Raw genomic sequence first — 70216 nt, 5'->3', positions numbered from 1 at the left:
TAGTTCTTGAGGTGCTTCAGATCATCAGCAAACCCTGAAACCTCCAGTGCTGTTGACAATATCTCCATATTAAGCATCCACACCCTTTCCATCTCTTGCTGTCATCTCAGGAGCCTCTGCTCTGGCAGTGCACACCTGAGCAAGAACAGCTGCTCATTCGCCATTGCCTGTAGCTGTGTAACACACTTTGGGAGCAGCTTTGCCATCTTGTACACCTGCAGGCATAGGTCAGAGAGTCAGCTTTGATCCTCAAAGCGTCACTGAGTTTGATGCCTGACTCCCTCAGCAGGACACTTTATTCCCTGCCCTCCTGTGGCTGTTGTGATGGAGAGTTTTGAGCTCACAGCTTCCAGGCACAGGAGCTGGTAGGAAAACCTTCATTCTGCGTTTCTGCTGGCTTTGACTCTGGTTCACCCACAGCTGCTGGCTGTGTTTCTGTCAGTCCTCAGCTGCAGCCCCTGGCTCCTAGGGTCCTCAGGCAGGCAGGTCTGCAGAAGGAGCATGTTCATCAGGGAGCCAGCTGACAGTCCTGCTTTGCAGCTAAGCCTTGGCCAAAGCTGTGCAGTTAAGGAGGAGTTAAGCTTGACACCTTCAGCTACTGATTTTGCCCAGCTATTTCCTTTGCTTATAGGATTATTCTTCTTTCTTCATGGATTCTTGAGTGCTACAGGAACCCTTCAGCAGCCAGGCTCCAGCACCCAGGCAGAGCCCTGTTTCAGAAAGGAATTGTGTAATTTCTGCTCTTATGAGATCTTCTGTATGTTTTCAGAGTGCTCAGGCAGAAAGGTGCTATAGAAGCATGGTTCATCTTCCTGCTGCTGCCACTAGAGCAGCGTCTGTGTTAAGAAAGGATTTACTCTGTCTACAGTTAATTCAGCCACAATTTTGGTCTGATATTAACAGCTAGAAACATCAGTCTTTTTCTCCTCTGTGGATTTGCATGTAGTAATTAGGAGCATGTGCGGTGGAGGCTGGGGCAGAGGAGGGCCAGTGGGGAGGAGGAGCAGGTTCCAGCTCAGATCACCTCGTTGGATGCTCATGAGTCACAGCCTGTAAGTGGCTCCTGCCGAGTGCCACATGCCAGATGATGAGTCACGGAGCAAGAGAGCACAAAAATGGGAGAAACTAGTTTGGTGACTGTCTAGCTCCTGTGTTAGCTGGTATAGATCTGCTGCTTGAGCTATTTCTGAATGTCTTCCGTAACTCAAAATGCGCAAAGCAGGTGGGGCCTCTTTTCCTCTGACTGGGAGGCAATACTTGCCTCATGCCTGTTGTGTTCATCAGCAGGAATGCACATTACCTATTGCTTATGTTCGTCTCACACACCCTCTCATCCTCAGCTGGCAAGCCCCTCAGCCCTGGCCTGTGCAGCTCCTTGCTGTCATGCGCACAAGGGCTGTAATTGATCGTCATGTGCTGCAGTTTCCATTTTGAACACATCATAACCCTGTATAGTTCTGGGATGTAATGATACATTAATCATGAGCTTAGTCAGGCTGTCCTGGAAACCACTGGAAAAAGCCCTGGCCCAGGCAGCACCTCCCTGAGGAAAGAAAATAGAAGTGTTCTTTTCAGGAATCACTGTTTGCTCAGGGGCAGGAGGGGAACCAGCCTGAGCTGAGGCACAAATGTATGAAGTATTTAGTTTTACTGCAGCTCCATTTATGTACAGGGTGCTGGAATATTCACCCTGGGACCAGGCAGACCACGATCACTATGCTCCCTGTTCTCCGAGGCAGGGAAGAAGAGCTAGAGTTTTAGGATGAGTCAAACAAGCAGTTTTTTTCTCCTACACCTTTTATTTCCTTAAACTGGATGATTTACCGAGGCATTTAATGAAGGCTTGAGTTTGGCAGAGATGTATTAGCTGGCAAGAAATAAACAGATGTCCAAACAAATACCATTGGCTAGTCCCACCCTACAGCAACTTACACGCTTCCTCAGCTCCACCCTCTTCTTACTCACACGGGTGGTTCAGACCCGTTCCCAGGCCACTCATCCCGTGCCCCTCGCCCCATCCTCTTCATTCACGCTGCTCCCTGAATGCACTCCAGCTTGCTGGAACTTTCCCATTTAATGTTTTTTAAAAGCATTCAGTACTTTCTGGCAGCTTTTAGAGTGGCAAAGCTGGAGCAGGGACAAACTGCCTTACTGGGATCCTGGAAACTGGTGCTGGAACCAGTGAGCTCTGAGATTCCCTGTGCTGTCTGAAAAGTGGCTTTCAGTTTGGATTCATCTCTCAGCCCTTTTGCCTGGAGGTAGACTTACAGGGAGTAAACTGAATATATCTCTCACTGCGGGGCAAAGAAGAGAGGTCTGTATTGTGCCCCCATCTGCAACCTCACAGAAGCCTTTGCTTTTTGCAGCATTTGTGATCATGTTTGTTTTGTAGACCTGTGTGGTTTCTTCAGGCGTGTTAATGCAAATGCTCTGTATCAGTCAGGGATTCACATAGAACAACACTCAACGAACAAGCAGCTGCAGTACAAAGGGATTTTTGCTGGCTCATCTATGTAACTGAATGCCCAGATTTTAACCCTGTTTTTTCCATCTTTCACCTTTGAGTGACATGGTGGACCTTGGTCAGTCTGAGGAAGATGATAATGACAGTGAAACCATAGCCATTCAGAAAGAGACAGCAAGAACCTTCACAGTTAAAGGTTTCCATGAGGCATTCAGTTTGAGATTTGAGATTTGTAGAAACAGAAATCTATTCAGAAAAGCCAGCCTCTGAATAGCCAGCATCACCTCCATCTGACTGTTCTGATGATCGTACCACTGCCTCTTCATCCTTGGTGCTACATATGCACAAGCTTTTTGCATTTAAATCACATTTATTTCTTACATTTCTGCATGCTTCCCCCAGTATTGCATTACATTTTGTGAAGAAACTTGTGTCACAGTGTGACCCGGCCATCCCACATGTGCAGCTGAGAGGACTGATCAGAGCAGGGTATTAAGCAATCAGCGATGGAACTCCAAAAGCGTGGCTGGAGGCGTAACAGATAGTGGGGTATGCCTGGAGATATGTGACCAACACACCTAACACATCAACACTTAGAGGCAAGGCTGGTGTTTGCAGCAGCCCCCTCTAACTGAAGAAGAGCCTTGCAGACCAATATGGAGCCAGCTCTGATGGCTTCTGCATCTTCTCAGCAGCATTGCAAAGGCAGGAGGTTGTAATCCAGAAGCCATAGAGCTGCACTGCCCACCCTTAAAATCAGCACAACATCCTTAGTTTCTGAGGACAGGACAGAAGGGAGATTTGGAGGCATGAGGTGCAGAGCCTGAAGGGCTCAGCTCTGCAAGGTGCTGCATGTCCCTCTTATCTGTAGCTTTCTGCCTCCTTTCTACAGCATAGACATGGCTTGGCAGGCAGCTCTCAGATCAGTGCTGAACCATCTTTTGTTGCTCAGTGCTCCTCTCCTGCTTCTTACCTAGAGCTTTGCTGCAGTTAATGAGTCTTTGACATGTGTGTATATGTATATATATATATACACACATATGGAGATGCAGGCATTGATCACAGAATCACAGAATCACAGAATGTCAGGGATTGTGAGGGACCTTGAAAGATCATCTAGTGCAATCCCCATGGCAGAGCAGGAACACCCAGATGAGGTTATACAGGAATGTGTCCAGGCGGGTTTTGAATGTCTCAAGAGAAGGAGACTCCACAACCTCCCTGGGCAGCCTGATCCAGTGCCTGTTAGCCTCACTGTGAAGAAGTTTCTTCTCGTATTTAAGTGAAACCTCCTGTATTCCAGTCTGTACCCATTGCCCCTTGTCCTGCCACTGGTTGCCACTAAGAAGAGCCTGGCTCCATCCTTGTGACACTCACCCTTTATATATTTATAAACATTAATGGGGTCACCCCTCAATCTCCTCTTCTCCAAACTAAAGAGCCACAGCTCCCTCAGCCTTTCCTCGTAAGGGAAATGCTCCGCTCCCTTTATCATCTTTGTTGCTCTGCGCTGGACCCTCTCCAACAGTTCCCTGTCCTTCTGGAACTGAGGGCCCAGAACTGGACACAATATTCCAGGTGTGGTCTCACCAGGGCAGAGCAGAGGGGCAGGAGAACCTCTCTTGACCTACTAACCATCCTCCTTCTAATACAGCCTAGGATGCCATTGGCCATCCTGGCCACATTGCCTCTGGTGTTGGTTTTATCTGCCGTTTATCTGAAGAAGCTCTTTCTGTTGTCCTTGAGCCCTCTCGCAAGGTTTAATTCTAAGGAAGCCTTAGCTTTCCTAGTTGCCTCTCTACACCCTCTGACAACAGCCTTATATTCTTCCCAAGGGGCCAGCCCTTGCTTCCATGATCTGTAAACTCTCCTCTTCCACTTGAGCTTACCCAGCAGATCCCTGTTTAACCACGCAGGTCCCCTAGCTCCCTTCCTTGACTTCCTATGTGTTGGGATGCTCTGATCCTGAGCTTGGTAGAAGCAGTCCCTGAATGCTAAACAACTATCTTGGGCCCCTTTTCCTTCAAGTATCCTTGACCATGGGATTTCCCCTAGCAATTGTTTGAAAAGGCCAAAGTTCGCCCTGCTGAAGTCCAGGGTTGAAATTCTGCTTGGTATTCTCTTCCTGCCACATGAGGTCCTGAACTCCACCATCTCATGGTCACTGCAACCAAGGCAGCCCTCAACCTTTACTGCTTCAACCAGACTCTCCTTGTTAGTGAGGATGAGATCCAGCAGTGCACCTCTCCTAGTCGGCTCCTCCACCATCTGCATCAGAAAGTTATCAATACACCGGAGAAGCCTCCTGGACTGTGGCTGGCTGAGCAGTCCTTCCAGCAAACATCAGCGAAAATCCCCCCCAGTAACCAGGACCTGTGACTGTGAGGCCACTCTCAGCTGTCTGTAGAAGGCCCCGTCAACTTCCTCAGCCTGATCTGGTGTCCTGTAACAGACACCCACAACAGTATCACCCCTGCCAGCCTGCCCCTTGATTCTCACCCACAGACTCTCATCTCACCCCTCATCCATGCCTGGACAGTACTCAATACATTGTAGTTGCTCTCTCATGTGAAGAGCAACTCCACCACCTCGCCTGGCTGGCCTGTCTTTCCTGAGAAGGACATAGCCATCCATGACCACATTCCAGTCATGTGAGCTGTCCCACCATGTCTCTGTAACTGCCACCAGATCATAATCACCCAACCAAACACAGGTTTCTAACTCCTCCTGCTTGTTCCCCATGCTGAGTGCATTGGTGTGCAGGCATTTCAGAGAGCGAGCTGAGCACACCGATTTCACCCTGGCGGGATGGGAGGCCTCCCAGTCTTCATCAGTTCTAAAGTGCTGCCTGACTGGTGCAAGCCCATTACAGCCCCATCCCCCTTCAAGTCTAGTTTAAAGCTCTCCAAATGAGCCCTGCTAATTCCTGTCCCAGCATCCTTTTGCCCCTGCAAGATAAACCTTTCCTACATACCACTGTCTGGACTGGTGTCTTATAAAACCAGCCGTTGTCAAAGAATCCAAAGCCCTGCCTGTAGCACCAGCCTTGTAGCCAGTCCTGTATGGACTGAACTCTTCTATTACATCCCACGTCGTCACCTGAAAATGGAAGGAGGGAAGAGCCCCACTTGAGCCCCAGGGTCTTTCACCAACCATCCCAAGGCCTTGAAATCTTTGTTTATTCCCCTCAGACTGTGGGATGCAGCTTCCTTCCCATCTGTCTGGAAGATCAGCAGTGGGTAGTAGTCTGTTGGGTGCACTAGGTGATATCCCTGATCCAGGCTCCAGGTAGACTACAAACTTCCCTATGATGAGGGTCAACTCTACATATAGGGCCCTCTGTCCCTCTCAGAAGGGAATTGCCTGTTACAATTACCATTCTTTCTTATCAGAGGCAGTCTTGAGGTGTGGAGTCAACTGCCTCTTTCTTTGTGACCTTGTAGGTGGGCCTTGTGCCGCATCCTCACCTACCTCTTCTTCAAGATCCAGGACGTCAAACCTATTATGGAGGGGCACCTTGGGAAGCAAATTCCACACCACACCATAGGTGGCTGGCAAAAAGCTGTCCTTCTCTGCTATTAGGGAAGCACCCCAGTGTCAATTTAGGCAGGCAACCAGCTCTGCACAGCCTTTATTCTAACCATATCTGTTTAACAGAAACCATCTGCAAGTCGGGCTTGTCCAAAATTATTCAGCACTCCAATAACCTTATACACCATGGGTTTGGACAATAGTTAGGAGTTCAATTACTATGCAACTGACTGAAACTCAAAAGGATCAGATCCTAAAACTCTAGAGTGGTGGTTCAAAACGCACATCTTCCCACTCTGTGTCTAAGTGACGACTCTACACGGTACCTAGATCATTTACCAGTTTGGCAAGGTGTTTCAGTCCCCAGGGAATGTTCCCTAGGTGGCCAGTCTGAAGAGAAGAGTCTTCAGCTACAGACTGGCTACCTCAAGGAAGACCAACTCAGCTGGGGTCTCCGGTAGGCTCCATTTATACCCAAGTTGAATCTGAGCTGTGGTCATCTATGGTAATTGTCCAGAACCTTCTTTCAACCAAGGTGTCTTACTGGTCAGAGGCCTTGCCTATCAACCAAGTGGTGTGTACATGACCATAGTGGTCTATCAGCCTAGAAGTTTCTGTTGCTCTTGGGAGTGGGGTGGGCGGAGGGTGCATCTGCCACATCTGCTCTGTATTAGCTTGGCTGGAGTGAAGCATCCACTGGTAATGAAGTGTCTGGCCTTCTCCAGGTAACCCTTAGCACCTCAAGAAAGAGCTGACTGAATAAACAACCCATACCTCCTGTGTAGCAGCAGATGGTGTCAGTATGGAGAAGGTAAAGAATTTTGAAATTTGCAGTCAAAGTGACTCTTGTACTGATGTGTTTACAGTCATGGTGTTCCCTGTGTGTCTCCCTGCCTTGCAGTGCCACCACACGCTTTTCTGGGCAGGGATCGATCATTGCTGTATGCTGTGTCTGGTGTTATATGTATAGGACTGAGCAGGATTCAGCTCACTGTGGGCCTGTGCTATTGCAAATGATAAATAAAAAGAATGAACTGATTTGGCAAGAAGTGTTCAGGTACAGTCTGCTATCCCCTCATCTGGAAACTTCCACTTGCAAAGAGGTGTGAAGGTTTTACAAAGAGCTGATCAAAGCCAGCAAAATCCAAAATTACTTTGCTTTCTGGATTTTATTCTTCAGCAGCAGTCCCAGCCTAGCAGACCCTGAGTAGAAGAGGAAGGATTCTTCTACAGTCTTCCAGAATAAGGGTGGGAGAGACAAGGGCTGGTATGGCCAGGGAGGATGCTCTGGTTTTGGGAACTGAATAATCCCTGATCTGGCAGTGCTACTGCCAACCTCCCTGCATCCTTGAGGCAGGAGGAAGCCAGGAGAGGTGTCCCAAGGGAAACAGGGTTATCTAGGTCACAAAAGAAGTCATGCATACCCCTAGGGAAGCTGTCAGACCGGCTCTGGGCAGGAGCTGGCTGTACGCTGCCTGTGATATTGGACCTCAGAGCCTGGTGCTGGGAGCAGGCTGTGGATGAGGGCAGGGTGGGCATCCGTCTGCTGCAGCATCTGCGTCAGCCAGTGAATCACAGCCCGCCCGGGGAGCCTGTGCTGCCACTGAAACCAGATAGCTGGGCTGAGCTGCTTGTTGCAGCCAGGGCTCCAGAGTGACAGCTGGGAAATGGCTGCGTGTCAGATCTCTTGACATTTTGCTGTCAAATGTCAAAGTGTGCCTATGTGAGCCTTGTCCTCCCACAGCAGCATCTGCACCAATGTGAAGTGTGTGTCGCTCAGCAGGGCTTGTCAGCAGATCGGTGCTGGGAGCCAGCTCCAAGCAGCCATTTCCCAGAGACAGTGGAGATTCAGTGCTTCAGCAGTGAAGCATGCTGTTATCACGGTCTGTATCCTCAAAATTATGCTCTTCAAGTCTTTGCATTGTGGCAACATTCAAAATATAGCAAAACCTTATGGGGAGACATGATCTCCCCATACATTACAATCAGCTACCAAACCAGTAACAAGGGCAGACAGACAGTGGGGGAGCAGCTTTTTCGCCATAGTTCTGGAGAGGGATTACAGGATGAATAGGGGCTCCTGCTGCTACATGTACAAGCAATGGTGTGCAAGGTAAAAAATGGGGCATGAGCACTGCCTCAGCTCCTGAATACCACTTTCAGTGTGCGGGTGTACTGGACACAGAGCCAGGAGCTGCTGTTGCCCATGATGGTTCTTGAACACTGTGAGCTTGGGAATCCCTCATGTGAAAGGTCTCGGCCCAGGAACTGGGCTGAGGACAGACTCCTTCCTTTTGGTGGCTGTGGGAAAGGAGCCAGAGGCTTGTGAGACAGAAGACAGAGGAGTCACTGAAAGGGGAGTGAGGGGTGATATAGGCATTATGGAGGCTATATGTGGGGTATGGGTTAGGGGTCCCACAACAGTCCAGCTGGATGTGGTCCAAGTGGTCCAGATGACCTTTCTTCTTCAGAGCCTAATCCTGGGTGAAACATCCCAGCAGAGACAGACATGGAGGGTGAGTGTGTCCCTTGTGTAGGTATCATTATGATCTCTGGTGGAGTCTACCAGAAGGTTTGTCTGTTCTCTAACAGTGGTGCTAGCATTAAATTTTACATCATTAGGTGTTTACTGTAAACACTAGGTCCATTTCTATCTCAGTATTTTTTTCCTGCCAGCATCATCCTGTGTCTGTGAGAAGCACTACTATGAGTGGGAGGAAAGTACTTCTTTTGATCATTTTTTAAGCACCTTTTAATTGCTATTCTTATGCCATGAAGCTGAAAGTACTGAAAAAAAATTAAGTCCTTGATCTTTCTGTGGAGCTGTCTCATTGCTTACACTGTTGTTCTAACTTTACTTATCTCACATTTCTTAGTTGCCTTCCTGGGCTCCCATGTGCCCTTGCAGCTCTGCTCCAGATCCATTATCTTCCCATAGTCACAAATGCTGGGGTAAAGTACACAAACACAGATATTGTGAATGCTACTTTCTGGAGCCTGAATGTCAGCAATTGCAGTGGACCCAGGATCCAGGAGTCCGGAACAGAATCATGGTGTGTAGTGTCAATGTGTTTTAAGTACTGGGAATGCCTGGATGAGATATAGGATGTGGAATGCTGACCAAGTGTGTCTGAGCCAAGGTTTTCAGAACAAGTGACGGATATATGAGAGTACTAGGTCGTTTTTTAATCCCTCATGATCATCCTGGATCACTGTTGTCTTTTGTGATTTCTCCCTCTCCTTGCTGCCTTAGCTTCCCTCCCGTGCACTCCTCTATGCTGGCTTCTTTGACGTGTGAAGGGAAGGCAAGAGGGAAAACCCCTCCATACTGTCCTGGAGGTGATTGCATGTTGGACCTCTGGATTGGATGTGGAAGGAGGAATTAGTATGTTCTCTGCCCTCTCATATCAAATGCTGGTGAACACGTTCCTCTAGCTTTATTTACTGAACACTGAGGGAGTGGGGGTCTTAGTGTCCTGCCTGTACAGCTCCTGGAACTGTGGGCTGTGTCAGTCATACTGTTGTGAAGTGCAGCAGGTAATAAAATGAGAAGATAAATGCCACAGATAACGTGGCAGAGTGCTAGTGGAGAGTGAACCAGGCACCCTAGACCACAAAAAGAACCAGTTGGAGCTCAGGCTTAGCCATCAGCAAAAGGTCAGCAGAAGGCAATGTGCTGTATGGGACCTATTTAACCATCACCAGTAGCTTCCCATGGCCTCACTGAAGTCATCTGCTGCTTTTCACAGGAGAGGAATTTTTACACAGAAGTAGTTTCATACTTTGGCATGCTCCCCTGGCACCATTAGAAGAGCTCAGGACCCCTGGGGGTTCCTGGATTTTGGAAAAGGATGATTGTTGCTACTTTCCTGTTCCAGTCTGTTCTTGCTTTCCAGTCTCAGGTGAGACTTGTGTCTCTGTAATGTTGCAAGGTCTGGCAGTGCCATTCAGTGTTTGGTTCTTAAAGGGAAGTTCGAGGTACCTAGAGGCAGGCAAATGTGTTGAATCCAGTGCAAGATGGCCCGCTCTCACCAGAGTGCAGCACTGCATTTCAGACCCTGTGCTGCCTGCATGTTTTTCTGTGAGCATACAGTGCCATCCACAGTCAGGTCTTCATTTGGCCCAGAGCCTCTGTAACCCTTTAGCTACTTGAGTGAAATTAGTAGCTCACTTTGGGTAAGTTTGAGAGGGGTCACTAGGAAACATGTTTTGTTTCAGGAGCCTGGGAACAAGTTTGTCTTACATTGTGATGCTTTCCCTGAAGAAGGCCAGCTCTGGACCTTGTGCTCAGGTGCTTGTGCTGACAAGGACCAGTCTGTGTGGCCCTTGTCAGCACATAAAGCCTTCAGTCAAACTAAGGATGTTTCAAATAGCCACTGCCTTTCCTGAGAGGTGACTTGTTTTGTGTTTTTGTCTCTCTCTAGGTATCTGAATTCCCCCATGAGAAGTGTCCTCCCTGCCTCTCCTGTGCAGCCCTACCTGTCCATGGGTAGCACCAGCTTAACTGATGTCCTGAAGAGCATTCCTCACCATGGATAGTCCACCCAAACTGACTGGTGAGACGCTGATTGTCCATCACATTCCACTGGTGCATTGCCAGGTCCCTGACAGACAGTGCTGCTCCGTGAGCAAAAGGACCAACCCCTTCTGCCAGCCAGAGCTCAGCATTACACGGACCTCTGCTGTTCCAGACAGAGACCTTTCACAAACCGACTCCTTGGTGTACAGCAGCTTTCTCCAGACCTCCAAAACCTCAGCGGAGGCCTCGGACAGCAAAGAAGGCAAAGCGAGGGATTTGATTGTCCCTAGTGTCAGTAAGCGACACAACCCTTTTCTGTTGACTGAGGGCGAAGACCTCAGCGTTTTTGGGGATGACTTGGGTCAAAAATCTTTCCACCTTCACAACTCACTTGTGGCTGGCAAACCTCCCTTTCATCTGCACGAGCTGTCCTTGCCCCCTTTCCACCTTCACGACTCCAGCCACATTGTGAAATCCTGGAACATGGCCAGCCGGTCAGGTGTGGTAGATGGGCAAGAGGACAAAATCAGCAGTGATGATGTCCAGAAGAGGAACAATGCGAACCGGTGCCACCAGGCCTCAGAATGCATGGAGCTGGATGAATACAGCTGCCATCGTGGCAGCTCCTCCAGCTTCTCCTTTGATGGTGGTGACCAGGAGTGGAACCAGAACACGGGTGAATTGCTGAGGAATCAGGATGCCCCGCACAGCCGGACATGTAGCTGTTCCAGCTCGGAGCTCCAGCACTGTCACTGCTACAGTTCGTCAAGTCAGTCTGAAGTGATTGACCAACAAATGGGCTACATCAGTGACTCTTCCTGCAACAGCTCCGATGGCGTGCTGGTGAACTTCAGTGCTCTCTACAACAAAATGAATGGCCATTCTCGATCTAACCTGAATTCAGCCAACCTGTCTTGTGACTCTTCCTTCTGCAGCCACTCGGACACAGGAGCTTTTTACCTGGATTTGCATTCATCACCCACAGAATCCAAGATGTCTTGCGAGTCACATCACCCAGACAGTTCAGAGAAGGTGTGCGGGTGTCAACACTCCTCCTCACCTGTTCTTGATGCTAACTGCAACTCCTATCACCTCCACTGTGAGCCTTGCACTTCGGAGAGCTCAGATCTCACTGCCTGCTTCCAGAGCCAAGCACGGCTTGTTGTGGCTACTCAGAATTACTATAAGTTAGTCACATGTGACTTGTCTTCCCAGTCATCCCCCAGCCCAGCAGGATCTTCCATAACTAGCTGCTCGGAAGACCAAACCAAAGGTAGCCCAGCCCAGCCCACTGAGTACTATCTGTTTAGAAGGCCTGACCTGAAACAGGAAGAAAGCAACGTGGAGTGCAGTGAAGAGGAGGCAAATGGAGAAGCCACCCAGAACATGATTGAGGGTCAGGTCTATGTGAATGTGTCACCACCTAACCTCAACACGAGCCGGCAGCGCTCCAGGAGCTATGATCAGAACCTGGACAGGAGTCCCAGCAGCAGGCTGGGCTCCTTGGAGCGCATGGTGAGCTGTCCTGTCAAGCTGAGTGAAAGCCCAGCGATACCCATCCAGAGTTCCCCGCCAAAGAGAGTGACATCTTTTGCTGAACTGGCTAAAGGCCGGAAGAAGAATGGCATCTCCCCACCACTCCGGTCCAGTGGTGATTCCTCTTTGGATTTCTCCCCTATCCCTGAGGCACAGCGGGATGGTCCAAGCTTTCTTGAAGAAAGAGCTCGCCGCAGCCAGAGTCTTCCACCCATGCCCTTCATCCATGGCCTGAACCGGAGCTGCGAGGGCTTCTGTTTAAATGATGCTTTTGTGGACAGCCAGACTTTGTGTTCCACCAAAGACTCGATCTCCACTGAGAAGGTCCCCAGTGGGCATGGGGCAGGTGAGCAAGCTTCTCTCTCCCTGCTGATGGAGGCAGATGCCAGCTTCTCAGGTGGCTCTGCCAGTGGCCACGGACAAAGAGATGCTAGAGCCCATGCAGACGGTAAGGAGACAAACTAGGCAGAATGGAGAAGTAAAAAGCAAGGCTGCTGTTTGGGACTTGAGGGGAGCAGCAGAGTAACCGGCATGGTGATGGGAGACCAGTGCCTGTGCAGGTTGTTTCCTGGTCTACCATTCCCTAGGAGAAAGCTCGGCTGTGCTTATTTCAGACCTAGGTCGGTGCAAGTGCTGTGTCCTTTTATGTCTGAAGCCTCTTGAGGTTTTGTGCAAACCTCTCATATCATGTAAGGGAGGACATGGCATTAGCATTTAGGGTCAGTGCAGCTTGGACGGTTGTCTCCTTTCCAGGGCATTGTAGTCCCCCCGGTCCATGAGAATCACTTGTCTTTAGCTCCTAAGACAGAGATTTGAAGATGCTCAGCAGAGTCATGTTCCCAGCAGACAAAGTGAAGGGAACCATTTAGGAGATTTTAGCCTTCTTTGGAGCCTCGTGGGGCAGAGAAGGAGAGGGAAGAGGTGTAGCCAGTGGTCTGCTCTCACTGCAGGGTCAGGGACCTCCCACAGTCTCTGCCAGGACTTACAGCATGAGTCCTGCAGAGAGTGGAGGACCTGCGTGTCTCAGCTGGAATCTCCTGGCCATGTCCTCCACAGTGCATTGGGCTGCAGCAAAGGTTCCTCTGGAAGGTAATTGTGCCGGCTCCCTCTGCAGGAAAGCTTTTAATACATTAGTTGCTTTCCACCGTGATACTGTGTTTCCGTGTCCTGATGAGGAAGCTGTGTGACAGCCCCATCAGAAGTATGGCCATTTCTCCAGCATGGCAAGAGACCTCTATCTGCACCCTAGACAGCACTTGTACCTGCTTCACAGGTAGGAGCCTGTCTAAGGGCGTTGTTCAGCCTGGAGAAGAGGAGGCTCCAGGGACACCTTATTGCAACCTTTCAGTACTTAAAAGGGGCCTATAAGAATGATGGGGACAGACATTTAAGCAGGGCCTGTTGTGATAGAACAAGGGATAATGGTTTTAAACTAAAGGGGAAGATACAAGCTGGACATGAAGAAGAAACTTTTTACAATGAGGGTGGTGAAACACTGGCACATGTTGCCCAGAGAAGCAGTAGATACCCCATCTCTGGAGACATTCAAGACCAGGCTGGACAGGGCTCTGAGCAACCTGATCTAGTTGAAGATGTCCCTGCTCATTGCAGGAGAGTTGAACTAGATGACCTTTGAAGGTCCCTTCCAACCCAAACTGTTCTGATTCTAAAATGGGGCTCTGACCAGACTGCTGCGGTAGATAGCTCCTAACATGCCAAGTACCAGACTGCTTCCTTTTAATGCTCTGAAGATTTCTGGCAGTAGATAGGAAGAACTTGTGACTCATTGCTGTGGCAGGTGTGGGAGAGATTTTGGCCTTTGGAACGAGAGTGTTTTTGGGTATGATCCTGTTTGTTTATTGGGCCTTGAACATGCACTCTGTGCAGGATGGCAGGGAAGGCGGGTCTCTACAGGGAGCAGGCAGCAGGTAGCAGCCATCTAAGTTTACAGAGGGAGTGCTTGGAAGGAGCAAGAGCTGCTCAGGAAGGAGGGGACAGAGAGAAGCTCTCATGATAAAGTTCCCCAGCAGTTCTTACACTCCTTGCTGCGATCCCTTCCTCTGCACTGTCACAACAAGAAAGGCATTAGGGCTGTGGAGAAAGCTCCTACCTGTGCCTGGAGATAGAGGCAGAGCTGCCTTGCACCAGCTAAGAGCCGCATGTGAGCCTAGAGGGTCTGAGGAGGGACTAGAGGGAAAGCAAGCCCTGCTGAAGGTTAGCTATAGGGAGAGAGAACTGGAACACCCTGCAGGCAGCAGTAACACCAGGGGTCTGCTTGGAATGGGTCCTTTGTCCCAGTATTCAAAGTGCAGCCTCACCAGTGCCCAGTATAGGGAAATGATCACTGCTTTGGTCCTGCTGGCCACAGTAATTCTCACAGTATCACAGTATGTTTGGGATTGGAAGGGACCTCAGAAGATCATCCAGTCCAATCCCCCTGCCAGAGCAGAAACGCCTAGATGAGGTCACACAGGAACGTGTCGCAATGGGCTTTGAATGTCTCCAGAGAAGGAGACTCCACAACCCCCCTGGGCAGCCTGTTCCAGTGTCCGTCACCCTCACTGAGAAGTTTCTTCTGAAATTTAAGTGGAACCTCTTGTGTTCCAGCTTGATCCCATTACCCCTTGCCCTATCATTGTTTGCCACTGAGAAGAGCCTGGCTCCATCCTCATGGCACTCATGGCACTCACCTTTTATATACTTATAGACATTAATAAGGTCCCCACTTAGCCTCCTCTTCTCCAAACTAAAGAGACCCAGCTCCCTCAGCCTTTCCTCATAAGGGAAATGCTCCGCTCCCTTAATCATCTTTGTTGACCTGCGCTGGACTCTCTCCAGCAGTTCCCTGTCCTTCTGGAACTGAGGGGCCCAGAACTGGACACAGTACTCCAGATGGGGTCTCACCAGGGCAGAGTAGAGGGGAAGGAGAACCTCTCTCGATCTACTAACCACTCCCCTTCTAATACACCCCAGGATGCCATTGGCACAAGGGCACAGTGCTGGCTCATAGTCATCCTGTTGTCCACCAGGACCCCCAGGTCCCTTTCCCCTACACTGCTCTCTAACAGGTCATTCCCCAGCCTATACTGGAACCTGGGGTTGTTCCTGCCCAAATGCAGGACTCCACACTTTCCCTTGTTAAATTTCATCAGGTTATTCCCCGCCCAACTCTCCAGCCTGTCCAGGTCTCTGGATGGCAGCACAGCCTTCTGGCGTGTCAGCCACCCCTCCCAGCTTAGTGTCATCAGCAAACTTGCTGGTAGTGCACTCTATTCCCTCGTCTAAATCGTTAATGAATATATTGAATAATATTGGCCCCAGTACTGACCCCTGAGGCACTCCACTAGATACTGGCCTCCAACTAGACTCCGCACCATTGACTACCACTGATACAAGCCAGGACACTGTTCGCCTTCTTGGCCACCTGGGCACACTGCTGGCTCATAGTGGGGAACAGGCAAGGCAGAAAGTGCTGCAGTAAGCTGGGATGCAGCATGGATAGCGATCAGGGATCCCAGTCAGCCTTGTGTGTGCATCCAGTCCTGTGTGTGTTGTGCACTGTGTGCTTGGCATGTCACCCTTCAGCTTTGTCCCTTGGGATACTGTGGCCCCACCAGGAGCTACAGACATGCATAGGGGATCAGCCCAGCACACTCCCTTAAGGACATCCCTGTTAGTTGTTTGATGGATCAGACCAGCCTTCTCCAGGGTTGGAAGCTCTCTTAATTCTGCTGTGGTCTGCATGTCCTGCTTGAATCTGGTATGGGCAGGAGGAGGAAGGAAGTGGTGTGTTCAGAGGTGGAACAGTTACAGGAGGAAGAGGAGGGAAGCAGAAAGGGAAGCAAGCAGCCTTTCCAACAGCACTGAGAGCAGTGTGGGCAGCTGAGCTGTGGTGCTATTGCATGTAATCCCTGTGCTTGGCTGGGTGAGTTCTCAGCACATGTGAGAGGGAATGGTCCTTCGGGATAAAAAATCTTATGGTACCACAGTGCATTCGGCCATGTCTTTGTGGTGTGGTGTGGGCAGAGGCAGTTCTAGGGCAGGAGCTTGGGGCCATGACATTGTGCTGTCCTGAGAGCAAGGCATGGGGAAGGAATGTGGAGGTGGTAACCCTGCCAGGAGAAACAAGCTGCTGGTCCAGCACTCTGTGCTTCAAGACAGCTGTCAAGAGCTGGAAACTGTGCATTTGGGGCCACATATATTTACTATGCCAGCTCATGATGTCTGTAACCAGTTCAGACTTCAACCACTCTGCATGTGTCACTGGCCTCTAGCTCATCCTCTTCCTCCCTCAGCTGAGAACATGTAGATGCCCCATTTCTGGAAACATCCGAGGCCAGGCTGGACAGGGCTCTGAGCAACCTGATCTGTTTGAAAATGTCCCTGCTCATTGCAGGGAGGTTGGACTAGGTGACCTTTGAAGGTCTCTTCCAGCCCAAGTCTATTCTATGATTCTATATTCTCTTTTGCCTGCTATCTGCTGGGCTGATGATGACTGTCCCCCTGCCTGTCCTCACACTCTGTCCTCCTTTCTCTCCTCAAAGGTGGTGGCACTGACAGCAAGCCTGTGGTACGCTACAGCAAGGACCAGCGTCCCACAACTCTGCCCATCCAGCCGTTTGTTTTCCAGCACCATTTCAGCAAGCCACCCAAGGCCCGTGCCCTGCACAGCCATTTTGCCTCCAGCCTTTCCCAGCTCTACAGCTTGTCCAGCAACCGGCCTGCCAGCCAGCAGATCTCCTCCAATTCCCACTCCTCAGCTGTGGCCACCTTGGCAGAGCAGTCAGGGGTGGTGGGGAGCCAAACCCACAGCACGTTCCTGACCCAGCGCTCAGTGGATGGAGCTGCCTCCCGCAATGATGGCTGCATGAAGAAGCCCGCTCCTGAGACAACCCGGCCATCCCCCCTGGGGAGTTACTCTCCTGTGAGATGCAACGTGCCTTTCTTTCAAAACGTGGAGTCCTCTTCCTCGCCCACCACAGAGCGAGCTGGAGAGAGCCAGCCCCCCAGGAGCAGGTCCTGCCCCATCTCTGCCAGCCTGCTTCCCACCAGGTCTTCCCCTGCTGTCAGTGCCATGCAGCCCTCCCAGGCCACCAAAGCTGATGCCCTGAGGCAAAAGGAGAACCCCAAGCCAGTTCTCAAGAAGGAGACATCACTGGCATCAAGCCCACCTCTCTCCGAGTACCGACTCCACAGTGGGTCCCTCCCGCCGCTCTCCATGGGTATGCCCATGAGCAGGGTGGGAGGCCATGCAGATCCCCACTGGAGAAGTGGCAGCGAGACCAGCAACTCTGGTCCCCTGAGCAGCATGGGAATACGGCCCCTCAATGGTAGGTACTTATCTGCCAGGACATGTTAGTCTGGAACATCTCCAGCTCCCTATGGCCATGGCTGCTCCCTACAGTACCACCCACCTGTATAGCCACGGCCCAGGCCAAAATTGCATCTGGGTGCTGCAGTGCCAAACAGCCTCTACAATTGCTCTGCCTGCAAAAGAAAGTCCTGCACTAAGAGCATGTCTCTCCAGTCCTGACTCCTGGACTGTGTCTCTGGAGAAGGCAGCGTGGACCTGCTGATCTTACAGCACCCCATGCCACGTGCTGGCACCCTAAACCTGCTCCCTCTATGCCTGCAGCCACAAGGCCACGCGGGACCCTGCCCTGTTTTGCCAGGCTGTGGCCCCCACGTCCCTTCATGTTTATGTGCTAACAACCTGGAACGCTGCTGGACTTTTAACTAATGTGCTGTCTGTCTTTCTCTGCCCCTCCTCTTTCTTCTCTCTCTCCCCATTTCCCCTCCACATCCTCTTGTCTGCTCATATCCTCTTGTCTGGTGCTCACTGCCTGCGGCATCCTAGCGAACCACCTCTCCCCCCAAGCGCTGAAGTGGCGGGAGTACAGGCGAAGGAACCCCTTGGGTCTGGATCGTGTTTCAGGGCTGCCTGGCTTAGCAAGCAGCCTGGACAGGAGGCAGCAAGAGCCCCGGCTGAACCGGGGAAACCCCGTCTTTGATCTCCCAGGCACTCTCAACACCAGCCATTTCCACGGCAAACTGAACGGTGCGCACCACCTTTCTGCTGGGGGGTCTTGGGAGGTGGCCTTGGGGCTCAGGGTCAGACTCTTTTCAGTGTTGCCCAACAACAGAGTGAGGGGCAGCGGGCACAGACTGGAGCATAGGAGTTTCCATCTAAACATGAGGATGAACTTCTTTACTTTGAGGGTGACAGAGCACTGGTAGGGGCTGTGGAGTCACCTTCTCTAGAGACATACAAAATCTGCCTGGACATGTTCCTGTGTGATATGCTCTGGTGAACCTGCTTTAGCAGGTGTTTTGGACTAGGTAATCTCCAGAGGTCCCTTCCAACCCACACCATTCTGTGATTTTGCGATCCCTTGGGACTGAGGTTCAGCCTGGCCTCATCACTGCTCTGTCTGCTGCTGGCAGGAGGGATGATGAATTTGATCATAGTGGGACCAAGGTGTAGAAGAGGAAGGTGAAAATTTCCTCACTGATGGGTATACTCTGTGTGGAGCCCCCTTTTTTCTCCACAAGCTGAGAACAGTTGGGTCCAGATTTGGTCTGGATTGAAGAGGAAAGTGAATGGCCCAAGAGGTGGCTCAGACCTTGGAAGTGTCAGCTTGTAGTTCATGTCCTGTTCAGGAGTTGTAGCCCTTGGAGATGTTGTGTTGGTGCCCCATGGGGTCTGCCCATCTGCTGCAACCCTGGCAGCATGGCAGGTGCTGGGCTGTAGCTTTCATGGGCCAGCTGTCAACACTGTAGAGCTCCGTGGGACTCTGTCTTCTCAATACTTTGCCCTTAAAATCTTACCTGTCCTCCAAAACCCATGCAGGAAGGGCTGAGAGGGGCTGGCTGCTTTTGGCTGAACCTGTGAGTCCTCTGGGAAGAGCAGTGGGGTCTGTCTGTGGAAGGGAGAGGGTTCTTCAGGCCAGTCCCAAGTCCAGGAGGGAATTACCCAAAGCTCTACACCTCACTCTGCCAACCAAAATAGTTTCTCCATCTGCCTTCATGGGAAGATGTCTAGTAGAAAGCTGAGGAATCAAAGAGATGGAAATAGAACACATGAAAGTGCTCCTGCAGAAGTCACCCCTTGAAAACAGAGGCCATCCCAGGGGACAGGCAGAAGACATGTAGTCTGTTGCCCATGGATGCCTGTGTGTGACAAGTAGTAACTCTCTCTGTGCTTTACTTCTGACCCCACTTGCAGGAGCTATCCACACAGCAGCTCCGAGATCCTGGTGCAGCAAGGTTTCCATTAGTACCAGCCCATGAGGGTGAACCTTCCACAGCATCTTCCAGTGCCTGTGAGCCCCCACTCAGGTTGGGGCTGGATGTTGGGTGCGCTGTGGGGTTGAACTGCACAGGCTCACATTGCAAACCATTGCTGGTAGAGTCGTGAGCCTGTAGCCCTGCTGTCCCAGTCTTGGAAAAGCTGAGGTGAAGACTGTTGCTCATGCAAGTTGCTTCTGAGAGAAGAAAACAACGTGGGAGAGGCTTCAGTATAAGGGCGTGGGGCTGATCTTTCTCCCTCCTGTCTTGGCCCTGCAGGACAGTCTATGAGGCAACTACAGCTTACCTACACTGACTTCTTCCCTGACTACTTCTCACTAGCAGAGAAACCCCCTGCTGAGTTCTGCCTCTCCCCAGATGGCAACACAGAGTCCATCTCCATCGACTTGCTGCAGAAGAAGGGTGAGTCTGTGAATCTCTCATGAGGGAGGATGTGGTGTAGCACAGCATAAGGTGAACCGTGCTTCTTCCTGTCTCATTTCATCTCTGATGATTTCTTTCATCTCATGATGAGGTGATTTGTCATTTCATAATGGTTGATTTCCCTGCCTTTCTGTACTGTAGTGTGATAACTACATGTCTCCCTGGACTGATGGCTGTTTCAACAGCAGGTTCTTACACCATGAAATATGCCACTGAGTATGTTGGAGCGGTTTGTCCCAGGAAATGTGATTAGAAAGAACCTTGAGTCCACAGGAAAGTGCAGAGAAAGCAGGCAGGCGCAGGAGTATGACCCTGCAGGACATGCTCCCACCTTTGCCTCAGTATATATGGGTAGACCTGTCAATCCATGTGAGGTGGCAGGTGTGCTAGGCTGAGCTTTTGTCATTTGGGTAAAAGGTCTGTTGGGTCCTACATGGTAAAGTGTTTATGTAAAAGGGTGGGAGAAAGGATTCCAAAGCAGAACAAGGTATAGCTGTGATGAGATCCATGATAGATGCAGGCTTAGGGACTGGGTATTATGTAAGAGGCAAGGGATGTGCACAAACGTTTCATGTCTTTGCCAGCTATGTGTTGGTGATTACCAAATAGCAACTTTCCCCTCTATGCCACTTCTCTTCTTGCATCATACGGATGCAGATGTCACGTTACCCAGCACTGGTTTGTTACTGGAAACCATTACATATCTTGCCAAAGGCATGGCTTCTGCCCTGCCACCGCATAGGATCGAATCAACAAAAGACTCTATTGCCTCAGACTCCATCTCTGCTCCCTCAAGGAATGGTCTGGGTAATGACAGCCCAAGTCTCTTGGGAATATTGGCAGCATGTCTTATCCTTCAGCTACTTCTAAAGGTTGTCCTGCTGCTGGGCTGGTAGGTGGGTGTTGGATCCATTAGGGATAGATTTGGTGAGGAATTAGGAGGGGCTCTGCTGGTTTTTTTGGCACAGAGGATGTGTGTGTTGTCACGGGCTTGAAATGCTGCTGCCTGATTTCTTCATTAGGTGTTGGGTTGGGGGCTGTCCTGGAAGCCCTTCAGGCAGCTCTCTGACTTGGTCTTTCCCCCTAGGCCTGGTGAAGGCAATCAACACTGCTGTTGACTTGATTGTGGCTCACTTTGGAACCAGCAGAGATCCAGGGGTGAAGGTAAATCTTGCTTTCCGTTTGATTTCTCAACATTATGCATGACATGGAGAGGGTGGGGAAAGATTGTCTCTCCATTCTCTTCCTGTTCGAAAAATATGGGGTATTCAATGAAGGTAGTAGTACCAAGAACAAAACAAAGGTGATGGTACATCATGCAGCTGATAGTAAACCTGTGGCAGTTCTTCCTGCTTGATTGTGGGGGTGCTAAAAGTTTATGTGGATTTAAGGGAAGACTGGAAAATTACAGGGAAGGGAAATTCATTGAGGTCTTCTTAAACACATAGGAATAATGTCCGGCCTAGGTAGTCTCTGAGTCAAAAGTAGTTGTAGTCTGGGAGAGAATTAAGGGAAAGTATTATATATGTGTTTACTCTGGTTTCACTATTTCTTATACACTTACTCATGGCTCAAATGAGAGAGGATACCAGGCCAGCTGGACTTCTGGACTGTTGCAGTACACCAGCTCTTTTTTCCCATGTAGTGAGGAGTTGTGTCTCCCCCCTCCACCCGTCCCACAGCAGCAGTGTGACACTAGTTGGAGATGACAACTGCCCTGGAGTACCATCCCTAAGGAGAAACCTGACTAGGACAGATTCCAAGCCCACTCAATGTTATCTCAGACCCCAGGGTAATTTGCCCCTCATTACAATTGTTACTGATGCAGAGATTGCTGTGCAGCTTAACCAGAGCTGTTTGGATTCTCATAGCTTTTTAAGGCTTCACTGTGAACTTCCTATTCTTGCAGTGCTGGTTTGGGGAATAATTGCAACTTTTCTCCATTACTTTACTTACCAGAAAATGCTGTGGTTTTGAGCTGGGGTTTTGTTGTGCGTCAGTGTTCCAAAGGCTGAGCATTCACCTGTCAAGAGGCAGCAGCGGTCCCTGATGCTCCCACGCTCAATAGATCTGTCAGGATTATTCCTGACCCAGAAGTTCAATCTCAGTTCAGGGCCTTTGTGGACCCTTGCCAACCAGCCAGTGTAATTCCAGCTCAGCTGGTAAAATCTGTGCCCTTAGCACAACTGCCTGGAGCCACCAACACGATGTGCAAGGCCTGGGGCTGATCCCTATGGATGGACCCCTCAGCAGCTCAAAGACCAGCTGCAGCAGTATATGTCCCCACTCTGCTGATGCTGGGCTCTTATACTCTTCCTCACCTCAACCTGGGCTCTGTCCATCCATTTTACCCTTACCCTGTTTATTTATAGTAATCCCTAGGAATTACAGCTCTGCATGTCACTGAGTTAAGTGTTCCTTAACCCCTCGATGATGGGAGTTCCTATTTTCACTTGCTGCTTCCTGCTTCAAAAATAGCAACAAGAAAATCTAGAGCAGCAGAAAAATCCCCTACTCTTCCTCCAGCAGGACAGCCTTGTTATACCTCTAGGGAGGACCAGGCATCCCTTCTAACTGGGATATCCTCTTCCCAAGCTGTTGCCTCATCCCAGCCTGGGGCAGACATTGCAAGGAGCAACCCAGAACTGGTGTATGAGGCAGCAGGGGTGATGGGGAAGAGCCTGCTTGTTCAGGGAGCTGTGGAGGAGCATCATTGTCTGGATATTGCTTGCTAGGTGTCTGTAGTAGGCAAGTGGGGCTGGACTGTTTGCGTGCATGTGTACCTTGTGGAGCACTTACCAACACTCTCCCTGTCACCTGTTGTCCTTTAGGCCAAACTTGGAAACAGCTCTGTGAGCCCTAATGTGGGGCATCTCATCCTGAAATACCTATGCCCTGCTGTCCGGGACATCCTGAGTGATGGGCTCAAGGCTTACGTCCTGGACATGATCATTGGCCAGAGGAGGAACATCCCCTGGAGTGTGGTGGAGGCATCCACCCAGCTAGGTATGGAGGGTCTGCAGTGATGCCCATCTCTCTGCGGTACTCCCATGTTGTGGCTGAGAGGGGCTGGGGAAAGTTGTCTGTAAGGATGGGGATGCAGAATAATACCCAGCTCCCTGCATGGAACAGGGTGCACATTGACCTTTTCTTTGCAAGGCGGTAGAGCTGCTGCTCTGTTCTTCCCAAATATTTCTTGTAATTTCCCTTGAAATTTCCAGATTCTTGTATAACAGGCCCTGGCAAAATAAAAAAAAAAAAAAAAAAAAAAAAAGGAAAAATGAAACAAAACAAAACAAAACAAAGAATGCCCTTTTTCCCTGCTCTGAGTTTCCAGGGTATTTCTAGACCTTCATCTTCAGCCCTGCACAGCTACTGTATAAAGCAAAGTTGTGCTATAGCCTGGTCTGTAAGAAAATTTGCACACATAACTCACTTGGCTCAAGCATCCCCACAACATCTGCACCTTCTGCTAGTACCAGTCTGCATCCCCAGACTGTGAAGGTGGCTACCATGCAGGAGAACTCCTTTCTAAGGTTACAGATGGCAAGGCGACACTGATTTCTGCATCGCTGAGAGCTCACATCCAGGGTTGGGAAGCGGCCCAGCCTGTTTGTGGTAAATCACCAGCTCTGGGGTTTTCTATCTGATTGCAGACACCTCAAATTACAACAACCCACCACAATATTCTGTTTACCTGCTCATTTTGAGACAAGGGCCATGATTGTCCCTCAAGTGTGGGACGCAGGTCCTTGTGGTATTGAAACTCTCCCAGAGTTTTAGAGTGGCAGTCTGGGACACACCACAACCCACGTCCCAGACCACATGTAGGGATGGAGCGAGCACATCTTGATGCTTGGTAGAGGGGTAATGCACATACAGGAATGGGCACACAGCTAACATCTGTCTTTGCTTTGATGCTTCTTCCCATGGTGGTATTTTGTCTTTGCTGGCCACAAATAATCTCAACATTTTACTTCTCTCCATAGGCCCCTCTACAAAGTTGCTGCACAGCCTCTATAGCAAAATCAGCCAGTACACGGAGCTCACCAACCACACCATGAGGTTCAACGCATTCATCTTTGGCCTCCTCAAGTAAGCAGACTCCCTAGGCTGGCTGCGTGTCACTGTCCAGTGCTGGCAGCAGGTGCTGGTCCTCGATTGCAGGCAGGCACAGTTGCCAATGAAAAGACTTAAGAAACCTGGGAAACTGCTCCCAAGCTGTAGATGAGGGAATGAAGAAGCTGTGAGCCTCAGGGAACTCCAGAAGGATAAAACCTACCCTACCAGGCCAGAACTGAGAAGGGGTGGCTGTAGCCAACTGAAGAACATTGTCACCTTGCTTTAACCCCAAAATGTGAGGTGGTAAGAGTCTGTCTGTCAGGGTTCATGCAGGGATAGATAGAGCATGAATAAATTACTCATGAAAAATCCCTACTTAAATCACTGGTTCCTGAAGTTGCAGTGCATCGCAATGCATAAGGCTCTGTAGGAGAAATTGCCCTGATCCAGGACTCAAGGCTGACCCTTCCAAGCTGGATAAGCAGTGTGCACACTACACTCAGTGTTAAACAAAAGTAAGTAGTGATGAAGGGCAGAGTGCTGCTAGGATGGTCTTTACCTGCTCCTCTCCGCTGATCAACAAGAGCTCTGGCAGTGGAAAGAGTTCCCAGGATTTCCAAATGTTGAGGAACCCCTACAAGCAGGAGCAAGCTCTTCCCTTCTGTCCCCACTGAGGGTGTCCCAGGTCTCCTCAGCTGGCACAGGATGCCAGCATACCTTGGGCAAAGCCTGTGGAAGTGGTCTCATCTTCATAGGTGATTTGCCTCTTCCATATGAGCCCTTCTCAGCAAAGCTAAGCTCTGCCAAAGACATAGGACCTGAATTATGAGGAAGCTTCTGGAAAAATGGTTCTTAGGGGTTATGGTTGCACAATGCCTCATGTAAAGCAAACTGGGTGGTTTCATGACAGGCTGGGTACCTGTGATCTGTGCACGCTGATGGAAGTGAGCCACTGTCCTTTCACTCAGTCTTGAAGTTCGCAAGGTTCATGCTGTATAAATGCCCTTTCCCAGCCGCCTTTCTTGAAGGAGATGAGTCAATTATCACTTTTTATTTCTTCCTCTGCTTGTTTTCCCTTTCTGCAGTATCCGATCCTTGGAATTCTGGTTCAACCACCTCTACAACCATGAAGGTAAGAGCCTGAGGGCTATGGGCTGCGGCGTGGACCAAATTCTGTGCAGTGTAGAGCACAGATGTAAGCTCCGGGGCATGTGTGTCTCTTGTTGGTCTCTCAGTCTGAGCTGCTCCCTTCTGCTCTGAGCTGAAGGAGTAGCCTACACGCAGTCCAAGTGCATGTGTTGCTGGAAGGCCACTCAGCAAAAAGGAGAAAGGTGGAAGTCACAGCTCCATGCAGATCCCTCCACCTGTGCCTGGACAACCATGTCCTTCCCAGCTGCAGATAGTATCCAAGGCTTTCACAGTACCCAAGGCTTCCCCTTCTACTGCAGATCCCTCAGTCTACTCACAGGAGACCAGATCTAACCCTCCCCAAATTTTTGCTGTCCTTGCCCAGTGCCTGAGAGCTCTGTGTGGCTGGAGCTGTGCACACTTAGCTGAAACCCTTCGGGCATGTGAGATGGAATGGAGAACCTCGTGCCAAACAAAAGGCACATTTTACTAGATTTATCTGTTTTTTCGACCAGAAATGGTTTTAGAGCATACAGATCAGCCAGCAGCATGACCAAGCTGCCTGATGCCTAGAAGCAGCATGACTAAGTGCTAAGAGCTCAGTGAGACAAACACCCCTGACTGCTGTATCCTCTGAGAAGGATGCTAGCTCAGCCTGTGCCCAGCCCAGAGCCGCAGGTGCTGCAGGAAGTCCATCCCAGTGTCTTCTATCAGGTTTGGGACCTGACAGCGGACACTTTGCAGGTCTGCATGTGCAATGAATACTTCTCCATGGAGCAGACAGGAGAATAGACTTGCCTTTGTACTGAGCCATGTGGCAAAAGAAAGCACCCTGTTTTTCTGGAGCAGAAGATGACTGTCTGTTTCAAGCCAACATTAAGAACTGGAAGTAGCTAGAGGTGTCAGGATGATGAAGGTTAGGTAAAGGGGTTGGATATAAGGTGCAAGTCCTGTCTGTGGTGTAAGTTTAGTATCTCACTGGGGCCTAATGGCCACAAATCCTGTTCCCAGCTCTCTCTCTGGGAGAATGAGACCCAACAACAAAGTTGAGGTGGTGGAGCACTGTGGGGGTGGTCAAATTAACTGAAGGATAAATGCTGCAGGTAGAAATGCTAGTTCATTTTCTGCTAGGATCCACAGTTCAGCGCAGCCAGGTCCCTCAAAAGACGGTATTCAGCTGCCCCTGATTCCTCTCTCTTCAGGGGACTGGTAATGGCCAGATCTGCAGCTCCTTGTTTATCTCCAAGAGGTGGGGAAGAGAATTTTAACGTGTGCCAGCCCTTCGATGCTCTTTATTCACACCTTCCTGTCATGGTATTATGCGGCAGAGGTCATCCCGGTGGATAGTCCAACAGGCATGTCCTGGCTGCAGATATGACTGGAAGCAGGACCTGGGCCAGTTTGCCCAGAGCTCTCAGAGCATCTGGTGCTCCCTGAACCAGTGCTGAGCCTCATGCTGCAGCCACAGCTGTGACCGAAAGCTAGTGCCCAGCTCCTTTCCCCATAGCTTCACCAGCTTCTTGGTGGGTGGCAAGGGTGTCTCCTCTAATAAATGTCTCTCGCCCTACAGATATCATCCTGGCACACTACCAGCCGGTGGGCTTCTTGTGCCTGTCTCACAGCGTGTGCCAGCCTCTTTTCGAGGAGCTGCTGCTCCTGCTCCAGCCTCTCTCCCTGCTGCCCTTCAACCTTGACCTCCTTTTCGAGCACCACCTGATGCAGATGGGCAAAGAGCAGCAGCAGCAAAAGGAGCTGCTGCGCGTGAAGCAGGACCTGCTGCTTTCCGCACACTCCACCCTGCAGCTGATGCGAACGCGGGGCAGCAGTGAGGATCCCGATGGCTGCAGCGTCACCCCTGAACCATGCAAAGTGGGTGCCAGAGATGGTGACATCTCACCCGGCGACAGCCCTCAGCAAGCTGCAAGTGAGAGGGTGAAGGGGGTGGGGGCCTCCTGTGGAGACGGTGACAGGGAGGAAGAGCGGAGGAAGGTACAAGAGAGTACGTGGGAAGAGAAGAAGGACAAGCAGGCGGGCTGGTGGTACCAGCTCATGCAGAGCTCTCAGATTTACATCGAGGGCTCAGCTGAAGGCTCGAAGTTCATCCGCTATGAGAAGAAGAAGAAGGCTCTGAATGCTGTCCCCAGGGCAGCGGAGACCCATAAGGCACCACCCCCCCGTGAAGGGGTAGTGGAGGGTGCAGAGGCTTGTCCCATTGCTGAGGGCACCTTGGAGGAGAGGCCCAAGGCTGCCAGCAAGCCAAGTCCTCAGCCTGTGGAAGAGCCCTTGGAAAAGCCCCAGCAGGTACTGGTCAGCGAAGAGGTGAAGGAACGGAGCTGGCCCTTCTGGATGGGCAGCCCCCCAGACTCGGTGCTCACAGAGCTGAAATGCAGCAAGGAGAAGGAGACGGGGATTCAGCAAAGAGTGGGAGCAGCAGCAGCCGCAGCCCCTCAAGAGGAGAGCAGCACCGGTGCATCAGAGGGCAGCCAGCCCATCAAGTGGGGCCACTTGTTTGGGTCCAGGAAGGTGCAAAAAGAGCCCAGGCAGCCTAACAGGTAGGGACAGGGATGGTTTGGGGCTGGAGAGGGCTGGGTAACCTTGGATTGCAGCAGTGCTGGTGGAAGTCAGGCCAACCACCGACCTGTGAACTGCACCATGATGGCACATGAGAGACAGTGTGTGAACAGAGAGGTTTGTCACTCCTACCTAGCCCTGCCTGCCTGCCTTAGCTCCCACCACACCACCATTACCCTCTTTGGCTGCTGCCCTTGTTCAAATCTACCTCAGTGGTTTTCCTCTCCTGCTTGAGGTGTACACCTGCCTTGGCTCCTAAGCCTCCTCTCTGGGGCATGGGATCCTGCTGTACCACCCCCATCATCCTCTCATCCCTCCCAAAAATGCATGGTAAAAGAGAACAGAACACAGAACCATCCCTGTTGCACACAGTAGGTGAGGAGGAGCCATAAAGTTGCCCCATGTACCTGAGACCTCCCTGCTTTGCCTCTCAACCTGCGCTCTTCTTAGTTCTATAGCTCCTGGAAATGTCCTTCCCAGCCTAGGCCATGGTGTGTCTGGGGGATGCTGAGCCATCCCCATCAGGAGACAGCCTGGGGACTACAGTGTACTGTATGCACAGAGCCAGACCTCTAAGGCATGACCATGCCATGAGAGCAGCTGCTTCCCTGACAATACCTGCTTCTGTCTCCTTCTTGCAGGTTGCCCTCTGGCTGGCTGAGTTTGGACAAGTCTGTGTTCCAGCTGGTGGCCCAGACGGTCGGGGCAAGCATGTGGCGAGAAGCAGCTCCTGAGCCAGAGCCCCCCCAGCCAGAGTCACCTGAGGTGCCCCCCATGGCACGGCCGGCGCGAGGGCTGTCTCCTCACCCTCCGTGGTGAGTGGTACTGCGTGGCCATCCTGCGGGTCCTGGAACATGGTGGGTTGTGGTTGGCACGGCTCTGCCTGGTCTGCTATGTACTTATGGGACAGGGGATGTTTTGGGGCAGTGATGGAGCTTGTGCATCCATCCACCCCAACTCTGCAGTCTGCAGGCAAGGGGCAGCTGAGAGCCTGGCTGGGTAGGGAAGCAGGGCACGTTTTCCTCGCTTCTCTGTGCCCATGGTGGTCCCTGGGCTGCAGCAGGATGAGTCTCCTGTGGTGAACTAACCCTTCCTCCTCTTCTTTTGTCTGCAGCGAGGTGAAAGCTCTTTGCCATCACATTGCCACCGAGGCAGGACAGCTGAGCTTCAACAAGGGGGACATCCTGCAGGTCATCTCCAAGGTGGATGGTGACTGGTTGCAGTGCAGCCTCGGCTGTGAGAAGGGGTTGGTGCCCATCATGTATGTCACCCACCCAGAGGACGAGGACTATTGATGTGGCTGGGAGGCCAAGCACAGTACCGTGGGCTGCTGAGGCTCCTTTGGGGAAGCCCACCCTGCCAGAGGAACAGACACAGCTTCTTGCTAGTTTCTTACCTTTCTTGCCATTACAGAATACAGTAACCATAGATGGTTCCTTCTTGCTCCTCCTTGTGCAGCTGCCAAAGGCCAACTTGGCCCCTGAGGTCTTCTGTGAGCTGCACCTTGTATTGCCAGGCATCACCATGCATGCAGCCACACCGGGGACCACCTGAGACCCCTCCACCCCACACCACCCCATAGCCCATGGACTCGTACATAGCAGGAACCCAAGCAGTCCCGGCCAGGGCAGTGCTGCCCTGCTGCCTGGCTCAGGTTTGTGCTGGCTGTCCCCTCCTGTTGGGTGGCAGTGAAGTCTGCATCTTTCAGCATCCCTGGCACCATCAGCTGCAGGGGTGGGACAGCCATTCATTGGGAAGGTCTCCGCAAGTCTGGGCTGCTGATGGGTTGCATTGTGGCTTGATGGGGGGCCGCGAGGTAGGTTCCCCCATGCTGGAGCAGCCCTATTCTGATGTGTTACAGTGGTACCTGGTGGGTTTTAGAGAGAAGGGGCCCAACACTGCCAGGCTGCAGGGCTGAGGACTGTGCCTGACCACAGCCAGGGGAGGGGGAATGGGGCAAGTGTGTGTGTGTGGAGCAGAGGGGTGTGTGGGGTTGTGAGGAAGGCGTGTGGATGTTCAGTGTTACATAGATCTGGGACAGGTGGTGCCACCCTTCGCAGAGGTGGGTGTTTTTTGGGGTGGCCCTGTGCCCTCCATGCAGAGCACAGAGCCAGTGCCTGGGAAGCCCTGGGATGCTCAGTGGAGGGGGGTTGGAGGGGAGGGGGTGAGGGCAGGGTCCCTGTCTGGGCTAGGGATGCTCTTTGGAGTTGGGGGCAGTGCTCCTGGCAGGTAGATCAGGGGGGGCTCCCAGAGGGAGCCAGGGAGGGAGGGGTGGTGCTCCCCTTGGCATAGGGTTTCTGATCTTGCTGAGCAGTGCCATGGGGTGGGGAAGGGGGGGACAAGTGTCGTGCACGAGCACAAGGGGATGTTGGGGGTCCTGGGGTCCTCGGGAGAGGCAATGCCAGGCGACCCCTTGCCATGTTCATGCCGCCCGCTCGGTTGGGGATCATCACCTGCCTGTCAGGTGGAGAACAGTGTTAATGAAAGGCCATGCCAGTATTTGGTACCTTGGCCAGGTTGACGCTGCTCACAGCATCGTGCCTGGGCTGGCTTTTCCATGGTGAGGGGCCCTGGTCTTGCAAGGTTACCTCCTGCTTGTACATCGCTTAGCTGATATTGCACCATATTTAATTTGTATTTCCCTGTTAGAACAAGGTGTCTCGCCTTTATTTATTTCTTTATTTATGATGCATATTAATAAAAAAGGTGCTGATTGAGCTACCTGCTATGCAGCCTTGTGATTTCAACCTGTCCCTGAGAAGGGTCTGAGGGTTACCTGTGCTGGGACACAGCACTGCAGGCTTCATCCAGCTTCCACCACAGCCAACAGCAGACCTTCAGAAGGAGATGCATTGTCGCCAGATATCTGACTTGTCAGTTCAGGCTTGGGGAACTACATCACATCATCAGATGATAGTATGTCTTGGAGAGGTGGTGTTGTTTGAGGTTCCTTGTGCATGCTGGAGGGAGAACAAGCAGAATTCAGACGAAAGTTCACACCATTTCAGTTGGGCATCTGCTTCCCCAGGGTGCTCCAGGTATTGTCAGTAAAGTGTCCATAGGTGCAACCAAACTGGAAATTATAACCCACAGGCAGCAGCAGGTAGTCCTGAGCATCCCAGGAAGGAGGCGGTGAAGGATGGGTTGTGGGGCTGTGGCACCCGAGCTGGGACCCAGAGCCTGGGACAGCCTTGCCACAAGGCTCAATGGCTCTGGGTCACCCACAAGGACAGTCTCCAGGACTTTAAAACTTAGACTCAGACAAGAATTGGGCCTCCAAGTCTAGCAGGAATGAGCCCCAAGAGCCCATCCCTTCCCTTTACACCTCAGTAGCTCCCAGGAGGAGGGAAGAACTCCACTTGAGGCTTCAGCCTTTGCTGCAAGGACACCATGCTGGAGTTCATTGCAACCATGTGGACAAATGATCTGCGGTGGTGGAGTGAGTCAAAACAGCGGAAAAAACATCCAGAAGTGAAGGAGCGTTAACTCCAGTCCTGGCATGGAGAGACATGGAGCAGCCAGGACTTTAACCAGTCTCTCAGAGGGGGTGGTGGTCAGGCTATTTACAAACTGCATGGAGCCAGGCCGTTCTTCCCACGTGCATGGGCTGGCCCAAAAGGGGAAATGGACCGTGTGCTGGCAAATAGCCCCATGGGGTGCTGAGTCAGCCCCACGGTGGCAGAGGGGATTTCCAGCAGCCTGTGCTGCCAGGACTGACACAGAACAGCTCACTGTGTGTCCACTGCCAGGGCAGCCCGGGATGCAGGGGGACGTAGTGGGCTGGTTATGGTGTCAAAGTCTGGATTTGGGGTTGTTGCTATAGCATTTGCAGCTGTTGAAGTCTTCTTCAGTGTCATCTGGCCAAACTCAAGCTAGGTCTGGTTGGTGGTTACCAGATAGCTTGTCCCGATCAGGAGCTGGGCACAGGGCATGAAACTGTGAAGCCTGCATGGCTGGAAGGCACGCAGCAATGTGTATGGGGCAGTGGCTGCCACTGCTGCTGCTGTGGTTGGGTGGCCTTGCTGGTGGCCTGGTCCCAGAGGGTCACCTGTGGGATCCTAATGGGGACACAGAGCCATGAGTAGCACTGGAGGCAGGCGGAGCAGGGAGAGGAGCTGCCGGGTGCTGCTGTGTCCTGGAGTCGATCCTGTTGTGGGGAGGCCAGCTCAGACAGCCCCTGGCACAGGGACCTCAGCATCCCTTGGTATCCGTTTGGCTGGGACACAGCAGCAGAAAGGTGGGTGCTACGGGGTGCTGGTGATGATGGAGAGAGGGATTAGTGCTGGTCCACAGCCTTGTGAGCACCTCCAGAGGAGATGGGAGCAGGTTAGATGGTCATGCTGTATCCATCACCCCTCCTGGGTGCTTCCCTGAACCCAAACGCAGCAACCCTTCACTAGTGAACAGTGCAGGTCCCTGGCTTTGTCATTGCACTAAATAAAGTTCCTTCCCAACCTCCTAGTGCAGGCTGCCTGCCAGCACTGGCCCCACATCCCCCTGCCCTCCACAGGCACAGGACAGAGGAGCTGCCAGCCCCATCACCAGTGCCACCCCATCACCAGTGCCAACTTTAAATGTCCTGAGGTGCAGAGCGAGCCCAGGGACAGCTCTGGACCAGCAGCAAGATGCACAGTCAGTCTTGCCCTTCTCATGTCCTCTGTGCAGGGTCCTGGAGCAGCAGCAGTGTCCTTCACTCCTGTTCCTTGCAGGCAACTTCAGCCCCTGCTTGGCAAAGTTGCTTCTGGCATCCTTGCACATCTTGGCGGAGATCTTGGCAAAGAAGTGCTGGGCTCTTGGGATGAACCCTGGAAACAGTGTATAGTATATGGGTAGCAAAGAGGAGCCCAGCTTCATGGAAGAGGGATCTGCTCTGGGGTGGTGGCAGGGGACTATGGGACCCAGTGGTGTGGGAGGTAAAGGCGTGGGGTGACAGCATGGCTGGGGGCAAATTAAATATACAGTGGGAGTCCAGACATGACATGTGTGCATAGGGATATAGAATCACTGAGGGACATAGAATCACTGAATCATTTTGGTTAGAAATGACATTTAAGATCATCAAGTCCAACCTAGCACTGTGAAGTCCTCCTCTAAACCTTGTCCCTAAGAACCTCATCTACATGACTTGAACACCTCCAGAGACAAGCCCCAGCTGAGAGGCAGAGACCTGCTGGTGCCAGGGGTCCTGGCAAGTCCCCTTGGACCTTCTCTGCCTAGGTCATCAGTGTCTGGCTCATCTCCAGGGTGAGGGCTGTGAGCATGGCCCCTGGATGACTGCCAGGACGGAAGCAATGCACATGGAATCGGGACAGGCATGGGGAGGTGGGACAGGGATGCACATGCAGTCAGGACAGGCAGCCCCAGGGTGAGCACAGGGCCCTGGAGGTCTGCAGCCACAGCAAGAGAGCTGTCTTCAGAGGAGTAACCCCATGGCTGAGCCACGATGTTATGAACAGTTTCTAAGGACAGACCACAAACCATGCCAGCCAGCAAGGCTCACGGGAAAGCAGAGAGTGTCTCATCGCACAGTGCTGGTAGCAGCCAGTGTCAGGCCTTGCAGAGAAGTGTGAATGTCATGTCACCACAACTGTGTGGTACCTGATGGAGAACAAAGAAGGTATCACATTAGCATGGGAGATTTTCAGGCACATATTGGGAAGGGGTGAGGGGAAATGCCCTTCCTTCCCATGTCTCTCCTGGCAGCCAAACCCAGTGCTCACCCTGCCAGCATCCAGCAGTTAGTGACACATCCCCAAAACTCTCAGCAGCCGTGCCATACAGGGCAGGGGGTGCCAGGCTGAGTGTGGGCATGCAGGTTGTTCTGACACCTCTGCAACCACTGCTTTGGGGACATCAAACCATATATGAGCTCATACTAACCCCCGAGAGCTTTGTGCATGCCCAAACCAGCTGAACATCTAATGGTATTCTGGGGTGCCTTAAGAAGAGTATGACCTGCCGGCTGAGGGAGGTTATCCTCCCCTCTACTCTGCCCTGGGGAGGCTCCATCTGGAGTTCTGTGTCCAGTTTTTGGCTCCACAGTTTAAGAAGGACAAGGAATTACTGGAGAAACTCCAGTGGAGGGCTACAAAGATGATTAGGGCATCCTTCTTACGAGGAACGACTGAGGGATCTGAGTCTTTTCAGCCTGGAGAAGAGAAGCTGAGAGGGGATCTTGTCAATGCTGATAAATATCTCAAGGGTGGGTGTCAAGAGGATGGGACCAGACTCTTCAGTGGTGCCCAACAGTAGTATGAGGGGCAACAGGTATAGGCTGAAGCATAGGAGGGTCCATCTGAATATAAGGAGAAACTTCTTTGCTTTGAGGGTGCCAGAGCCCTGGAACAGGCTGCCCAGAGAGGCTGTGGAGTTTTCTTCTCTGAAGACATTCAAACCCACATGGACACCTTCCTGTGTGATCTGCTCTGGTGAACCTGCTTTAGCAGGTGGGTTGGACTGGATGATCTCCAGAGGTCCCTTCCAAACCCAGCCGTTCTGTGATTCTGTAACATCCAGCTTTCAGACTAGCCTAGCTGCAGCATAGCCTGGGGACAGGCCAGCTCCCTGCATGGTGGCTGTCACAGCTCGGGGTCACCGGGGTGGTTTCACAGGTCCTTAGTCGCTGTGACCCTGCTCATGGCAGTAGCCCAGGAGTGCTGAGGCAGGACTAGAGGCTGAGGCACAGCCTGGTTCCCTTACAGCGGGATGAAGGACAGAGCTGCAGTTACACCGTCCTGGGAGTGAGCGCTGAAACTGGTGTTTGCCGTGCACACTTCCTTCCTTGGCCCCTTCGCTGGCTTCCTCTCTGCCTCAGTGCCCCCATGTATACAATGAAACCCATGATGTTTCCTCTGAATGAACTTCAGTGGCAGCATTACTCATGAGTGGCTTTCATGCCCCAGAGCTCCTGTTTCCCCTTACCGCGATGCTCATGGCCCAAGAACCAGTCTCTGTGCACAAGCAGCTGTGCGTGGTCCATGGGTGATGAGACAGGGGAGATTCAGGTGAGGACTGGCAAGCCAGGTGCTGCTCCTAGAGGGCATCATGCAGGGGAATAGCATGTGTGGGTGCAAGCAGCACCTTCCATCTGCAGGCAGTAGGCTGGGAAAAGGCAGGAGCACATCCACTGAGCTGTGGCCTCAGCGACTGAGAGATGCAAAGAGGAGAGATGCAAACCTCTTTGCACCAGAGATAACGTTTGGGAGCTGGGATCCCAACCAAAAGGTGCTGGAAAGATTTCAGAGGAGAGAATGGAGCTGGTGAAGGGTCTGAAGCACAAGTCTGATGAAGAGCAGCTGAGGGAAATGAGGCTGTTTAGCCTGGAGAAAAGGAGGCTGAGGGGAGACCTTATCACTGTCTTCAACTTCCTGAAAGGAGGTTGTAGCATGGAGGGTGCTGGTCTCTTCTCCCAAGTAACAAGTGATAGGACGAGAGGAAATGGCCTCAAGTTGCACCAGGTGTCACGGTTTAAGGCAAGGCAGCAATAAACCATGGCAGACACTCCCTGTTATCCCCTCACTTCCCGCCACCCCTTTCCTTTAGATGGGAAAGATGATTGGAAAGATAAGAGGAAAGGAAGAGAGACTTAGACTTCAAGTTGGAGAGTTTTAAAGGAATGCTACTAATAAATAGAGAATATATACAAAATATACAAAACCACTCTCGAATGCTCGATGTGCAGTTGGCGTCACTCAGCAGCGGAGCTGGGTGTGCAGAGCTGGCGGCTCCAGCAGGTGCAGCTCAGGACCCCAGAAGTCATGAGCGGGACTGCACAGCAAACCGGAACCTGGTTGCAGGATGCAGGGCCTGAGGCCCATAGATCACAGGCAGACAGACAGACAGGGTGCTCTCTAGGTGCCGGCCATGGTTGAAGAGAGTGACCCTCGTGATCACCCTCTTATATAGGGCGTATGACGATTATGGAATGGGATACTTCTGTTGGTCAGTTCTAGTCACCTGTTCCATCCACCCCTGCTCAAACATGCCCCTCTCACAATGGAACATGGGAAAACTTATCAGTCTTTCTTGGTTACCATAGTAATCTAAACACAAGCTTCTTCAGCACTCTGTTGGTCTCTTATCAGCACTGAGTACAGCATCCAAGGAATAATGTGCAGGCTAAACCTCAGAAAATTATAGCCACCTAGAAGAACTTAGCTGAAAGAAAAAATCACTAAAAGAGAACTGGTCTTTTTTTAACAGGACACCAGGGGAGGTTTAGATTGGATATTAGGAAAAAAAAAAAACATTCACAGGAAGGGTTGCAAAGCAGTGGAACAGGCTGCTCACAGAAGTGGTTGAGTCACCATTCCTGGGGGTGTTTAAAAGATGTGTAGATGAAGTTCCTAGGGACATGGTTTTGTGACAGTGTTGGGTTAATGGCTGGACTCGATGATCTTGATGGTCTCTTCCAACCAAAATGATTTTATGATTCTGTGAAAGGCAAGTACTGCTGCTGTTGGTCCTCAAGCATCCCGATGGCTGGTTGGCAATACCAGGCAGAGGCACATGGAGTGTTGGTGTGTGGCTCCTCCACATGCACCACAAGGCCAGGGAAGAAGATGGGGAACTGTGCTCTGTGCTGAACTGGGCTGAGCACGTTATCAGGAATAGGCTGCCTGCCGGTGACAGCCACAACATGCTTAATTTCCATGACTCTGCATAATCACCAAAGGTTGAAAAGTCCAGTGGCATGTTGGTTCAGTTTCAGAAAGGGGAAATACAAGAAATGAGGAAATGTGGATAAAATTAATCTAAAAGAAGCAGCATGGTCACAGTGTCCAGCAACCTTGCAAAGATTTAAAGTAGCCTTTCAGGGATCCTGGTACCTAAAAGTAGACAGGAACCAGCAGCACTAACCACCAGGGCCAGAGGTTATTTGACACAGAGAGGGCCTTCAAAGAGGTGAAGTCATTTATAGATGACAAAAAATAGTATCAGGCAGATAAGACGTAAAAGCTCAATAAGATGAAGAAAAAAGAGAGCAAAGAACAGCCAGTAGAAGCAGTTAGCAGTCCTTTTTGCAAACACATAAAGAGCTTCAAATCTGCCATGAAGTCCGTAGGGTTGACAGGAGAGCATGTTCTCGTAACAGGGGAAGGATATCTCCCGTGGTGACAAGTTTGCTGCAAAATGAGGTTTAAGTGCCAGTACACTGGGAGATTTGTGGCAAAATGGGACAGGTGCGTGGCAGTATGCCTGGACCTTGGCATCACAGCAAGATGGAGCTCCCTGCCTACACCCTGCTGAAATACACCCTGCTGAAATACACCCTGCTGAAATACGCCCTGCCGAAATATGCCCTGCCTAAACACACCCTCCGCATCCTCCCAGCTGTGCCAGGTCTACTGGCTGCATTCTGCAGCAGATGACATGAGGGAGACAGTGGGACCTACCAAACCAAGAAGCCCAGGGACACCTGTGTCCTGTCTTACTGCAAATAAGCTAAAGCTCTGTGGCTTTGGGTTTGCTTTGTGTGACCAGAGCATGTAGCTGCTGGACCTGCTGGGGAAGGTGGCACCACCTTGCAACAGTGCTCATCTTCTGTGCAAGAGCCTGGATTATGCTCAGGGCTGGATTTTTCTGGTGTGGAGCAAGGGGAAGTGTGAAGAGTGAGAGAGCGAGAGGGCTTCCTGGCAACTGCTTGGGACACACTTCCTCATGGCTTTTGAGGTTTCACATGGGGTAATGAAGGGCTTTTGTAGATGCCATGTACTGTTAATATAGGAGCTGACCATGGTTGTGCTGGAAGTGGTGAACAGAGGGACAGGGGATGTGATTGGTTTAGTTCTTTTTAATATATGAAATTTCCCTACCCATTTTCCAAAGATGCTCCAAATTAGGAACCTACTCCTACTGAGATGACTTGCTTCCACAGCCCTTTGATTATTTCTTGAAAGACCCAGCAGCAACAAGGGGCAGGGAGAGGTCCCGCCCGAGTTGCTGCTGCTGTTGGAGGCAGAAGAGCCGTTGCTTCTCCCCACCCCACAAACCTCCCACCCAAGGCAGAGCACAACCACCTCCCAGCTACCTTCTGGGCTGTATCCTGATGCAATGCATGGTCCTGACTGTGCACCTGCAGCCCCAGGGCACTTTGGCCAGGGCAAGTGTGTTTGGGTATCGGTAACTCTCCATGGGTCAGCTTCGTATCTAAGCGAGGTAAATAAGAAGGCTGGTTCCTAGGGGGAACCAGTGGTCCTACCAGTTTTGTTGTACGAAGAGATGAAGCACAGGTAAGGGAGAAGAGGCTGAAATGGCCTTTCTGAGCATGGGAGGGCACAAGAAAGGTTGCTGGGCAGACTCCAGCTCTGTCCTTGAGAGGTAAAAGACTGCCGGAGCATCCGCCCTCAAGCACCATAATTGCAGAAAGAAATAAAAATTGCAGAAAAAAATAAATGACTTCTGCCATGTTTTGCTCATGGTCAGATTTTTTGGGGAGACTGGGGAGTGTGTATCTGGACAGGGTCACCCCATGCTGGTCTGTGCAGTGCTGCCAAGTAAAGGTGTTGCAGGGTGCACCAATCCAGCGGAGGATATGCATCAGCAGAAAGCGGAGCCTGATCCCAGGCTTGGGAGCACTGGCCCTTGCTGAAGAACACAATAAAGAGGAAGGACACCACAAGGAGCTGCAGCCCTGCTGCAAAGCCTCAGAGAATATTTCAGGGCTTGTGTTTCTCCCAGCTGTGTATTTCAGCTGGAATGCAGGCCAAGCACATCCAGTAAGGGCTGCTGAGTGACTGGGGAAGCTGAAGCACAAATTCACCAACTCCTGCTGTGTGCCACCTCTGGTGGTCCGGTCTGCTGCCATGGCCAGTGTCACCAACGTCCAGCTGCAGAGAGAGACTCACTGGCAGCCCTTTCCTTGCTCACTGCCATGTCTGTGCCACCTTCTCACCCCTTCATGGTCATTCCCACTCCCAGCATGTGTTGGTAACACAACCTGCTAGAGCACTGCGGCTCCAGGTCCCCAGGGTTTTTGGCAGCTTCTTCCAAGCATCTAATTTCTTGCCCATGGCAGGCACTACCAGGTAATTAAGATCATGAGCGCACTTCAGAAGTCCTTTTTATCACAGTACTTATCAGGCAGTAACAAGGTGAGGGTCACCCTGATGTAGTCTCTGCTGGGCTTCACCATGTGAATGTGCAAGCTACATCTTCCTGCAAAACCCTAGTCATGAACCAGCACAGTTCATAAATAACAATAGAATTATAGAATAGTTAGGGTTGGAAGGGACCTCCAAAGCTTATCTAGTCCAGCCACTGGCAATCAGCAGGAACATCTTCAACTAGATCAGGTTGCTCAGAGCCCCATCCAGCCTGGCCTTGAATGTCTCCAGGGATGGGGCATTGACCACCTCTCTGGGCAACCTGTGCCAGTGTGTCACCACTCGCACTGTAAAAAATTTCTTCCTCATGTCTAGGTTGAATCTACCCTCCTTTAATCTAAAACTATCACTACTTGAATTACTGAAACAGGCCCTGCGGAAAAGTCTGTCCCCATCTTTCTTATAGAACCCCTTTAAGTACTGAAGAGCCACAATAAGGCCTCCACAGAGCCTTCTCTTCTCCAGGCTGAACACCCCAACTCTCTCAGCCTGTCCTCACAACAGCTGTTCCAGCCCTTGGATCACTTCTGTGGCTCCTCTGGCCCCTCTCCAACAGGTCCATGTCTGTCCTGTGCTGAGGGCTCCAGAGCTGGACACAGGACTGCAGGTGGGGTCTCACTGGAGCAGAGCAGAGGGGCAGAATCACCTCCTTCCACCTGCTGGACACGCTCCTTGTGATGCAGCCCAAGATACAATTGGCCTTCTGGGCTGCAAGCGCACATCACCAGTCACATCCAGCTTTTCATCCACCAGTACCCCCAAGTCCTTCTTGGCAGGGCTACTCTCAATCAGGTTCATGACCACTTGAGGAACTTGAACATAGCTAAGTATATGGGACCTGCCAACATGCATCCCAGAGTCCTGAAGGAATGATGTAGTTGTAAAACCACTCTGGACAGTATTTGAGAAGTTGTGGCAGCCAGGTGAAGTCCCTGGTGATGGGAAAAAGTGAAACATCACATGCATTTTTTAAAAGTGTGGAAAGGAGGACCCCAGGAACTACCAACCTGTCAGCCCCACCTCTGTGAGACAGAGTTAATTTTCTTCACAGCTGAGATCTCTTCCAGGAGACGAGACAACCCAGCTGCTGTGGCTAGTAGCTGCTCCTTCCACAAACCCTGAAAACTGTGGTTCTCAGATGAGCGATCAGAGAGCAACAAGACTGCAAAAGGGGCGTGAAGTTGCCCTGGTGCACAGAAGAGAAAGAAAGCAGCACTGACTCTGGCGGAATTTCCCTCTCCAATGAGGAAGCTTCTTGCACCATATGTGATTTCTCTGCGTGGCTGTTTCCTTTCTGTCCTCACAACTCTTGTAATCAGACTGGTGTGCTGTGAGGCAGCCACTGGGGCTGAGACCTCAGTCCTGCCCCAGGTGCATAAGCAAACATGGACTTACGATGGACATTTCTCCTGGTCCTCAAGCTTCTGCTGGCAGTGACGGAGCAGGAAGAGCCAGACCTGCATGTCTCCAGAGAACCTCCAGAAACAGGTAAGAAGTGCTCACTCCTCTCCCTGCAAAAGGTTTTGCTGCTCTCCTGATGCAAGGTTGCTGTGTATCTTTACCACATGCGGGGTGCAGTAGTTTTATCAGAGAGAAATTGAGCTAATGTCCATACCAGGGCTCAAGACACTCAAGTATCAGATGGGTTGTGGTGGAATGAAGCTCTGTTTGGGGATGGAGAGCAGCAAGCCTTGGTGTGCTGAGAAAGCCTCCACAGGGGCCATATCATTCCTCTGTGGAGGGGGCAGTGTCCCTGGGGGCAGCAGTTAGCCATCTCTCTTTGCACAGATGCCGTGTCCTCACTGTAGTGGATATGGGTGCTGGTGCCGAACAAAAACCTTTGAAGCCATGAGCTGAGCCCCGCTGTGTCCAGGAGAACCCAAAGGAATTATAGTGTGCTGGGACCGCTTTTTAATGGGCTTCCTTGGTGCCAGAATTCCAGGGCAGCCCCAGGGCTGGGCTCTTCCTATGCAGGCTGCACACTTCCATCCTGGCAGAGTCAGTTAGTGGGTATCTCAGGCTCACATGTTATCTGACCTCCCAGGAGGCAGGTGAATCAATGCCATGCAGCACTGCCAGGGATCTGAGCTGTGGTTCATGGGCTGTGATTTTGCATTGGTCTTCATCTCTCTGAATTGGAGTATTTCTTTAAACTCATCTTGCTGGGCCTGGGTGATGAAAATCATTACACTAACTTCTACTCATATTGTCCTGACTTGCTGCAGGGATGCATCTGGGCTGGCAGAGGCTAGAGAAACCTGCTGATTAAGGACCCTGGCTATGATAGAGGCCATGGAATTGGACCAGGATCTTTAGTTGCTGATGTAAAACTCTTGTCATTGTCAGTACTGTGTGATATGGACCATAGGAGCCCATTCTTAGGGTAATGTGTCACCGTGGTTGCAGGGAGCATAAGCACAGAACACTGTCACTCAAAAACTGAGGGCTAAAACTGCAACAGAGGATATTACCCTGCCCAGAGTAGCTTCCCCTTGCCCAGATCCCTCATTGAAGATGTCCTCCCAGGTTAGTGTGTGCAACAGTACCCAGGTATGGTGTGGCCCTGTGTCTTGTTCACATGGTGCTCACTAAGGCCAGGATCTGGCCATACCTTGCATGGTAGGATGCAGCGGGGACCTGGTGGCCAGCAGACCCTTGTCACGTTCTGTACATCTTGGTCACTCAGCCAGCCCTGAAGAACCCTGGGGCTGCCTGCAGCAGAGATTTTATTGCTGAGTTTTCACCTTGGTATTTGTGTAAAGCGGAACCAACACAAAAGCATTTGTCAGCTGCACCCAGCAGCGCAGGCAGCCCTGCCTGCACCCGCAGCACGTGAGCTCAGTCCATCCAAGGACCTGTGCCAAAGTCCACACCTCGTGGATCAGGGACCTTCCCTTGCTGAGAGACAGGACAAGGAGGGTGACCAGGATAGGGCAGGAGTATTCAACCCATCTGTTAGTGTGCAACAGGTCTCTGTGGGGCGGACAGTGGCAATGGGGCAGGGTAAAGCTGTTGGGCGGAGATGGGGAACATGGGAACAAGACAGGCCCCAAGCGTCCCACTTCCCAGGCATCCCTGAGCATCTCCTATGACCCTGGCAGATGTAGGGTACAACCCATGAGGCAGAACAGCCCAGTGGGGACAGGGGACAAACTGTTCCTGCTTCATATTGCTGTCCCTTTCCATGCACTTACAAAGACCCTCACACCGGAGGGACCAGGGTACCGGTCACTGTGGGGCTGTCCCTGTTCAGCAGGGCTCCTGTATGCCAAAACCACTGGGCCAGCTTCCTCCACTTGTCCCATCCCCAGCACTGAGGGCCGGCAGCGCCAGCTCCTGAAGAGCTACAATGACTCTCGGGAAGCACCGTGGGCCACAGACTCAGCAATTGCCAAGGAAATGAGGGCAGATGGCAGAGTTGTGTCCCAGCATTGGGTAGGCAAGGTGGGGGTGCACACGGTGCTAGTGGGGTCACACATGGTGCTGCCAGGAGCCTGGGTAACAGCAGAGCAGCTGCAGGCAGAGGATGTGGTCGGTGCCTGCGGTATGAGTGTGAGCCAGTACAGTAATGCTGCTCTGCACACCCCGTCACCAAGACACCGTGCACTGAGCAGGGTGCATTGTTTCATTGCCCTATTGTCACCTTATTGTCTTGCTGTGCTCCTCTCAGAGGGATTTTCTCTCTCCTGAGATGCCTCGCCTGTGTGAAAGCTGCATCTCCTTACAGTCCCCGTGTGCCTGTGAGGCAGGTGGACAAGCTTCTTGGGGGTGATTCCCCTGCAAAGTCAGAGACCATGATCCAGGCTGTCCCTGGTTTCTTTCTCTTCAGTCTTGCTTGACATTATGCAGTGATTTGGTGGCAGATTTCGAAGCCCTAGCTGGAAGACTATCTGTAATGCCTGGTGAGTGGGAGAGTGCTAGGTGAAATAAGGCCACACTCAATCTGAAAGGTTTTGTGTTAGAGGGGCTCGAATTTCCAACAGTACCTAGAAAAAATGCTGTGGGGGTCACAAACACTAAGAGATGCTGTGGAGGAGCGCCTTGGGGCTGGACAGCCTTTGGACTGTGAGGTGACTGCTCCACCGTGCTTCTCCCTCCCATTACCAAATTACAGCGAGGATTCAGGAAACAAGTGTTTCACCTCCTGTTCTTAAAACTCTGTCAGATGCCCTTTTGCATGGCAAAACAGTGCAGGTTAAAGTGCCACCATTGCCCTGCTGTCCTCACAGTGCTTGCTTTGCCACCTCCTTTCCCTGGCACTGCTCCCACCCTGAGCCCCTTCCCCACCCTCACATTGCTCGTTACTTTTAAAGACCCACTCAGCAGCCTTGGTTGCTTGCAACGGATACAGAGATGCTTTAAGAACCATGAGTGTCTTCTTGGTGGTTTGCAATACCACTCTTCACTGGCGGTAATGGTGCTTGCTCTTCCTAGCTCCTCTCAGCAAGCACAGGGCATCAAATGCAGCAGGACTCCAGCATGCTTTGCTATCACCTCTGTTAGGTGCTGAGCTGCCATGAGAAAAGGGTTGAACTTTGCCTGCTCCTCCTTAGATTTCACCTGGTCTTTTATTCTTTGTGATAATATAATGTAAGAAAGTACATCTTTTGCTGGTAAGCAAAGGGCTGAACCCAGGACCTTGACCTGAATAACCAGCATAGCTCTTTCTCCTTTCTCCTGATCCTCTGTGACTTCTGCTTCTAGGGCATGCTGGGGCTCTGTTTTGCCTGCCAGACTCATAACCCTTTTGCAGAAGGGACAGGCAGTACAGATATTTCTGTAAAATGCTTTCTATATTCATGTGTATTAAACAATATTAACAAGGAGGTTATTCATTCAAAATCATAAACTAAAAACAAACAACAACAAAACACACACACATACCAAAAAAAAAAAAAAAAAAAAGGAACAAGCGAGAACAAAGCCAGAAAAATTAATCTCTGACTATATGAGACAAATAGACTAACCTTTTGTTACCACTCCTGCCTAGCCATTCAGCATTCTCCACTTTGCAGTGAGCACACATTATGTGTTATCAGAAGTGCCTATTTGTTCACATCTACACCATATTTTCCATGCTGAAATTTCACTTGTCTCAGCCTTTTTCTTATAGGTGGGGGTGGAGGGCCTGTGGGTGGTTCTCTGCATACCATGGTGCAGGGTAAAAAACAGTGTCTGATGACTGTATTTTTACCCTCCCGGATGCCATTAGTCCCTACAACGTTAGAAGATGAACATTTCTTTCCCCTTTCTGAGCACCCCCGCTTCTCCAGCAGTGCCCTGTGCCCCCACGCACAGGGGTGTGCATCCGTCTCCTTCGCACAGATGGTGAGCCCCAGCCTGGTGAAACTGCAGCAGATTTGATACCCTCTGACTCATGTGTGCCATGCAGCTTCCCATGGCCCCCACCAAACCACACAAACAGCCACCCTGGGTTAGAGAAAAGGCTCCTTTGCTCACACAAGCTCTTTTCCCATGCAAATGTTACCAAGTGGTTGGGGATGGAGTGTAAGACAGAGGCTGAGGACAGAGGTGTTGGTCCCCTAATCTGTACATCTCTATTGCACTCAGCAGTCATAGATTAGCTTCTCTCAGTGAGTCCCAAGTGGTAACTAGATGCCTGCTTATTGGAGAGGTGAGGCTGAACTGGGTTTTATTCAGCGATGTTCTTGAGGTTAAAAAAGACATGGACTGAAAGTGTCTTCTCTTCCCCTTTCAGTGGGGAAGCAGAGACTTCTAGGCTTTACCCTCAAGCAATCACTAGAAACGCCACCAGAAAGGGCTCTGAGCAGTTACAGAAGCCTGAATGCAGATGGTGTTGGTGCTGTAATGCCTTGCATGTCTTCAGCTCCTCGTCAGCAGCGGGTGGGGGTAGGAGGGAAGCTCTGGAGGGGTTGTGGTGGCACAGGTGCTGCTATAAGAACACCCTGCAAACAGCAAGCAAATAGGCTTTGGCAGCACCCCAGGCTGTCTCGCTGCTGTACACTACCCCTCTGGAAGACAAGCAAGCTCTTTTTGTCATACCCTTCCTTCTGCCTGACAGTGTTAGTTCCCGGGCTAATTTCGGAGGTTGGTGCACTCCCTTACAGAAGCACTCTCCAGGCTCTGGCTCCTTTGAGGCTGGGGATGAGCTGTGGGGTCTGTCTGCCTTTTCTGATCTCTCCCACCCAGCCCCTAGGCACTGACCAGCGTGGTCCATGTCCAGCCCTGGTCTGGGTGCTGTGTTAGCCCCTGCCTGTCCCATGCATGAGGCCCACAGGCCCACATCTGCCAAGCCAAAGTGCACAGGGGAGCCTATGGAGAAGAAAAAAGGGGGCCAAATGACCATCCTCACAGCTCAGAGGGGACAGGCATCCTGCTGGTGGCTGGGGGCTCTGTAGGCACAGCCAGGTACAGGGAGGGAGCAAAGACTGCTCCCCAGTCTAACCCTTGTGCCCGAAAGGGCAGACGTGGCCCCTGACACACTGCTGGTGCATGTGCGGCCTTTGCAGAAGCACAATTCAGCCCTGTGTCCTTACCTGATGCCACACTGGAAACCACAATGGATCACAGCAGGAGCCCACCACCCCCTCCTAGCAGACATGGTCAGGAGGACAGAGGAAGCCCTGGAGCAAAAACTGCGCCTCTGCCAGGCCCATTTCACCTGAAAAAAAGGAAAGGGGAAAAGATACCAATGTCTCTGGCAAACAATTAGGGATGGCAAATGGCAAGGTTTAAGATAAGTGATTTACTAGAGTCCTGATGAAGGTGGCCAGCCTAGTCAGAAATGTGTGGCTGTTGTGCCAACTCTGTCCAAGGGATTCCGTCACACATACTTCCAGCCTGGGAGCCTTACAAAGCACGTATTTACTTGTAATTCAGTCAATTGCCCATAACCAAGGCAATCAATCCTAAGTGCATGTCAACAGCAGTTTCATTGTGCAGAAGCTTCACCTTTTAGTAAAGGAAGAAAAAAATAATCATAAACTTTAAGCAAAGACCATTTCTCCTTTATACTACAGTAAGCCTGCACTTTATTACATCTCTGAAGCAGCAACTGTAAGATATGGTATTTTTAAATGTAGTGTTACCCTTGGATTCTGTAAGGAGGCACCACACAGGGTCAAAACCCTCCAGAGAAGGTGATTTATAGTTGCATCAGCATCAAATGCTTTGCTACATGAAGGGCACTAAAAGTTTCATTGCAAGGCTCAAAGAGGGCTGGGAGCAAGGCAGAACTCTGGCACACAGCTGCAACCACCCCTCCCAGCAGAGCATCGGTGGTTGTAGGAAGACATGTCCAAGATATCTCTTGAAACCTGCACCTGCATCAGCAGTTCACACATCCCTCCTGAATTTCCCTCCTGGGATGCTGGCATGTCCTGTGCTTCTGGTGAGTTTTGTGTCACTGCAAGGACTGTAACAGCTACCAGGAGATACAGAAGCACTCACAAAAGGGAAAGCAACCAGGCCCCCTTGCACTTAAGGTAAAGACTTGGACAGTCCGGGAGAGGCCAGCCATGGCCATGAGCACTCGCACCCCCTCGACTCTTAGGGCTGTCCCCACTGAACTGTCACCCAGGAGGTGCTGAGGCACGACCATGTCATGGAGGGTCTGATGTCAGCTGAGGACCCTAGGATGACATCCCAGGGTGACACGGGGCTGTGCTTACCCTCGCAGGTGGTTGTCTCATTCCACAAGATTTGCATCCCACTGGAAACGCATCTGATCTGGGGGACTGATGGCACTTACTCCCCAGCTCCCCATACTCCCCATAAACCCCAGGAGGGGTTTCATTCCCTCAAACCACTTCTTGCTTGAGGTCAGGCCCTGAAAACCTCTTCTCCAACAACAATTATTCATATTATTCTGCTGTGACCCTAAGATGGAAGGATCGCCATCAATGAGTAAGCTTTGTACAAGTATGATTTTAGGCCCTGAAATGCAAAATGAAAATGTACTTCCATCAGTTGCCCAACCTACATGTTGCAGAATGCGACTAAACATGCAGCTGGTTAAATACGTACCTGCAGTCCCTGTCAACTCCATTCTGCCAATCCAGATGTGTGGGTGTTACCCCTCCTGGGTGAGGATGGGAGGGATATGGGACAGGAGGTACCCCTTCCTAGAGCCAGTGGGTATTTAGGGCAAGGGATGGAGAGAAGAAAATAACAAGTGTAGCCTGCAGAGCAAATGAATTGGTACAAGGGTGAGCTTTTTGCTGCAAGTAAGTGTGCATATGGGTGTGAGCAGGTAGTGCCCAGCAGGATGACAGGAATGTAGGTGAGTGGTGCCAGCAGAGACTCTCTGGGGCTGGTGCACTCCCACAGCCCCTGTCTTTGGAGGAGAGAGCACAGGAAAAGGCAGCATCCTCCAGATGGCTGGATCCCACTGGCTGGGATCCCTCCACATGTGTGGGTGGGAAGGAGGGCTTGCAGGCAACCCTCCTGCACTGCACCTGAGGCTGCAAGGAGGGTTAATGCACTCAGGGTCTGGGGGCTCATCCTGGGAGTTGCTCATCTCTGCCACCTCTCTGAGTGAGGAGGACCAGGACCCCTCTGGATGAGGCCTCCTCACCGCTGAGGATGCTGCCAGAGTCCAGCGATCCTCAAGGCTTTCCCTCATGGCCTTTGCACACAGGTGGATGTAAAGCTCCCTCCAAGTGGGACCCCAAGCTGCAGTTTACCCCAAACCAGAGCAGCTACGCCGTGAACGATTTGGTGCAGCTGAGCTGTGCTGGGGAGTATGTGCCATCGGTCCCCCAGATCAGATGCATTTCCAGTGGGACGCAGACCTTGTGGAACGAGACAGCCACCTGCGAGGGTAAGCACAGCCCCATGTCACCCTGGGATGTCATCCTGGGGTCCTCAGCTGACATCAGACCCTCCATGACATGGTCATGCCTCAGCACCTCCTGGGTGACAGTCCAGGAACAGGGGACCTGGATGCCTCAGCTTTCCCCCTGTCCTGGCAGTGCTGGGCCACCTTTTATCTCAGCACCTTGCTGCAGGCAGCTGCTAGAGTCTGAGCTCCTGTGAAGAAGTTCAGATGGGAGAACAAGGGTCACGGTACTGGCGGCTACTGTAAGACCCATACCTTCAAACAGTGCCTGGTTGTATGGTCAAGGTGACAGGAGTGGAAAGACTTCTGTGTGAAGGCTGGGCAGTAGCCTATTCCCAAATGAAGCCTGAGTGAGAAAGCCTACACATCTCTAGGGATAGATAGAACAGCACTTAGGGTGGCCTGCACCCAATCTTAACTCTACTCTGGGCTGCAGGAGAGGGATTTGGAGTTGAGTTAGTTGTAACCAAAGAAGCTGGACACTCTCAAATCCATGGTAATAGACCCCACAGCAGGCCTCTTCCCATCCTCTTACATCCACCCTTTCTCCTCTGTGCAGAAGGATGCCAGCAGCCCCAGTGGGACTCAAGGCTCCACTTTACCCCAAACCAGAACTTCTATGGGCTCAATGAAGAGGTGACACTGAGCTGCTTTGTGGAAGACTTTCCTCCCCTTGCTGTGATCAGATGTGCAAAAGGGATGACTCCAGGTTGGAAGAATGCCTGGGAGGTGAAGGACAGTAAGGATATGTGGCATGAAGTGGCAGAGAACCTCATCTGCACCACAGGTAAGTGGAGAACTGTAGGTCTCCATTGCAAAATGAGGCGGGGATCTGCATATCTGTATCTGTGAGGTGCCTGGGCCAAAGCTGAGTCATGGGTCCCAGATGGGAGCAGCCTCCAAGATGGGGAGGGACAGAAGCCTTCAGTGTGGGACAGGGTTTCTCACTGTCCCTCTGTCTCCTCCTTGGCTATTGCAGAGTTGCAGGCCATAGGGAAGCTGGAGGAGGCCAGACCCCGCCTCTCAGTTCTCCTGTCTCCCAGTGTCCTATATTACCACCTTGCCCAGGCTCACACTCCTTTCCTGCACTTGGGCCCCTGAGTTTCCTCTGGGTGTTCAATGCTGAAACCACAGTCAGTATCACAGTATCACAGTATCACAGTATGTTTGGGATTGGAAGGGACCTCAGAAGATCATCTAGTCCAACCCCCCAATCCCCCAGTCATGGATCAGTCTCAGCCCCTCCTGCCTTGTGCATCCCCTGTCCCCGAAATGGTATCTCAGACTTTCTCCGTGCAGGAAAGTGCCCAGAACCCCAGTGGGATAAACGACTTCGGTTTTCACCAAACAGAAGAAATTACCGACAGAATGAAGAGCTGAACCTGACCTGTCTGGGAGCTCTGAAGCCATCCTTGCCCAAGGTCAAATGTGCAAAGCAATTCCTGACAGTGAAGTATGGAGAACCAGTCTATGGAGAAACCTGGTGGGGCAGGAACAGCACAGGTGCCTGGATACCCATTGAGAGAGCCCTAGAGTGTATTGGTAAGTGAGGCAGCAGCAACTCTGCTATGTCCCCTCTCTACCTTCACCCTCGATAGCTCGTTGTGACGTTGCCCCACTGAGCAGCAGGCACAACACAGTCCCTCCTTCATGCTGTGCTGCCCCTGCAAACTGTTGAATAGGACAGCCCAGGCAGGCGATGAGACAAGGTAATGCCAGCCAGGCAAGCCAGCAACTCCTGCAGTGTTTTCTGGGCAGAAGAGGAGAGTCCTCTCCCAAAAAGACTCACTGAGGGTCATGTCCTGACAGATGGATGTTTCTCCTTCCTTCTCCTGTCAGCAGCTGGAGGGATTGCTGTGGATTGCTGATACCCCACCACCTACCTCTACCCTGCCTTGTCACCTCCCAGTCCAACTAACACCCACTTTCACCTCTGCCAGAAATGTGCCAAAGGCCCCAGTGGGACACAAGACTGGAACTAACACCAGATCAGGAGAATTACAAGGAGAATGAAGAAGTGATGCTGAGATGCCCTGAGGGTTTACAGCTGTCCTTCACCAAAATCAAATGTTCAGTCACAGTCCAGCACGACAGTAATGGGAAAGCTGTATACAAAGAATTTTGGTATGGAATTGGCATATATGGCAGGATCCTCATTCAATCCAACGTGGAGTGCCTCGGTAAGAAGGGCATCAGGAGCTCTCCCGCCTGCCCCACTCTGCCCTTACTGAGCAGGGGAGAGCAGGCTGTGTGTACACAGGGGGTTTTGGGTGCTCTGCCTGCCTGGGGAAATGGCAGGTGTTGCTGAAGGCCACGTTGAGGCATCCCCTGAGCCTGCCCTGTGTCTGTACCATGGCTTCATCAGAACCTTGGTGGGGATGTGTCTGGTGCCAGGCTCAGTCCCTGAGGGTCGCGCCAGGAAGGGTCTGTGGGATCAGGGTTGGGACAGTGGCCAGAGCTGCCCATACCAGGCCAGGGCAGAGTGCTGGGTGTGCAGATCTCCAGCATGTGATTCATGGATGGACTTGAGGTTCCTGGTGAAGGTACCAACTGTGGGGTTGGTCAGCCCTTGGCATTGGGCTAGAGGCTGTGGGGGACTAGAGGCAGGAGCAATGCCCTCCCTCAGGCAATGGAGATGTGGGGCTGCCCCAGGCAGGGACAGAGCTGTACTGAGTGTGGGGACGGCTGTGCAGGGGCAGCCCAGGGCTGGGTGGAGCTGGACAGGGAGAGACAAGGTGGAGAACTGCCTTCTGCTGGTGGTGGGGGGTGGCCAAAATTGTTGTGGACAGAAGTTGGATGGAGGAGATTCACAGATGAGTGGTCCTTCATGCTTTGGGTGCACAAGGAGGTACCCCTAGTCACAAGCCTTGTCTATGGGTAATGTCCTAGCACATGGACATGTCTCCTTCCCTCTCTCTTCAGCAGCTGGAGGGGTTGTGGCCAATTGATACCCAGCCTGCCTCCCCTGTCCAAGCTCATCACCTCCCACCCCAAATAACACCCGCATTCATCTCTGCCAGAAACATGTCAGAAGCCCCAGTGGGACTCAAAACTCCACCTGTCACCAAACCAGCGGAACTACAAGAAGAATGAAGAAGTGATGCTGACATGCACGGCAGGTTTCCAGCCATCCTTCACCAAAATCAAATGTTCAAGTGAAGACCAGCACAACAGTTCGGAGAAACCTTTATACAGAGGAGTTTGGCTTGGAATGGAAAGCAGAGGTGGCTGGATCCCCATTCAGTCCGGCGTGGAGTGCCTCGGTAAGGAGGACATTAAGAACTCTGTTGTCTCAGGAGCTCTCCTGGCTGTCCTGCTCTGCACTTACTGAGTAGGGCAGAGCAGGCTGTGTGTGCACAGGAGGCTTTGGGTGCTCTGCCTGCCTGGGGAAATGGTACGCGTTGCTGAAGGCCATGTTGAGGCATCCCCTGAGCCTGCCCTGTGCTTGTCCCAGGGCTCCAGCAGAGCCTTGGTGGGGATGTGTCTGTTGCCAGGCTCAGTCCCTGAAGGGTCTGTGGGATCAGGGTTGGGACAGTGGCCAGAGCTGCCCATGCCAGGCCAGGGCAGAGTGCTGGGTGTGCAGGGCTCCTGCCTGTGATTCATGGATGGTTGAAAGGTTCCTGGTGGAGGTACCAAGTGTGAGGCCCTGCAGAAGGGTGTGAAGGCATGGGGCAGGATCCAGAGCCAGCACTGAGGTGCACACAGAGGTGCCCTGGTCCAGATGCCACACCAGAGTGCACAGATCTGCTCGCCCCCTGCCTGCCCGTGCAGGTGAGGGGCCCTGGGGAGATCTCCTGCAGCCCTAGGAGCTGGAGTGGCAGTGACTGAAGGGAGCCCGAGTGCCTGGGACTGGGTCAGCCCTTGGCATCAGGCTAGAGGCAGTGGGGAATTAGAGGCAGGAGCAATGCCCTCCCTCAGGTGATGTGTTTGTGGGGCTGCCGAGGCAGGGACAGAGCTGTGCTGGGTGTGGGGACGGCTGTGAAGAGGCTGCCCAGAACTGGGGGAACTGGGCAGGGAGAGACAAGGTGGGGAACTGTGTGCTGCTTGTGGTGTGGGATGGCTGAGAGTGTCCATGGACCGAAGTGGATGGATGGGGAGGTTCACTGATGGCTGGTCCTTCATGCTTTGGGTGCACAAGGAGAGGCCCCTCCTCATAAGCCTTGTTTATGAGTAATGCCAGGCAGATGTTTCTGCTTACCTCTCTCTTCAGTGCCTGGATGGATTACTGAGGATTTCCCTGCTACCCCCTGCCCATGCCCATCCTCAGCACCTTTGACCCCAGCTAACACCCACTTTCACCTCTGCCAGAAACGTGCCAAAGGCCCCAGTGGGACACCAAACTCCAGCTGGTACCAGACCAGGAGAATTACAAGAAGAATGACCAAGTGACACTAAGCTGCCCTCAGGGTTTCCAGCCATCTGTCACCAGAATCAAATGTTCAAGCAACGTCCAGCCCATCAGCTCTTGGAATCCTCCATACAGAGGAGATTGGAGTAGATGGGACAGCAGAGGTTACTGGATCCACGCTGTGTTCAATGTGAAGTGTATCGGTAAGGGAGCCATCCGGAGCTCTCCCAGCTTCCTTGCTCTGCCCCAAACTGAATGATTGCTGATATCCCTCCACCCACCCTGACCCAGCTTTTCACCTCCCACCTCAACTAACATCCACTTTCCCCTCTGCCAGAAGTGTGCCAAAGGCCTCGGTGGGACACGAGACTCCAGCTGGTACCAGACCAGGAGAATTATGAGAAGAACAAAAAAGTGATGCTGAGCTGCCCTGAGGGCTTCCAGACACCCTTCACCCATGTCAGATGTACAGAGGCAGCCCAGCCCATCAGTAATAGACAGCCTGTGTACACAGACCAGTGGTTTGGTTGGAACAGCAGAGGTACCAGCACCCACATTCGGTACAGCTTGCAGTGCATCGGTAAGGGAGCCACCAGGAGCAGGAGGGTACTTTGCAGGGGCAGGATTCTGGGAATGTGTCAGGGCAAAAATCAAGATGAAGGTCATGGTTTTGCCTTGGGGCCAGTGCCATCAGACTGATGACCTGGAAACAGTTCCAGGATGAAATATGTCCTGTTGTGCTCTCCATGGCACCAAAGGAAGACTCCAGCCACACAGCTCTGGGGTGTAAGGGCAGAAGGATGCTTTTGTTCCTCCCTGTGAGCCGTGGTGTAGCCCAGCTGGGAATTCACTGTTCTGCCCTTCCCCTTGTTCTCCCTGCCCATGTCCTGATGTTCAACTGAACGGGGGCTGTTGCTTCGCTGGGGGAATTCTCCCAAAAGGTCATGTCAAGCCTTTGAGTGCACCATGAGCCCAAACTCCGCTAGCTCCCCTTCCTGGAGAGCTGGAGAGACCAATTTCAGCCTCTTACTTTTCCTCTCTCCTGACTGGGTGGGGAGCAGGGTTGTCTGACTGCAGCATTCTTACAAGGTTCAGGTGGGAAGGGAAGGGAGTGACCCTCTTGCAATGTCTCCTTCCTAGACATCCTTCAGGTTGTCCCTGGGACCCTGGAGATTTCCAGCACTAGCATCAAACTGAACTGGACCTGCAGTGTCCCTGACGTGTGCCAGCGCATGCAGGCCAGGTGCCGTTTGGCAGGACCTTTGTCCTCTCCCTGTGAGGCTGAAGAGGTAAAGGGAGAGGAGACACTACAGGGCCAGGAGGGAACATTCACCTGTCCCACTCTGCAGCCCTTCACTGACTACAGTGTCACCATCTCCCTGCCACCCAACATGATCTTGTACACGCAGCTCTTCAGGACAAAAGAAACAGGTATGTGTTCACCTACATGAAATGTAAAGGTGCCCTTTGCCCAGAAGGTCAGCCTGGTCATCTGCTTACAGCAGTGATGGTCTGGGGTTGAGGCTTCTCAGAGCCTGTGGGGCTCAGGGAAAGGGCCTGTGAAAGGCCCTGGAGCAGAGCACGTCCCCTCCTCCCTCATGGGCCGCTGTTGTCCAAAAACGAGGGTTCTTTACCCAGTGTGCATGCAAATGAGCCAAATTTAGCACACAGAAATGAGATATTGTTTATTGTAGAGTTGCACAAGTCTGGATGCTTGTACACCAATGCACGCAGCACAAGGAATAAGCAGGAGGAGTTAGGAACCTGTGTTCGATCAGAAGATTACGATCTAGTGGCAATTACAGAAGCATGGTGAGACAACTCACATGACTGGAATGTGGTCATGGATGGCTATGTCCTTCTCAGGAAAGACAGGCTGGCCAGGTGTGGTGGTGGAGTTGCTCTCTATGTGAGAGAGCAGCTACAATGTACTAATTTCTGCCCAGGAGCGAGTTGAGAGTGTATGGGTCAGGATCAAGGGGCAGGCTGGCAGGGGTGACACTGTTGTAGGCGTCTATTACAGGCCACCAGATCAGGCTGAGGGAGTTGATGAGGCCTTCTATGGGCAGCTGAGAGTGGCCTCACAGTCACAGGCCCTGGCTGTTGTGGGTGATTTTAACTTCCCTGATGTTTGCTGGAAGGACCATTCAGCCAGCCAGCCACAGTCCAGGAGGTTCCTCCAGTGCACTGATGAGAACTTCCTCATGCAGATGGAGGAGGAGCCAACCAGGAGAGGTGCCCTGCTGGATCTGATCCTCACTAACAAGGAGGGTCTGGTCGGAGCAGTAAAGGTTGAGGGCTGCCTTGGTTGCAGTGACCACGAGATGGTGGAGTTCAGCATCTTGTGTGGCAGGACCAGGGCAATAAGTAGAATTGCAACCCTGGACTTTAGCAGGGCTAACTTCGGCCTTTTCAAGCAATTTCTGGGGGAAATCCCATGGGCAAGGCTGCTTGAAGGAAAAGGGGCCCAAGATATCTGGGTGGCATTCAGAGATTGCTTCTTCCACGCTCAGGATCAGAGCATCCCCTCATGCAGGAAGCCAAGGGAGGGAGCCAGGAGGCCTGCGTGGTTGAATAGGGATCTGTTGGGTATGCTCAAGCAGAAGAGGAGAGTTTACAGGTCATGGAAGCAGGGGCTGGACACTTGGGAGGAATATAAGGCTGCTGTTAGAGGATGTAGGAAGGCAGCTAGGATAGCCAAGGCCTCCTTAGAATTAAACCCAGCGAAAGAGGTCAAGGACAGCAAAAAGAGCTTTTTCAAATACATAGCAGATAAAACTAACACCAGAGGCAATGTAGGCCCACTGATGAATGGGGTGGGTGCCCTGGTGACAGAAGATACAGAGAAGGCAGAATTACTGAATACCTTCTTTGTCTCTGTCTACTCTGCCGGAGGCTGGCCTGAGGAGCCCTGTACCCCTGAGACCCCAGATGAAGCCAGGTCAATGGAGGAGTTTGCTTTAGTCTATGAGGACTGGGTTAGGAAGCAATTAAGTAGTCTGGACATCCATAAATCCATGGGTCCAGATGGGATGCACCTGCAGGTGCTGAGGGAGCTGGCTGAGGTCATTGCTGGACCGCTCTCCATCATCTTTGCCAAGTCTTGGGAAATGGGAGATGTGCCCAAGGACTGGAAGAAAGCAATTCTCACTCCAGGTTTCAAAAAGGGCAAGAAGGAGGACCCGGGTAATTATAGACTGGTCAGCCTCACCTCTGTCCCTGGGAAAGTAATGGAACGGCTTGTCCTTGGTGCTCAAGGCATATCAAGGATAAGAGGGTTATTTAGGGGCAGTCAGCATGGCTTTACCAAGGCTAGGTCATGCTTGACCAACCTCATAGCCTTTTATGAGAATGTAACAAGGTGGATGGGTGATGGAAGAGCGATGGATGTGGTCTACCTTGACTTCAGTAAAGCCTTTGACACAGTCTCCCATAGCATCCTAGTTGCTAAGTTGAGGAGATGTGGTCTGGACAATAGAGTAGTGAGGTGGGTTGCAAACTGGCTTAAGGAGAGAAGCCAGAGAGTGGTAGTCAATGGTGCGGAGTCTAGTTGGAGGCCAGTATCTAGTGCAGTGCCAGAGGGGTCAGTACTGGGGCCAATATTATTCAATATATTCATTAACGATTTAGATGAGGGAATTGAGTGTACTATCAGCAAGTTTGCTGATGACACTAAGCTGGGAGGAGAGGCTGACACCCCAGAAGGCTGTGCTGCCATCCAGCGGGATCTGGACAGTCTGGAGAGTTGGGCGGGGAACAACCTGATGAAATTTAACAAGGGAAGGTGTAGAGTCCTGCATCTGGGCAGGAACAACCCCAGGTTCCAGTATAGGCTGGGGAATGAGCTATTAGAAAGCAGTGTAGGGGAAAGGGACCTGGAGGTCCTGGTGGACAGCAGGATGACCATGAGCCAGCACTGTGCCCTTGTGGCCAGGAAGGCCAATGGCATCCTGGGGTGTATTAGAAGGGGGGTGGTTAGTAGATCGAGAGAGGTCCTCCTTCCCCTATACTCTGCCATGGTGAGACCCCATCTGGAATATTGTGTCCAGTTCTGGGCCCCTCAGTTCAAGAAGGACAGGGAACTGCTGGAGAGGGTCCAGCGTAGGGCAACAAAAGATGATTAAGGGAGTGGAGCACCTCCCTTATGAAGAAAGGCTGAGGGAGCTGGGTCTCTTTAGTTTGGAGAAGAGGAGGCTAAGGGGGGACCTTATTAATGTCTGTAAGTATATAAAAGGTGAGTGCCATGAGTGCCATGAGGATGGAGCCAGGCTCCTCTCAGTGGCAAACAATGATAGGACAAGGGGTAATGGGATCAAGCTGGAACACAAGAGGTTCCACTTAAATTTCAGAAGAAACTTCTTCTCAGTGAGGGTGACGGACACTGGAACAGGCTGCCCAGGGGGGTTGTGGAGTCTCCTTCTCTGGAGACATTCAAAATTCACCTGGACACGTTCCTGTGTGACCTCATCTAGGCGTTTCTGCTCTAGCAAGGGGATTGGACTAGATGATCTTCTGAGGTCCCTTCCAATCCCAAACCTACTGTGATACTGTGATACTGTGATGCTGGAATAAAGCCAGCAGGCCAGCCAGAAAAGTAACAGTTGTTATATACAAAATCTTATCCTCACTCAGGGCAGTCCTAAAAAGCCAATTGGCTATGCATTTGCTTATGGCGTTACTTAATCATTTTAGTGAATAGGGAGCAATGCCCAACTAAAAAACACTTTATCCAAGAGTTTCAAGATACCCGTTAAAGCGAGACTCAACTAATTATGCGGGCTTCAAAATGTCTAAAGCTGCAAGTCAGTCTCGCTGATTGGGTGTTTTGCAAGTCACTTGTATCTTTGTCAGACTGACCTAAAACTGAAAGGATTTACGTATCTTTAGGTTAGTAATTGCAGACAGGATTCATTATTTTAAGTGCTAACGACAGCACCAGGAGCTGCCTGCACACTGCTCTGGGCTCAGCTTCCCCTTGCCCACACCGCCTGTGACCCTCTTCTTCTGCTTCCAGTGCCAGACAAACTGGAGAAGCTGTGGTTGGAACCCAGCAATGGCTCCCTCATGTGGAAGCCGCTGCCCTCCTGCAAAGGGGAGATCATCGGATACCAGGTACCAGGGGAACAAAGAGCCCCCGTGGTCCCCCTACCTTGCCAGGCACCGCCCTGCCTGGAGCTCTGTGCAGGCAGCCTGGAGAGAGTGGGGAAAGGAAAGACATGATGAACTGTGGGTTGAAAGAGAAGTTCAGGGATCCTTTCGTGGGGACTGTCACCACAGCACCTGCAGTGTGGCAATATCATACCAGTCACCTGGCATCAGGCTCATTAGAAATACATACAGCTATCCAAAGGGACAACATGCCCCTTGCCCTCAGCTCTTCACAGAGGCTTTGTCCTTTGCTTACAGAGGCAGTCACTCTAACGTCTTGAGTGTTGGCTTCAAATTCCTCCTCTTGTCTGCATGGGGTCAAGGCTCCTGCTGGTTCCTCTCTGGGAGCCTTCCACAGCTGGGGCAGGTGCAGAGAAGGGGAGGCTTGCAGGGGTGCTTTGCTCTCTCTGGGTGTGCTGTGGGCAGGTTCCCAGAGGCCAGGTGGGAGCTGCTGCCCTCCAGCTCTGTCTCCTGTTCCCAGCTGAACATCACAACAAGGAGCACGCAGGATGGCAGCCTCCTGGAGATGGAGCGGCTGTGGCTGAACAGCCCTGTCACTGAGTACCGCCTGCCTGAGCACAGCCCTGACAGCAGATATGTGGTGGCGATACGGGGACTCACGGCTGCTGGAGCTGGGGCTGCGTCACTGTGGGAGCTTCAGAGCTCGGGTAAGTCTTGCTGTGTCCTGGTCTGTCCAGTATGGCTATGACAGGTGTCGTGGCTGAGTCAGCTCTGTGTCCCCAGCCCTGTGGCCTCCTGGGTGGCCTGGAGGAGCCTGGGCACCGAGGAGCTGAGCTCCGCAGCCCGCACCACCCAGGGTTTCCCTGCTCCCTGCACGGCCCCTGCTGTGCTGCTTGCTGATGCTCAATCCCCAGGTCTTTCCCTCCAGATACCCCACACCCTCTCGACATCAGCTGCCACAGCATTCGTGACATCTCCCCATCCCAAGGGACGGCAGTGCTTCCTCTCCACCCCATCGCCCGTCCCTCCGAAGCAGTGAGGTGAGTGCAGCCCCCAGCAGCTCTGCTCTTCGCAACCCCGACATGGGTTTCCCCACCGGCAGCACTTGCCCACAGCCACCCCCATCCCTCTCTCCCCGTCCCTGTCTCTCCCAGCCCTCTCACCATGCTGCCTTGCAGGGAGCACCAGCTCATCGTGGCTGTGATGGACAAGGTCACGTCAGTGGAAGGTGCCTGTTCAGGGGAGCCGCAGCCCTTCAATGCCAGCCATCCTGGTGCTTACGTGGCTGCTGTGCTCAACCTCACGGCCCCCACAGAATTTGTGTTGGGCAATGGGACCCACGGGCAGGGTTACCACAACGCTGCCCTTCACCCGGGCTGGGACTACATGGTTCTTCTCCGTCTCGTCCGCCGCTCACAACAGGTACCATCTACCCATCCCAGGGGCTCTGAGGATGCTGCCAGCTGGGGCCAGGCCCCTCAGCAGGGTCTGGGCTGTCTGACGATGGCAAGCAGCAGTACTGCAGAGGCTCTGCTCCGGGTTCCTGTGCTGAGAGCCCAGGCACCTTGGCAGAACAGTGTCCCCAGGGTCCTCGGCCACAGCTGAGGCATTTGGTGGCCATGGGTGGGAGGCCCTTGCCCCCAGGGCAGGCTGTGGGGCAGGAGTGGCCTGAGCTCTCCCTCCCTCTCCTCCAACAGGCAGAGAAGTTCTCCTGCGTCTGCTACAGCTTCTCTGTTGGTAAGTGAGCTCCTAGCTCCCTGTGCCTGAGGGTCTCTCCTGCATGCTCCCTTTTCCTAGCCTGACTGCTTCCCATGGAGAGGAGCTGGCTGAGAGCAGGAGCTGTGGGGTCTTGTTTTTCTAATTCCATCTTCATGCAGCTTCTCTGAATCTTGCGGCTACCTATGGTGGATGGGCTTTGGGCAACCTTGGGCCACTTGAGCAGCAGTGGCACGAATGTCAGTTGGACACTGTGCATTATTCCTGCATCTTAGTCCTAATGCTCCCCTGGTGCATTTGTAACCCTGTAAGTGCAAGCCTCACTTGACTCTGGGCTATGGCTGGGGCAGTCAGAGAGACAGGACTCACACCAGAGAGTATCACATCAAGCAAGTACCTACCCTTTCTGCAACAGTTTCGCTATTCTCCAATGCACAGCCTGTGGCGGGAGATGAGGGAAGCTACTTTTCACCCCTTGCCTCTCTGTGATCTCCCAATGTGCAGTTTGGGCTCTGCAGGAGCCTGAGACTGGGCTGTGCTGGTTGCAGGGCAGGAACCGGTGCCTCGGCTGGGCAGAATGTCTGTGCTTCTGGCAGTCTTGCTGGTGGCTGCACTCCTGGTACTGGGGATTTTGCTGGTCTTCGTGCTTTTCAGGTCAGTATGTGCCTCACCTCTCCTGCTCTCTGCAAGGCATCCAGCACCTTGCACTGCCTGGAAGTGTCCAAGTGGACCCTGAGATAAAGCAAGATGGGAAGCCAGGGCATTATATGGGCAACAACCTCTCCCCTGTCTCTCTCTGTTGTTGGTCTATGGGCCTGACTTGCTGTTTTGCAGGAGAAAGTACAACAGTTCAAAAACCTCAGAGAGCAACAGTGTTATCCCCCTGCGAAAACATCAAGGAGGTGAAGTATGAGCAGAGGCCGTGCATGTCTTGTCTGGACATACTGTCTGTTAAAAGCACAGGCAGGGTGCTTACAGGCTCTGTAAGGTCCTTACAGGAACAAGGGGACCAGAGCTGGCTGGCACGGGGAAAGTGACACCTCCCAGGAGAAAGAGACCTATATGGGGAAGGACAGTCTAGGGTTTACTGGAGTTCTGACCACTGCAATGCCAGCTCAGTCCCAGCTGCAGAGCTATAGGATCAGCCATCAGGCACATGCTAAACTCCTGGTTTCATGGTCTCCATAGGTGCGGGCAAGCTGAACACACAGATCCCAGTGGAGGAACTGCTGGAGGCTCTGAAGAGGTTCAAAAGGGCAGAAATAGAAGCAGAGCAGACAGAGGATGAATCAGTTGAAGGGCATGGCGCTGGGCGTCTGAGAGAGTATCAGGTCTGGTTTAGCTTTGCCACTTGGCTGCACTGTCCACTCAGCCCTCACCCCTTCCTTGGGTGTGTGATGCAGTTGGCCTTGGCCAGCCCCAGAACACACGCCAGTGCAGAGTGGACTTGTCTTCTTCTTCTGCAGCAACTGTCCTCCACTTTGTTGCACCCCTGCGATGCTGGGAAGGAGCTGTGTAATCAGAACAAGAACCGCTACAAGAGCATCATCCCGTGTAAGCAGAGCTCCCCAGGGGTTGGCACAGGCACTTGGAGGTGGTTGGGCAGTACAGGGTTCTGGTCTGGTGTAGGTGCCACTCCAGCTCATCAGCAGAGCTGAGCTCCTTTTCACATCATCTGTGGCCACCAAAACCCAGAGGAATTTAGCAAAATTGTTGCGTTGGACCCACTATTTTATATCTGGTTGGAGAATCCTTGTTCTATCCCTCAAATCTCCTTGCAAGCTTAATCATTCATCATTGTATTCCTGTTCCTGCTGAACGCTGTTCCTGTTAGTCATTGCTGAACGCTGCCATGTCCCGTCCAGAGGTAGATACTTGTGCAAGAGTGGAGGGAGTGACCCAATTTCTATCAAAACTTAAAGCTCCCCTGGGGCCCACATAGTGTGGACATTTGGCCAGTGCATTAACAGTCTTCCCCAAAAACATGTTGTATTTTACTGCTCTGCCATGTCACCTTTCATCTCCTTAGCTGCTCTCTACCTCTGAACATGTCCTGAGGCCTGAAGTACTGCTGAGGAGGGAGAAGACAGTCCCAGATGTTCCTAAATTACGTCTTCCTCCTTAAACAAACACTTAAGTTGGTGCCCTAAGGAGACAGTCCACTAATTCCCACCTCCCTTCTCTTTCAGATGATCACTGCCGCGTGGTGCTGCAACACTCTGACACAGAGAACGGCTACATCAATGCGAGCTACGTGGATGTAGGTAGTGAGGAATTGCTGCCCTGGGCAGGGTGGAGGTGCCAGGTCAGGGTAGGAGGGGTGTCTGTCTGCTCTGGGTGGGGACAGTCCTGTTGACATGGGCAGCCCCAAGGTCTGGCACTTGCTGCCCTCAAGTCCTGCCAGATCGGGGGGTGTCGCTTTCCTTGTATCCTCTCTGAGCTACCTGGAGTACTCTGAGTTTCTGTGCAGTTCTCGTCTCTATCAATAAGGGACCTGCATGAGGGACAGAAGCCAAAATACAGTCTCTGGGTACCTACTCTGTGCTAGCCAGGTGTGGTGCTGTGGGACACGAGGGCTCAGGTGCCTGTAGAGATGGGTCCTTTATCTCATTCCCTGTTGAACATTTAACCCATGTGATTGGAGATGTTTGAACTTCTTCCCACAGAGCTACCGGAGTCCACGCTTCTTCATTGCAGCTCAAGGTGGGTGCTTCCAGCCCTCATGCTCAGGACACGCTTGTCGCTGTTGTGAGCACTTTGGAGAGTGGGAGTTAATAGCTTGGTCCAAGGTCCTGTGTCTCCTGGGCCTCTGTCTTAGATGGTGGTTATGGCTGCTGCAGGGTATGGAAGGCCTTAGTGGCAGTTTGGCAGTGACTAGCTGGAGCTAGTCCCTGGCTGAGGACATGTTCCTTCCACACACAAGCCTGGTTTGTTCCTTTTGGTGGCTGGTGTGACAGGGACAGACCTGCGAATGCCTGGCACATCTGCACTCAGTGCACTCAAAGACAGGATCCTTCCAACGGTGTGAAGCCAGGATGGGTTAGTCTGCTCTGCACAGCATGTGGTGAGGTCTCCTGCTCCTTACAAACCTGCAGAAATGCTCTTCAGGAAATAGAACCCTAAATGTGGGAGCAGCTCATGATTGTCTTGAGGGTCTGGATGGGAAAGCCCCTGAAGCAGCAGTGAATTCCTCATGTACCCTGGGCTCAACTGCCCTCCCTCTTCCTTGTCCCTATTTCTAACATTGGTGGTGAAGCCAAGGTGCCCATCACCCCAGGTCAGGTGTTGCTGTCCCCAGGCAGGGGGAACCCGGGGCTTCTCATAGCCTGGGAACATCTGAGTTGTGCCTGGGAGCATGCCCGTGGCTTGGACACTGACTCAGAGCTCTCCTGTTCTTTCCCAAGGCCCCTTGCCTGGCACAGTGGTGGATTTCTGGCAGATGGTCTGGCAGGAGAAGACCTCAGTCATTGTGATGCTGACGGGCTTAGTGGAGCAGAACAAGGTAGAGAAAGCATCTCAGCCTGTGCTCAGCTTGGGCCTTCCCAGAGCCCAGGCTTCCTTGCCTGCTTTGCTTTGTTCCTGGTGCAGCTAGCAATGAGGGCAGAGAGCAGCTCCGCACCACTGCTGGCTTGCAACACTCCTCTCATCAGTTTGCTAGTGCTTAACAGTCTCGCTGCTGTTGACAGACCAAGTGTGAGCAGTACTGGCCAGAGCAGGAGCAGGTCTACGGGGACTTCACTGTGACACTCAACAACACCAGGACCACCACAGGCCTTATCACACGCATTTTCTGCCTGCAGAAGGTAAGTCTGGCATGTAGCTGAGATGCGGATGTGAGATGCTTTTGGGTTTCAGCAGCTGGTGGGAGCTGTTGGCCAAGAGATGATGCGGGAAGCCATGCCTGGTCTCCAGCACTAGCAGGTCAGTGTTGCTATCACTGGATGCCATGCCAGGTCATCGGCCCCAGGTTTCTGTGCTAGGCAAAGGCAAAAAGCTCCAGTGGTCACCTCAGCTGAGTCTGGACTGAAGATGCACATGGGCAGTTCATGCATCTTTAAGGGCTTGGATGAGGCGACCACAAAGCTTATAAATACAGTTAAAGAAGTGAATCCAGGATGATGGGAGAGGTGCCTGCTTGTCCTGGATTAATCTGCGGAAGGTCCACATTGAAGCTCTGTGGTCACACAGCTCCTAAAGCTGAAGAGATACTTTATGGTTTAATATAGCTTAATTACAACTCTCAAGATGGGTACTTCTGCTGAAGTTGTAACTCAGATAATAAGCAGAAATGGAAGGAGATGCAAGGAGGGGAAAACAGGTATCATATAAAGAAACTGCAGTTATGCATATTCTCTTCTTGTCTTGCCCTTGTCTAGCTAAAAGGTAAAGTTCCAAGAGCACCTGAAGGTGGGACAAAGTTCATTAGTTCAGGTCAAGTGAATGTGATATTTAGGGAAAAATACATGATGGGCTGGTAACAAACATCACTACATTCACATCAGTGCAGAACCAGCCTTAGGAAATGCATTAACTGGGCAAGCCAGGGCTTTTCAGTGACTATGGAAAAACTCTACACTGTCATTTTTATTTTTTTGCTTCCTCTGGGGCACAAGCTGCATTTACTGCTCTGAATTCACTGTACACAGCATGGGGAAGCAGAGAACAAAGTGAATCGTGTGGCTGTGCACTGGGTGAATTTGGACTTTGCTGTCTGACGAGCTATACTGGAGCAGTCATTGTCATAGGGGCTCTAGGGGGAACAATGGGTGCTGGTTCCCCCACTAAGTGATTTTCTCCACTGCTCTCTACTTGCTGGCATGCAATTACTTCACACAAGTTTCCAAGCTAGCTGCTGCTCCCTGCTCCCAGACATGTCTCCCTCTTTGCAGGCGGGCTATGCTCTCCCAAGAGTGGTAGAGCAGTTTCACTACCTGCTGTGGCCAGACCACGGGGTGCCCAGAAACCCTGCCCAGCTCCTGTGCTTAGTGGAGGTGGTGAACAAGAGGGCTTTGGAAGCTCCTGCTGGACCCGTGCTGGTGCACTGCAGGTACAGGCCTGAGAGCACTTGGGTGCTGGAGCAAGGCTGGCTGTGGCAGCACTGACCCCAATTTTCTGCATCCTCAGTGCAGGGATTGGGCGCACAGGTACCTTCATCGCCCTGGACTTCCTCCTGAAGATGGGGAAAGCTGAGAGGAAGGTGGATGTGTTTCACTGTGTACAGAAGCTGAGAGAACAGAGGGTCAGCATGGTGCAGACCAAGGTGAGGAGAGTTACCTGCTCGCTGCACACAGGCAGGCTGCAGATCTGCTTCCCACCCTTCCCAGGGATGTGATGTGCGAAGCCACACTGGCTATGCTGTACATGGTCTAGCCACAGGGACTGGAGCTGCCAGGGGATGGAGACTGAAGGATCTCATTTTCACTGTTATGTCCATACCCAGTCATGATCCCTGTTCCCCTGAGACCCTCTGAGGTGTTAGAGGCATTCAAATGTACCAGTCATCCTGGTACAGAAGGGCTGTCTTGTAGGCAAGAAGCATAAACGAGAGTCCACGTGTCATTCAGGTTTTCAGGATGTCTGCCCTCATGGCATCTTCTGTGCAGCAGTGTGCCGGCCTAGGGACTATGTCCTCATGATCTGCTCAGTGCTGGGACACTATGCAGGAAACTAAGTTGGGGGGGATCATCCAGCTGCTTGTAGGAGGACTAAATATTTCACTATTTTTCTGGGTTTCCTTCCCCAGAACAGGGACCTGGTCTAAGAGGGGGCATTAAACCACAGGAAGATGGTCTTGTCTGGGTTGTTGCAGTTGCCGGCTGCTTCTCAGAGCAGGGCTGCCTGCACTGAGAAGTGTCTGGCCTCGGGACCCCACAGCAGGAGGCTGAAGGATGGACCTGGCTCATTCCTGGCATGGTTCAATGCCAGTGAGCTGGTGGTCTGAAGTCCCAGGGCTCCTCATGGAGCTGCTCCAAACTATGCAGCTGACCCATGTCCTCATGCAGGAGCAGTACACCTTCCTGTACGAGGTGCTGCTTGAAGGCTTGCTCTGTGGCAACACCGGGGTCCCAGTGGAGAGCATCACCAGCCATGTTCACTGCCTTCGAGAAGCTGAGACCTCAAGTCACAACAATGTCCTTGAGAAGGAGTTCAAGGTACCACCAGGATCTGGTGAACTGAGTCTGTTGCTGTGGGGGACTGATCTGTGAGGCCTCCCTGCTACGGCTCCCCTCCCCAGCTGTGGGATGGAGATGGGGGAGCATTTCTCTGGGGTGGCTGAAGAAGGGGAGGAGCTGACAGGCACATCTTGCTTGGCTGAATCATCCCTACAGGCCCTGCAGAAGTTTTCTGAGTTGTTCAAGCTCCTGCCATGCAGAGAAGCAGAGAAACCCAGCAACCAGCCCAAGAACCGCAAGCCAGGGATCCTGCCAGGTACTGCTGGTAGGGCTGGGCAGGCCCTTGTTTTGCGACCCAGTGCCTGGGAGCAGCGTGGGGGGATGATGATGCCCTGCTGCTTCCCTCCCCTACACCGTGACACTGGCACGTTATACCCAAGAACCAATTTTAATTTTCTGGTTGGTGATAAATGTGAATTAGTCTGGTCCCTCCACAGGAGCAAGACCCCATCCCTGCTTCCTTCTGTGCTTGCAGGTACTCCTGGGTTAAACATGTCCCTGGGTCTAATCTTTCCCAGTGGAGGAGCCCAGATGAGGCATTAAGGATTAATGAGGATGGTGGACCTGCTGTGCCTCTGTGTGTCTGTACATGGGGTTTTGGACATGCCATGTCAGGCAACCCTGAGCTTTCACAGCCATGAGGCTGGTAGTGCCTGTTAACCCAAGCTTCTCCAGCCCATGTCGCAGGGAGCCACGCTGACCCCACTGCTTGCAGGGCAAATCCCTTGCCTCTGTGCAGGGAGACAACGGTTTCATTTCTCCTTCTGCTCCTTGCCTCCGCAGCGGATTCCTGCCGGCCCATCCTCATGTCCTCGCTGAATGCAGATGGTTCACCAGGTTACATCAACGCCGTGTTTGCCAGCGTAAGGCTCCAGCCCCATAAGGGGGTGGGAGCTGCTGAGAGCAGCAAACCACCCCCCCTCCCCAGCCTCACTGCTCGAGGCCAGGGTAGACCACGCCGCCCTGATCTGAAGTGTTCCAGCCCTGGCACTTCTTCACAGTGATTATTTCCCAGTGGCTGCGGCCCTGCTGCCAGGAGATGGCCCCCGTGATCAGCCTAAGCCCTGTCTGCACAAGCAGCTCGGGCCGGCCGTGATGAGCTGAGGGGCCAGCGGGGTGCAAGCCTGCTCTAAGCAGGGCTGGGGTGCCCTAAGTCTCCTTGGGCTTTGCTCTGCTGCTGGACCAGAAGAGCCCTGGCTGGAGGGAGACAGACAGCTGCTCCTGCTGTTAGAGGGCTGTCAGGGGGTGGATTGTGTGATTTCTTCCCCCAACACCCTGGTGTGTTTTGCAGACATACACCAAAGAGGACAAACTCATCATCACCCAGCTGCCTTTCCCCACCACGCTGGTGGATTTTTGGGCTCTGGTCTGGGATTACACCTGCACATCGGTGGTTGTGCTGAACCAGCTCCAGGAGCTGGACCAGGTCAGGAGCCCATGCACAGCCCTGCCCTCCCCTGTCTCCCCGTGAGCCTGACCGCTGTACTTTCTGCCTTTGCCCCTATGCAGCTCTTCTCACAAGAGCTTACTCACCACAGGAGCCCACTGCAAGCTTCTGGGGTCCCCCTGGGAGATCCATGAAAACAGTGCCTGCACCATGCCCTGTCCCTGAATACATCAGAGGCCAGGCTGGACGGGGCTCTGAGCAACCTGATCTGAGTGAAGATGTCTCTGCTCATGGCAGTGGTGTCAGACTAGATGACATTTAAGAGACCCTTCCAACCCAAACTATTCTAAGATTCTATGGCACTACACAAAGGTGTTGTCAACAGTCTCACAGCAAGAGAGCACCCCTCAGGTTTTGGTTACCCCTGCCCAGGTGTCTTCTCTACAGGAGTGTAATTCTTCTGACTGCAGCACTGCGGGTTGGTCTCTAGCAAATGGCAGGCAGACCACTCCCATGCACACCATAGCTTATGGATGAGGGGCTGGTGTGAGCACACCCACATGAGGTGCTGAGCTCTGCCATGCTTGCAAATCAGGGCTGTGTGTGACAGCACACGTATCTTCCCCCCGCAGACATACGTGGAGTTCTGGCCCACCCAGGATGAAGCTGCCTATGGCCGTTTCCATGTCCACCTCATCTCAGAGGAACACGGAAATGGATTCACAACCTGGACACTTGCCCTCACCAACAAGCAGCAGGTAGGCTTTTTGCACAGAGATGGCAGAAGTCCTTCGAGAACAGCCTTTGCAAGACCTGGGAGAACCAGTTGGGCTCCAGGGTCAGCAGGCTTTGATTTGGGGTCAAAATTAAAAATAGCGGTGGCAGAAGCCACAACAGTCAGAGGGATCTGATGAGGTCCTGGAAGGGCACTGGCCAGAGCAGGGTCTTTTACCTTGGGAGAGAGATCAGTCCCAAGAGGATGAGGCTACAGGCAAATGTACAAGGCAGAGGCACATTTCTATAACTTCCTAACTTGGAGGACTACAGCTGCTGATAGAGTCTGTGCATCTTGGTGGTGGTCTGTGCTTGGAGAGAGCTGTCACAGGTAGCTGGACACTGGACCAGCATCAGTCTGAGCTGCATCTGGTGGGCAGCCCTTATCTTATGCTATGTCTGCCTTCTCAATGGAGGTCAGAGGCTGGGATTGGGCCATTCCACTGTGGAGCTGCTGCCTTGATCCAGTGTGCATGGCTGAGCAAGGACTGGCACACGCCGTCCCTCTCTTTCCTCCATGAATCCAAGGGGCGGCTTCTCTGCCCAGCCTACTGTCTTTCTTTCCCACTAGCCCAAGAAGTCTGCACTAGAAGTCCAGTTCTGGCAACTGAAGGACTGGCCCATGCAGCAGCCTCTTCCCCCACACCCTGCCACCATCATCAGCCTGCTAGGGAAGGTGGAGACACACCATCGGCAGAGACAAGATGGACATATCCTGGTCACCTGCTGGTGAGTGATGTCTCCCAGAGGAGCAGCCTTGGCACAGAGCTGGGTCAGCACAAATTGCACCAGTGAACTTGGGTCACAGCAACATCCTCAGCCCAGGTGAAGCGTGGACATATGGACATGAAATCAGCTGTGTTGAGGGAGAAAGGCTTCCTGTGGAGGCTGGCTGTGTGCAGAATCTGAGGACATGACCATCCTGAGAGTCTGTATGGCTATTGGAACCTCTGTGAGGCTCAGCACTGCCAGGTGACCCCAGGGCAAGTGACTCTCACCTTGCTCTCCTCTGCAGGGACGGTGCCAGCCGGAGTGGAATCTTCTGTGCTGCTGGTTTCCTGTGTGAACAGATCCAAAGTGAGGGGCTGGTGGATGTATCCCAGGCTGTGAGGATGCTGAAGAGGCGGCGGAGACAGCTGATTAAAGATGTGGTAGGTGCTAACTTCAAACCCAGCCAGGGTGACAATAGCAGAACAAGAGCCATAGCCTGGACTGTCCCAGCAGCTGCCTGAGAACCTAGCTCAGATCATCCTATTGGCAACAGGAGCAGATTAGAACTCTGAAAATCCTGCTTTCTGCTGCTGGGACAAACTCACTGACTTAGGGGCAGGTTCTGCAGAACTGGATGGGCACCCAAGCATTCTGTGGGCTGAGTTGCTCCTTTCTGGTCCACCTGGCCTGCTCAGGGCTGCACTAATGGGTGCTCAGGTGCATGTCCTGCATCCACCTCACCACTTGGTCTGGGTGCTACAGGCCATCATAGGATGAGCACCCTGGATGGGAGTGAGCAGCAGATGCTACATGTCATGGATGCTGGCTCTCTTCCCAAGACCAGCTGGCTCCAGAATTGGGGTGGCCCAGCTCCCAGCTACTGGAGCACATGCCTGTGATTCCTCAGTGGAGGAAGGTGGTCTCCAAAAGAGAGGAGAAGAGTGGGCTGTACCTGCACCTGGCTTGCTCAGGAAGCTGTTGGCAGCCAAGGCTGGCCTTCTGCTGCAGGTGTTGGTGTACCATGTTCTCACATGCATCCTTCTGTCCACAGGAACAGTATGGGTTCTGCTATGAACTCGCCCTCAGTTACTTGAATTCATTTGAAACATATGGGAATTTCAAGTAGAGGTGTGACCACAGCCCATCTCCAGCCAGGACTTTGACTCTCTTGACAGCCCTCCATCAGTAACAGTGGAAACCAGAGGAGATGAGAGGGGTGTGTGCAGCTCCAAGGTGCTTTACTCCCCTGAAAAAAAGCCATCCCAATGGTCTTCTGCAGCTGGAGAGCACAGGTTGGAATGTCTCCAAATTGTGATCACACTTTGAAGTGGGGATATGACCTTTTCCTAGAGTTTGCACAAGAACTTACCTGGAATCACAGCCCAAGCACACAGACCAGAGCAGAGGCACGATCATTTAACCTGTCCTATCCAGGCTCCCTTGTTGCCTCAAGCAGTCCCAGGGAAAGTGGAGTAGCTCCACCAACACTCAAACTGTATTTTGCCAAGGAAGCATCAAATGGCTGTAAGATCCATGGATCTCAGAGGTACAGGCTATTTGTCCTACTTTGGGAGAAACATGAAGCCCAAGGCCAACAAGAGCCAAAGCAGGGACAATCCACAGCCCTGCAGTACTAGCCTGGTTCTTCCAGCCCACACAATCCCTTCCTGGATTTTCATCTGTCTGATGCTTATCCAGGTGCTACAGCCCTACCTGGTCCAGAGAGGCTCCCTCACTAGCCTGTCTGGCTCCACCATGACAATCCCTGGTTGTAGCACCTCAACTCAGACACTCTGGATGTTGTTCTGGCAGGCTACTTCCCAGAAAAGGGCTGCTGCACCATGAATACTGGTTCTGCCTTTTCTGCTCAAGGGCAAAAGGCTTCACAGCCAGGACTGACCCCATGGCACTGTTTTGTGGCTCACCAATAAAGGCTCTCTTCTGGCCATGGTGGTAGTGACCTCTGATTTTCACTTTTCTTCCAGATTTGACCTGACATCAGGCCTGTGAAAGAGCTGAGACCACACAGGTCCCTCAGCTCTAGCCACAGCATGAGCATAGAACACACTCCTGCCCAAGATGTGAGTTGAGGAACATCAGCCTCCACTGATTTCCACCACACACCTCATCCAACCACACGAGAGCTGCCCAGCATGGCACTGACGGTTGGTAGCGCTATTCGGTAGCACTCAGGAACACGGGGTCACAGCAGCCCTGCTCACAGCCACCTCTCAACAGGGTGCAGTTAACTCCGTGCAGGGAGATGTGACCCCAGAGTGGCAATGAGGAGACAAGACAGGAGTGGTGGGGCAGGCAGACCCCTCCAAAACACAAGTCTTTATTGGTTGTCTACACAGAGAGGGCAGAATCATAAAGGCAGCCAAGTCAGGCCAAGCTCCAGCAGAGCCCTGGGTCTGGCTCAGTATCAGCAGAGAGGAGTTGGGAACCCAGGACGTGACAGAATCATGGGCATGCCTCAGCCTGAGTCCTGCTGAGTCAGGGACTGGGAAATCTGATGTACAGTTCCTGC

General features: G+C 52.2%; 2 protein-coding genes across 2 annotated transcripts; both read left to right on the top strand.

Moving 5' to 3' along the window:
• Positions 1-10526: 10526 nt before the first annotated feature.
• Positions 10527-28837, top strand: RUSC2 (RUN and SH3 domain containing 2; the record flags this gene model as incomplete). Its single annotated transcript, XM_080362671.1, has 11 exons — positions 10527-12498; positions 16595-17380; positions 17908-18108; positions 19617-19760; positions 20869-20945; positions 22613-22787; positions 23771-23876; positions 24929-24975; positions 26542-27523; positions 28184-28357; positions 28657-28837. The coding sequence occupies 11 exons, from the start codon at positions 10527-10529 to the stop codon at positions 28835-28837; spliced, it is 4845 nt and encodes a 1614-aa protein (XP_080218797.1).
• An 11195-nt stretch (positions 28838-40032) lies between these two features.
• On the top strand, positions 40033-68812 carry LOC308051901 (uncharacterized protein; the record flags this gene model as incomplete). Its single annotated transcript, XM_080362550.1, has 29 exons — positions 40033-40135; positions 47268-47450; positions 48028-48255; positions 48768-49010; positions 49409-49648; positions 50489-50731; positions 52154-52396; positions 52957-53247; positions 56831-56928; positions 57446-57632; positions 57854-57965; positions 58104-58347; positions 58623-58662; positions 59830-59972; positions 60108-60195; positions 60831-60901; positions 61308-61344; positions 62046-62143; positions 62328-62444; positions 63531-63688; positions 63766-63901; positions 64644-64793; positions 64971-65070; positions 65598-65677; positions 66106-66240; positions 66834-66959; positions 67547-67704; positions 67991-68126; positions 68738-68812. The coding sequence occupies 29 exons, from the start codon at positions 40033-40035 to the stop codon at positions 68810-68812; spliced, it is 4263 nt and encodes a 1420-aa protein (XP_080218676.1).
• Positions 68813-70216: the final 1404 nt, after the last annotated feature.

Source organism: Nesoenas mayeri (assembly GCF_963082525.1).
Source record: "Nesoenas mayeri genome assembly, chromosome: Z".
Taxonomy (NCBI): domain Eukaryota; kingdom Metazoa; phylum Chordata; class Aves; order Columbiformes; family Columbidae; genus Nesoenas; species Nesoenas mayeri.
The sequence above is the reverse complement of the archived record's forward strand: the minus strand, read 5'-3'. Positions and strand labels throughout refer to the sequence as shown.